Below are 72,089 nucleotides of genomic sequence, written 5' to 3' on the forward strand. Positions count from 1 at the left end.
GGCTCATGTGTAACAACTTTGGAGCATAAGACAGCATTGCCTGCACAACTGTCAGATGTATGTGGAAACCAGTTGGGATTTCCAGGATTCTTTTTAGTTCAGAAGCAGATGACTTCATGAAAACAGCCAGTGAGCCAAGATGCAGCAGAACAAGAAATAAAACTAAATGAACTAATAAGGGAAACTTAATTATAACTATTTGGTTTGGAATACTGATGGCATCTATTTATTAACTGCTTGTTTTCTGATGCATGTATGAAGAAGCCCTTTCTTTTACTTGGTAATTTATCTCTAAATTGCAACATCAAGTGGAACATTTAAAAAAATCACTTCTATCAGTGCCTTCTTCAAAATTTAGAACCAAATACCTTTATTAAGTTTCCATATCTTACATGAAAATAAAGTTGCTCACATGAGGTCAATAAGAAGCTATCTTCCTTTCGCCAGGTATCAAATTATTTTTTTAAAAGTATGTATTGTACCTCAACAGAGAATTTTACCATCTTAAATGTTGACATTGTTATACAAGGTCATACCTGAGTGTCATATTTGAAAATATATGACGTTTAATTAGATATGGAAATACCATCAGTTAAGGAGCAAGTGGTGTGTTTTATGTGTAAAAACAATGCTTACAAATCCCACCCAAGAGAACTAGCCTGGTACTAGTTTTACGGTTAAAGCCTCACAGATCGTAAGCTTATTTGGAACTTCAGATATAAATGAATTCATCAGAACCTAGAAGCAATGAAGGTGAAATCTTGGTGGGTAGATTTTCTTGGGCTTGGTTTTCTAATCTCAAGATAGAAAAACAATGATGCTTTTAAATTACTGAGTCCTATATTACTTAATGAAATTGTGTAGCAGAATTAAATAATTTGGCCTCTCTAGTTACTCAAAACTGGCCGAAACCGGTTTGGCTCAGTGGATGGAGCGTCGGCCTGCGGACTCAAGGGTCCCAGGTTCGATTCCGGTCAAGGGCATGTACCTGGGTTGCGGGCATATCCCCAGTGGGAGATGTGCAGGAGGCAGCTGATCGATGTTTCTCTCTCGTCGATGTTTCTAACTCTCTATCTCTCTCCCTTCCTCTCTGTAAAAAATCAATAAAATATATATATAAAAAAAAAAACTGAATGCGCAAGGAGGTATATATGGTTAGTTAATATTTCTTGCTGAACTAAGTTAACAATCTGGCCAAAACATAATGAAACCAGCCTTTTGAGTGTGTATGATTGAAAATAATCTCTAGGGGTCATTTATGATCACAAGAGTGAACTGTTAAACTAAGTTATTTAAAACTTGGAATAAGGCAAGATGGGGGTGGCAGGACTTTTCAATATCATACTGTAACTGGATAAGCAATGGGTCCAGACTGCCTGTTACTACTTGAGCCAATTAAGCAGAGACAGGGTTGAATCATATATGAGCTTGTTGTCCAATACTGCTGGCAGTACGGGAGAGCAGCAGGTCATCCACAAAAATCTGCTCTGCACCTCTTCATAAACCAGCTGCCTATATTGGGTGAAAGGACAAAGATTACATGGGAAATTGGCAAAGGGTATGACAAATGGGCAGTTTACAGGTAATGCAGGCTGGAGATTTCCAAAGGCCTATGGGTATGCAAAGGCTGGGGGTCTTCAAAGGGCTAGCAATATGCAAAGGGCTGGCTGCTCTGGTTTCTGCAATAAGGTTGTTAATCCTTCCATGATAATGAGCAGCTCCTGGGATGGGGAGGATGGGCCACATTTCCAGGTGAGCTCCCAGGTCCCATGTGCAACTCCCAGCCAAGTTAGAATGTGCCTTCTTTAATCAGAACATAACAATCATGGTTAACAGAGCAGGATTAATATTTCTTACAATTATAGCTGGTCCCCAATATTCTATTTCTGGCCCTATAAATACTGGAGTATTGTCTAACAGACTAAAACAAGAGTTATTTAATTATCTAAAGGAATGTATCTGTGCTTGATTTGGCTACTTTCTATTAAACACCCAGTCTCTAAGTCATATATGTTAACTTGTAGATACGGACTGGCAGAGAGCGAATTTAAGCACACCTGCTGGTGAGTTGACTAGTGACAAGAAACTTTGAAGGAAGAAAGAATCTCTGATTGAGCAATCACCCACGTATCAAAAACTATACATTATCCACATAGTCATAAAAGCAACCTTGAGTGATGATAGCTGTTATTGTCTTCATTTTACAAGTAAGAAAGTTGTTTAACAGTTAAAACGACTTGCCACATTATTTAGCTGGTAAATGCTGGAGCCTTGTGTCAAACCCTTACTGTTCTTCTTTTCAAAACTTATGATACCGCCATAGTATAAGTTTTTTTCGTAAGGACCACAAAGTTAAACCTGCCACTTCTGCAAACTGAAAATGACATCTCAATGTCACCCCCCCCCACACACACACACACACACACAAAGTTAGAAAGACAGAATCTCATGATGGGAAATGTAAGTATTTGTTGTGTGTGCACAGAGTAAGGTCTATGAGTCATCTCCTGAAACCCACTAAGTGTTTAGTTGAAGATTGCTCTTTATCATCCAGCTAGATGGCCATTAGAAGGGTTGGAGACAAACTACCCCTTAGGAAAAACTGGCTAAGAATAAATCATTGAAAATGCTTTGCAGACATTACCTAATACATTTTCACACATCCCTGTGAACTACACAGCCCTACACAAAAGCATCCTAATTTGTTTACACACATTCAAAGGTGATAGAGTGTAAAGTGGAGGGCGAAGATGCTGCTAACAACATCAGACTTACCTGAGGCCTAGAGCAGTTTCAGGCCATTTCAGCTGAAACACCACTAAATTAATTAACCTCTACTGCTTTCCTTAACCGGCTTGATGAAAATGTCAGTACCATTTGGGCCTGGTGTGAAACCAGGCCAGTCATTTAGAATTTTTTTCCCCCATTCTATTTGTCCCACTCTAATCTGATCAATGTTTGACACCTTTCACCTTAGAAACAATCGGATATATTCATATTTGCCTTCCCTAAGGGACAGGGTATCTTTTTAAAAGCAGTGAACTGAGAATTGCCAGCTAATTTAAAACAACTATTCTGCCCTGGCCGGTGTGGTTCAGAGCATCACTAGGTGCACTGAAAGGTCACTAGTTTGGTTCCCAGCCAAGGTGCAGTCAGGGGTATACAGGAGGCAACCAGTGTCTCTCTCTTTCTCTCTCTCTCATTCTCTCTCTCTCTCTCCCCTCCCTCCTCTCTCTCTCTCTCTCTCTCTCTCTCTCTCTCTCTCTCTCTCTCCCCTCCCTCCTCCCTTCCTCCTTCTCTCTCTTCCCCCTCCCTCTCTCTCTCCTTTCCCCCTCCCTCCCTCTCTCCCTTTCCCCTCCCTCCTTGCCTCTCTCTCTAAAATCAATAAAAACATATATTTAAAAAATAGTAAAACAACTATCCTACAGAAAGAAGAATTTGTCTTAGCTATTGAGGAAGACCTAGGGCAAAATAATTGTTACACGACCATCCCTCTCTCCCTTTATTTCTTTAACTGGCAAGTTGCTTTCACCTGAAAAGAGAAATGTGCAACTTGGGAGCAGGAGGTGCAATTATCTTTCCTACAAAGGGGTATTGAAGGCACAATGGAATACTATGCAGCTATAAAAAGGGGCATCTTACCCTGTGAGACACAATGGATATACCTAGAGATTATTATGCTAAGCAAAATAAGCCAGTTAGAGAAAGACAAATATCACATGATCTCACTTATATGTGGAATTTAATGAACAATATAAACTGATGAACAAAATAAGTCCAGAGACATGGAAGCATGAACAGATGGACAGATCTGAGAGGGAAGGTGCGGGGGTGGGGGGATGGGAAGGCATTAACCAAATAAGGTATAAGCGTATATGCATAACCCATAGACATAGACAATAGTCCAGTGAAGGCCTGGGGTGAGGCTGAAGCCGGGTGGAGGGGGGCAAAAAGGGGTGGGGGAATTAGGGACATCAGTAATACTCTCAACAATAAATATTTTTTTTTTAAGTTGGGGGTTAGGCCCTAACTGGTTTGGCTCAGTGTATAGAGCGTCAGCCTGCGGACTCAAGGGTCCCAGGTTCGATTCCGGTCAAGGGCATGTACCTTGGTTGTGGGCACACCCCCAGTAGGGAGTGTGCATGAGGCAGCTGATCAATGTTTCTCTCTCATCGATGTTTGTAATTCTCTATCCGTCTCCCTTCCTCTCTGTAACAAATCAATAAGATATATTAAAAAATAAAATAAATAAAATAAAGTTGGGGGTTAGGGAGATGGATATTGAAGGTGGTAAGGTGGGGCCAAATTTCACACATGAAAATGTAATATGTATTGTATTTTCTGGGTTTTAATTTTTAAACATACTTCAATATAAACAAAAAGAGACTGAAGAAATGTATGATAATCTTTCCCAAGCTTGTCCCCAATCCAGTCTTTCCCATGTAAGTGGTCCTTGAAGCCACCAGTTGTTCAAGCCAGAAACAGAAGTCACCCTTGATTCTCCCGCTCCCTTATCTCCCATATGCAATCCATCAAGTTCTATCGATTTTACTTCTGAAATCTGTCTCCAATCTGTCCACTTTTTTCTCATTTCCTCTTCTTTTACCTTGGTCCAAACCAGTCAAGTGAACGAGGCTACCAGGTAAGAGCAAAGCACTTTCTCCAAAGTACAGACATCTGGGAAAACAATTGCTAACAGAAGGAGATGAGATAGAAGCTGAAAAGGTGGGAGAAACAGAATATAATTGAGATAAGCAGAGAATTTAAACAGAAAGAATCAGAGACTCAAGGTTGACTCTCCAGCATTTCCCAGTCTGAAGACAAGAAGGACAGGTGTGAATATAAGGTGAATTCAGGATATGATTCTTATTTCTAAGACTTATTATAGCCCTAGCTGGTTTGGCTCATTGGATAGAGCGTTGGCTTGAGGACCCAGGTTCGATTCCAGCAGGGGCACATGCCTGGGTTGCGGGCTCAATCCCCAGTAGAGGGCAGGGAGTTCAGGAGGCAACCTATCAATGATTCTCTCTCATCATTGATGTTTCCATCTCTCTCTCCCTCTCCCTTCCTCTCTGAAATCAATAAAAATATATTTAAAAAATAAGCCTTTAAAAAAAAGACTTATCACATATGAAATGTTTACTTTATACAATTTCCAAATGAGAAGATTTCAAGATGAAATTTTTTTCAAGATGAAATCCTCCAGATTAAAAAAAATACAGATTAAAAACATATAACAAAATAACAGAATAAAACTTTAGAATTTCTTATTCTTTTGATTTAGTTTTTGAATATTTGAGTAAATAAAAATTGGACATTTGGTTTTTGTTGTGTTTTGTGTACACTCAACATTATCAAAGAATCCAAAGGCTAATGTTCAATTTCATTGTGATAAAAATAAGTTTTCAATCTTTGACAGGAAATTGTTCACTTGTTTAGACAAGCCAAAATTCAACTTGGAAAATATTTCTCTACCCCATAATCATAAAAATTCTAAGAAGAAAAGTGTCTCAATTTCTTCCAGGGTTCCTCATTAAATGATATTTAACCTGAATTTAAGAAATAATATTTATGAAGTTCAAGGCATATTCATGTACTAAAAGATAATTTTTAGAAGATGCTATAGCATGACTTTCATATAGATATAAAATGAATATGCTTTTATTTAATTCATTAATTAGTGAGGGAACCAGTAAGATTATAATTGGTTCAAAGGAGAATTCAAAGAACTTCACATACATGGCATTAAGAATGGTGAAATAAATTTGCTAAACAAATACAAAACTTCAAAACTGCTCACGATCCACAGGGCAATAATCAAATGAATCCCAACAAGATACAATTTGCATTTCTACGGGCAAAAATAATTTGCATTAGTTTATGTATTATATAACTTAGAGCAATGTAAAATAATTCAAAGACAATAAAAGATACAGAGACACTACAGAATCAGAGAATCTGGACAATGCCCAGTTTTCCACTGAGGACAACCATATCTTGGTCCATTTCCAAGTCTTTCACAATTTTCCCCTATAAATAATACAAAAAGTACTAACTCCCTGTGGCCCAGTGCATAAAATCTGAAGGGAGGAGACTGAAGAAGAGGAAGATAAACATAATAACTGAATAGACTTTAAGGCACATTGGCATTTATCCAAAAGACAAAACTGACAATTTCCCACTACACACAATATTCACAAGGAAGATCTCTGATCTGACTGGATGGTGCCTGTGCTGAATACACACTTAAGCATAGACAGAAACAAAGAACTATGATAAATCAGAGGATTATAGTGTATTCTGATAAAGAGTTATACTGTATTCTGTTAAAGAGCCATGGGGATAACTTCATGGATGAGGCAAAACAGAGCAGGTCTTTAAAGGAGAAAATTTTTTCTGATTGTGGTAATCATTTCACAAATTATGTGTATATCAAATCACCACATTGTACACTATAATATAAGCGATTTTACTTGTCAATTATATTTCAATAAAGCTGGAGAGGAAAAAGAAAGAAGAAAGGTTTTTAAATAAGTAGAATATGAAGTGTAGGGAAAAAGAAGTGAAGGAAATAGAAAGGGAAAAGCGACATATACTAATGTTCCTGGCTTGTAGTTTAGCATGTTTAGATAGAATGAGAGCTAAACAGAAGAAATGGAGATTTAGGCCAAATCATGTCAGGAGGCTGGGAATTCATTTTGTTCCAATAGGGAGCCAACGAAGTGTTTAAGCAGGGAAATAACAAGAGCAATATAAGCCTAAGACAAATAATTCTAGCAGCAATTGGAGAAAAGAGATTTGAAAGTGAAAAGTTAGAGATAAGGAAGCCAGGCGAAACCTGTTGCCATGGTCAGGTTGGAGCCTAAACCATAGCATTGTGGGGAGAAGAAATGAGCTTTGAGGACGGTGATATGAACAGGATACAGTGATTGATTAAGTAAGTGATTTTTGTTTTTTGACCATGCATTCATACCAGTTAAAAATTATTTGAGCACACACCCCACCAACTATGGGCATATGTATTTAGTTATAAAATATGTACTCCTTTACTAGTAGACTAATATAAATGCATATGATTTGAAACATTCATATGTGGGGAAGGGGAAAAGTTCCCCTTACCCTTCTCTGGTTCTTTTTGGCTGGCCAAATAAACCAACAAGAGGCAGATTTAATATCATGCACACGTGCACCTCACCTACAGGAGAGTCAGAAAGAGGGACTGAGGTATGTGTATAAGACATTCTTAGCTAGGGATGAGGGTAGGTGCCTTGGGGGCTCCAAACAGTCATTGCAAGATGATAAGAGCAGACCTTTAATAAAAAGTTTTCCCTGCTTTATAGATAAGTTAAAAGAACTTATCTTATGGGCAAGGTCTCAACTCAAATTCTTGCAGGTAGTTAAGGGGCGGCAGGGAGGAGAGACAAGTATCTCTGGAGCCTGCAGCCAAAATTGCCTTTAGCTCAAAATAAGCGGCTTATCACCGAGGCCATCTTGGCGTGGGCTCTTCTGGACCTTCGCGCACACATGCTCACAAACTTCTTTTTGCTCTCAAAAGGGAGAGCTTTAATTCGCGTTTGGATGCTTAATTTGACAATTTTTGATGATGGCTTCATATCAGCAGTAACTCTCATCTCAAAGTATCATAAACTTACAGCAAGAGCCATGATTTATAATGAGTGGATGTAAATTCTTATTTCAAATAATTTGATAATTTCAAAATTTTTTGGTTTTTTTGCAGAAGTTTTATATATGTATACACACACACACACACACACATATACACATATGTAAATGTATGCTATATAACCTGTGTTTATATATTATATATATCTGATATATCCACACACTTTAAAAAATCTTTATTGTTCAAAGTATTACAGGTGTCCCCCTTTCTTCCCCATTTACCCCCTCTATTCCCCCCACCTACCCAGGTCTTCAACACACTATTGTCTGTGTCCATGGGTTATGCATATATATATATATTTTTTAAACTATATAATGTAGCTGATGAAGAGCTTGTTTTAGGAGATTCCAATTCAGAATATTCTTCTCGTTTACTAGGGCTTATTAATTAGAATCATCTTCAATTCACATTCCCCATAGGGATATTAAAAGTCACCTTCTATTTTGTGAGTTTAAGTGAAAATAGATAATATAATCTGTGAATCCATTTGACAGGCTCATAGGCACAATATTCCCTGCCCTGAGGATTCCTTTCCAAGTACTCTTGGCGTGGCTCTACATAAAGACCAAATCAGAGGACCAGGGGAAGTCCTTACATGGAATATTAATGAAGCCTAATTTTATTATACTGAGGAATGTTGAAATAACTTTCTAGGCCCAAGATGAAGCTTCTTCTCCCCCAGGGTGCCACATCAGAAAACCAAAACTTACATAACTTTCCTGTCCCTGTAAATACTCTGCTTAAGCAGAATGCAGTATATCCAGTCAGCCAATCCCAAATGCCAAACAAACTCTGGGCTCTGTACTTATTTCCCTGTTTCTTCTCATCCCAAAAAAAGTTTGACTATGTGGCCCAGCCAACCAGCTCTTTTCTATCTTTCTCTTCCTTGTTCTTTATTCTTTATCCAATAAAAGCTTTCTACCATCACCCTATTTTGTAGTTCTCCAAAAAGTGATATAAACAAACTTTATTTTCTTTAATCATTTTTTTAACAGGAATTAACTATAAATAGAAGTTTTATTACTTGGTTCTGACTGTCCAGTAGCTCATCTTGTAAACACACCGCATCCCCATTAAAAACCATACTTTAAATAAGGCAGAGGAGAAAGAAGATGAGTCAAAGATTAGAAGAATAACATGAAGAACATTGGTATCAATTAACTAAATGGTAAGCATAACAGGATGAATGGGTTTACAAGGAAAACAAAATTAATTTCCAACACACTGAGTCTGAGGTACCATGAGATACTCAACAAGGCTCTCCCTATGTGAGAGAATTCTGGAGCAAATGAAAGGAACCCAGGTTCACGCTTGGATAATTGAGGCCAATCACTTTCATACAGAGGGTTTGAAAAAGCAAGAGAGCTCTTCTTGGCGATACCTGGGAAAGGAAAGAAGAGAGCCAGAAGGATGCAGCAGCACGGAAGCCACAAAGAGAAGATTTTAAGAAAGCAAATATTTCAACTATGCTACATAGTCAAGAAAGATAAAGCTAAGATAAAGACATTGGATTTGGTCACTTAGGTTTCGGCTGACATTTGAAAGAGTGCTTTAAGTAAAATAATAGGAGCAGAAGTCAATTTTCAAGTGTTTAAAGAACCAACAAGTAGTCGGAAAAAATAGGAACAGTAATCATAGACTGAACCTCAAGAAGTTTGATGGTTAAGGGAGAAGAGAATGTAGTGAATTAAGGAAGGTACTTTACATGGGAAGTATATCATAAACAGTGAAGAGGAATAAATTGAAAGTAAAAATAAAGAAGGAATCTTAAGAGACCAGGTTCTCAAGTGAAATGGTACTGATGCAGTCAAGGACACAGATGAAAGAGATAGCTTGGGAAGAGGGAAGAGAAAATTTTCAAGTCAGAGGAAACTATAGTTAATAATACTGTATTTCAGCCCTAGCCTGTTTGGTTCAATGGTTGGAGCGTCAGCCTGCAGACTCAGGGGTCCCAGGTTCGCTTCCGGTCAAGGGCATGTACCTTGGTTGTGGGCACATACCCAGTGGAGAGTGTGCAGGGGGCGGCTGATCGATGTTTCTCTCTCATCGATGTTTCTAACTCTCTATCCCTCTCCCTTCCAATCTGTAAAAAATCAATAAAAGATATTAAAAAATAATACTGTATTTCATATTTCAAAGTTGCTAAGAGAGTAGACTTTAAAACTTGTAATCACAAGAAAAAAAATCTATAACTGTATGGTGATTAATGTATTAACTATATTAATTGGACTTACTGTGTTGATCATTTTGCAATATATACAAAAATCATTGCATTATACATCTGAAACTAATGTTATGTTAATTATACTTGGTGAAACAAAATCACATCGGTATAAACAGCAATAAATGAACACAGTACAGCAGGAACTGTTTGTTCCAAAAGATTCTCGCTTCAGAACTGCGCTCCTCTTACTGAACTGGCTGCTCCATGTCAGTGTCCATATCCTGTCCTGTTTTATCCCCATGGCTTCCTGTAGTACAATGGGAAATAAATATTTGGTTTGCAAATAAATAAACGGAAGATGAAGTGTGATAGGGTGTTTTTTTTTTGTTTTTTGAAATAACACACGTTGAGAAAATAGGTTGAAAGTGTTCCTATCAGATGGTTTCTCTTTATCAGACCATTGGGAGGTGAGATAACCTGCTGAGCATTAGTAAACATTCTGTACCATGGAAGGGTAGACAAATAAATGTGGAGCCACTCACTAGTTTTAAGCATCATCCACATTTGAGCTGAAGAAAGTTCAGTCTGATCAGAAGTATGTCAGCGAGGCAGTAGAGACTGAATTTTTGAGCCAGACTTGAGGAAGATGAGTTAAAATTATAAGAAAGTCAGGCAAGAAAACATGACTTACCCAAGGCAACGACAGCAAGCGGATGAGAAGAGGCAACATATTTGAGAGTTACGGAAAAGGGGGAATGGGAGTGGAGCAAGTAGACACTGCAAAGTCAACACGACTCTTTCTAGACACTTGTCAGAGCAGGAGAGATGGAGAGGTCAACACACAGACACACAGAGTCCATGGATGTGTTTCACTAAAAAGAGACTAGTTGGTGGAAAGGAGGCAGCCACGAGCAAAGGAGAGTTTTTAAAAGACCAAGAGAAGGTAATTGACGCGGGGATAACTGATGGAGTCCTCAACGCCTCCAACAGGGGAGGATAGGAAGCGCTTCAGGGCAGAGGCAGAGGGAAGGGAGAGGTCCACAAGCCGTTGACAATATTTCAGAAAGCCTTCTGGAAACTGCCATTAGACAAAACGTCAAGCGTCTTTCCTTTTGGCAGGCGTTCCATCAACTCTGTGGGTTAACCCTGGTAGCCGCACACTTATCAGAAATCCTAATTTGCTGTTGATGACGTCATAGTAATTTCTGGGATGTGACTGGCAGACCATATATTGTTAGCAGAGTTATTTATCTGATTTCTGCAATATCTGATTTCATTCTTCCGCGGGTGATTATCCCTGGATTAGAGGAGTGACAGCCAAAATTAAGCGAGCACTTCCAGGGAACAGTGCCTGGTATGTGTGGACACTTACTTAACTTTATTGCTGATTAGCATTGCAGCCACGACAGTGATGTATGTGATTTCATTTAAGTGACAAAAATCTTGCAAGATATGGGGTCCTGGGATGAAAACATAATAATAATAATAATAAAAGAGTCCTTGGAATGAAAAGAGTTGGGATGACAAGATCTCTGCTGTCCCTTCAGCGCTAACGTTCTGTAGTGTTGAGCGGGGCCTGGAAACAGGAGCTGGGGAATGGCTGGGCGGGAACGCTGGGGGCAAAGGGCGCCTGAGAACACCCCAGCTGGCCCCTGGCTCCTGCCACCCCGGCTGGAGGAAGGGAAGCCATGTCCACACGCCTTCCCACCTGGAAGGCTGGCCGTGCGGGCGACACCGAGAAGTAAAACAGAAAAGAGAATAGGCTACAAGGAGGGCAAAGGATAGAACACAGTGGCGGAACCGGGCAAAGGCGTGCTCCGGTTATGGATAAACCGCAAACACATGAACCCGCCGGGGCCGCGGGGATGGGTGCCCCGCGCACACGTCCGCCTGGCACCTGCGCCCGGTGCCAATACAAACAGCGAGGGAGGTGCCCGCGCACCCACACCCCCGCCGGGCTGGGCTCCCTCTGCACCCTCTGCCCTGTACTTTGGCTTCTCTTCGCCACTGGAACTGGGCAAACAGACCTTAAAAAAATAAAAATAAAAGTTACCAGGGACTTGGGCCCAGGCTGTGACTTGAGAGTCCGGTCTGGTGGTGCCCGCGGCCTCAGCCCCAGCCGGGCATTGGGGGCAGCGGGGCGCCAGGTGCCTGGGGCCGGCCCGGCGGCGTGGGGAGCGCGCCCCGAAGGCTGTGCTGGGGGCCGGGAGGAAGTGGGACGGTGTGTACTCTCCTCCCGGAACTGTGGTGACATTGCCCCAACCTGGCCCAGGTGGCGGCCAGGGAGCCGGGGAAGCTGCCGGGCGCGCCATCCGGCCCTGTCGACCCCGTCCCCGCCCCTCACCCCCATGTCTGCGCCGCCGCCGCCGCCGCCCGCCGCCGCCCGTGACCCGGTGACCCCGGAGGGCCATCGGGGGCCCGTGACCCCGGAGCCCCCGGCATCCGGACCCCCCTTGGAGACGCAGCCGCTCTTAAGGCAGGAGGCTGCAGGGGAGGAGGAGGAGGAAGGGGAGGAGACAGGCGTCCGGGGCGCCTCGGGAACCGGCACGGCGGAGCAGCGGAGACGGGGCTGGGGGGAGGCGGCCGAGGCGGCCGGGGCCGAGGAGGGGCCGGAGGCCGGGGGCGCGGCGGCGGCGGGGCCGGGCGGGCCGGCGGGAGGCGCGGGGGGCGGCCGCGGGGCCTGGCGGCGGCTGCTGGCCTGGCTGCGGCGGCGGCAGCCCCAGCGCGGCCCCTGCGCGGCGCCCCTTCCCCGCTCGGCCGCGCTCTGTTGTCATGGAGGAACCAAGATGGCGGCTCTGGCCTACACCCTGGGCAAGCGGGAGATCAACCACTACTTCAGCGTGAGGAGTGCCAAGGTGCTGGCGCTGGCGGCCGTGCTGCTGCTCGCGGGGTGCCACCTCGCCTCCCGCCGCTACCGAGGTGAGGGGCCCTCCCCCTGCCCGGCCGGGGGAGGAGGCGGCGGCGGCGCGGAGGCCGCCCCCCTCGCCGACACACGCCCACGCTCCGCGGCCGCCCGCCGCCTGCCCGCTCGCGCCCGGCCCGGGGGAGGCGCGGCCCCACGTGCCCCCAGGTGCCCCGACCGCGGGCCCGGCGCCCCTGCCCGACCGAGAGGACCCCGGCACGGGCGGCCCCGCGGTTCTGGCCCCCGCCCCCCGGCCGCCCGCGCTGGGGTCGGGGCGCCTCCTCGGGCCGGGCCGAGGGGCTGCGGGGGGCCCGGCGCCGGCGGGGCCCGGGGAGACGCGCCCTCCCCGCCCGGGGGTCGCGCGCAGGCGGTCGGACGGCGGCCTGGGTGTCCGGCCCCGGCTGCGTGGAGGCAGAGGCCGCCTGCCAGGGGCACCGCCGCCCGGAGCGGGGTCGCCGTGTCCCCGGCTTGGGGGTCCGGCTCTGGAGCCTTTTGTTCCCTGCGGCCTCTGCCCCCAGCAGCGGGCTGAGCTGTCGTTGGACGGCGACGGGGGCCGCCCCGTTTCCCTGGGCCCCCGGGGGCGACAGCTGGCCCCCATGCCCGCGGCCAAGGGGGGGCGGCGCCCCTCGGCCTCGGCGACAGTCCCGAGGGTTGTGGCTGCGCCTTCTGACCACGTCCCGGCCCCGGGGCACGTGGCCGGAGGGGGGGTTGGGGTGGCCAGGCGTCCAAGTGGGCAGGGGGCCCGGGTGCCAATGGGTGCCAGGGGGGCGACCTTATTGCAGAAGGAATTCCACGAGTCAGGGGATGCCCACCTGTCCTTGTTGGTTCGCAGTGTTGTGCCTTTTCTCTCCAAAAATGCCTCGAGGAGAGGCTGCCAGGCCGAGGGGCATTCATAGAGATCGCATCTCTCCTTTTCGGCTCTTGGTATGAAGGAAGCCATGATCAGGACGGCCCTTGGTGGCTGTGAGAGTAATTGGTCAGGATGTCATGGGTCATGGACAGGTGGGCATTGGCCGCTCCTGCCATTGAATTTCACACCGGCTTTGGCCAAACGCCCAGGGAGTGGGGCTCCGGCATCTGAGCTCTTCTCATCCCAGGAAGTCTTTCAAAGTGGAGGACGTTTTGGGTGCATTTTGCTGCTTTGTGTTCTCCAGTGCTTGAGGGTTAAGCACCGGAGATTCTAGTACGGTCCTGGATGCAGCGCTTTTTATGTAAACACACTAAATCGCTTTAAAAAGATAAAAGTTTTTGTATCCTGTTGGCCTTTCTCACTCCAGTCTCCCGCAGGTCACCGCCATGGGACCTGGGAGGGCTTGGGCGCATGTGAAATTGCTGTCGCAGGGCACATGCACAACAAAACCAGCAATCTCGATGCATTCGTGTGTGGTAATTTGGGAGAAAGTTTTCTGACTACTGTTAATCACATGCTGGTTTGGTATACGATGACTGGAACCGAACTCAGTTCTGTGTAACTTTGGTGCAGTGTTCCTAAAGGTAAAAATAATCTAGTCTTCGCCCTCCCGGCTTTTAATTGTGCTTTTATCTTTTGATAAGCTTGGATACTGATGATTATATGTAGATGACTGCATCCTTTTCAAGGTCTGTCATCGGCAGGGGAAACAGAATGTCAGGTGGAATGTGTGAGTCAGGGCGGCATGGGGGCTGTTTGTAAAGCCTCCTGCAGAAGCTCGGCAGCGGCTGCCCTAGGTGCTGCGGCTCCCTGAGCGCGGAGCAGAGCACCTGGTGTGTGTGCTCGCCCAAACTGAATGTCAACAGCTTGGGCCAGAGGCTGTTTGGGAAAGATAACCTCACCAGGAACTCGCTAGCCATCCTTATGCTTTGGCGGTGTAAAACTGGGTCAAATGCAGTTCCCTTTACACAAAGATACGATGCACTTGAATCACAACATGAAAAAGGACCTTATATTAGATACAGAGGTGTGGGCTATATCTATTAAAATCCCCAATGTGTGGGTATGAGTTTGCCACAGGCAAGGTGGAGTGAATGCAGTAGAATACACATATTCAGTATCTCTTGTTTTATTTGTAAAGAGAAATTAAAAGACTTACACACTGCAAGTAAAGCTTGGTAAACACAACGTGCTGTTCCAACAGGTGTTACTCGTTTTAATTCGTTTTGTATTTATAACCATTCTGTGAGGTAGATACAGCTTACCACCTTTGATCCTCCCCTGCCCGATCTGTCACGTTTCTATAATCAGGATGACTTTTAAAATCTTTGATTTCATGGCAAAGTTTAATTGATAAAATTTTACTACTGTTATATAAAATAATAATGTGTCTTATAATCAATGTTCTTAGATTCTTCGAGTTGTGAGTTGAGGTATTATTTACATATTAAAGATGAGTCAAGAAAGGTTAAGTTGCCTAAGGATATTTATTCAGTTAGTGACTAAGGTAGGAGTGAGAACCCAGTAAGTCAGCCTCAAGCCATTATGGTATAGTCTGCCTTTCTGCAGCTTCTTACATGGTGCTAATGTATAGAAGATGGAGTTGGAAAGCATTTCCAGAGGGACATGGATGAAACATTTAGAAACATTAAGGCAGCCTCACAGTACCAGCAAGAGTCTTCCTATTCTCGTTCCAGTACACTGACTTTTTTAAAGTTGCATGTGTAGAACTTCAAATTCTGACCAGCCTACTTTTTATTACCTGTTTTCTTCTTCCTTAACTCCAGGCTCACAATCTAAACATGCTTGTACCTTTTATGTAACTCACAATAATTTTATTTTCTGTGCCTGCAATGGTCTTTCTCTCCTGCAAAGAGAGTACAGATTTTTCCTTCAAGGCCTGGTTCAGATGTCACCACTGCAGAGGTCAGAATTAGGAGTTCAATGTTTTCACAGCAATTAGTACATACTTACCATGTTGTATTATAATAATTTTTACCTGTCTCTCCCACACAAAACATCCTTGAGCTTCCATGAGTATTTCATTTATCTTTAAATCATCAAAACTTAACACACAGAGCTTAACTTCTTAAATAATTAAGAGATAATTAGATTTTTAGAGTTCTTTTTCCTACTGTTTTCCTCCTTGCATTTGGTTCTTCTGCTTTTAATTGAATTTCATGTTCTGATCTCAATTTTAGAAAGTAGGGGTTTTTTTTTTGCATTAATATTATTTCACATAATATAGTAGAATGACATTTTTTAAATAATTAAACTTTTAACTATTTTTTCAAAATTTTATCACTCTCTAATAATGTGATTACAGATTTAAAATAATATTTCTGTGACAAAAGGCCAGTATCTATTGCCCTAAGATTAGTTCCAATCTGGATATATTTCAGTTTTTTAATTGATAAAGTTGCTACAAATGCTTTAATTTTGTTGAAATCCGAATTCTTTCTATCAGTAGGCGTACTAAATGCAAATGTTAGCACATGTTTTGGAGAAAAGTAAGCTCAAGGCTTCAGTAATCAAAGCAAGAAAAAAGTAGCCCTAGATCTCTTAGCCTTTTCTTTCTTTGACTGCTAGGAAAATCCTGATCTGTATGACACCACTTGTAACGAGGCTCTCCCAGCTTGTCTAAAGAAAAATGTAAATGGTGATTTTTCAGCACAAACTAAAATATAACTTGCTGAATTTTAAGCAAAGTATTACTAACAGATCATACTGTAAACTTTATGATCTGCTATTTTCATGGTTAGTGGTAAGAAACACACAGCTTTGGTTGGGTGACTCGACTAAATGTGCAGTGTGCCAGAGGTATTCTATCCAAAAGAAAGTATCAACTATGCTTTACTTAGCAAAGCAGATGTTTTCTTCAGTAGTTACATATTGTTTTTCAGCTTTTTCAAAACATGTTTATCTTTTTACTTATTTTGCTTGCTTTTAGTGTCTTTCTATTATAGAAAAGTCATGCATAAAAACCTGCAATTTTAGATTGACAAACCAGAAAGCTTGCTTAAGATAACAGAATGAAGAGTGAGACAACCATTCAAGAAGATAACCTTAGTATTGGAGATAGCTGAAGCAGATCATTCTGTCCCTTTAGTTGCTCGGTATTGGGTGTGTGTGTGCTTAGCTTGATTTATCTGAGTATCTTTCATCTCACGCTTGTTGTATTATAAAGTGGTTATCAGAATTATGAGGCAAATGAAAATAATGACTGGTTTTGTTGTGTTCTTTTGTTTGGGATTTTTTCTGAGTAAATTTTGAAAGGAAACTAGGCCACCAGCATACATACACACACACACACACATACACACACAGGAAAAGAACTTTTACAGTATGGAATTTTGTAAAGTTTTCCTTTCTAGATCAGGTTAACTTATTCTGCTGACAAATATAAAAAGCCAATCTCATCTTTTCAGTTGTCTAGTTAGAAGTTCTTTTACTTTTCTAACAATTCTTCATGTTACATTACATTATCTCTATCAATGCAGCTTGTATAGTTTCTGTATTTGACAGGACCTTAACTGATATGCAGAGACTATTAAGTTCAGATACAGGCTTATAAAAAAAAACACTTTGCCCGGTAACTGTGCCATTCCAGGGGTCGCAGCGCGGAAGGGCGCTCCGTCTCGGCAGGACCCCCCGCAAAAAAAAACCCAAAAAAACAAAACACTTTGCATTATAAAATATTTTAAGAAGAATCATCATCAACTAGCATTCATTAGCAAACTAAGAATTTCTTCCCTGCTGGACCAGTGTGGCTCAGTGGTTGAGCACCAACCCATGAACAAGGAGGTCAGGGTTCAATTCCCAGTCAGGGCACTTGCCCAGGTTGCTGGCCCCATCCCCAATAGAGGGCATGCAGGAGGTGGCCAATCAATGATTCTCTCATCATTGATGTTTCTATCTCTTTCTCCCTCTCCCTTCCTCTCTGAAATCAGTAAAAAGATACTTTTTAAAAAAGAAAGAACTTCTTCCCTGGAAAGACCAGTAGTCTCAAAATTCTGAGTTTACAGAGCTTTTTAGTTAGTGATAACTTCAAATTTGTTTTTCTGTGGAGCTTTTTTGATATGGGTTCATCAAATTAGAGCCATTGTTTCCTATTAACTGAACTACTGAAAAAGAATGTGTGGGTAGTAGTTTTGAAGAGGAAACCAAGAACTTCACATTTTTAAACACAATTTCTGATATAGGAAGAGACTGGTTATGGTACATCTAACTTCAGAAAATCATATTGATGGTTAACAAATAATTCCACACAGTGAATATTGATCAAGGTGTATTTCTGTTTAGGTTTCTATTAAAAAACAAAAATCAAATAACTTTATAAAAAGGAGGAAGAAATACTCCACAGAATTAATACCTAGTTATTTGCAACTAATAATTTTCTAAGAAATTAAATGTGTTGCTAACTTTTTACTTGGTTTAATAGATGTATTTGAAGAGGTAGAAATGCTATAAATATGGACTTTTCATCCTAATTTTAAACATTTACTATGATTTTGCTGTATGGCCATTATAAAAGATTGCTGTTTTTAGGAAAATAATTATGTGTTCCTAAAGTCCTTTCTTTACTCCTGGATTATTTATATAGCTTAATTTTGTTTTTTGGAACTAGAACTCGTTTTTAATAATTGGAAAGCATTAAGAACTGACTATAGTTCCCTTAAAGAGGTGTTATTTTAAAAAGCGGTGCCTTTGAAATACAGAAAACCTACACAGACTACATATATAATTGCAAAATTTTAATAATTGATATTCTGCTTTCCTTATCCAGTGTTCCACTGACACAGTATTTTCACTTTTCCTTCCTGTTCTATTTTAAAATTTATGACACTGAAGTAACAACACTCATTATTTATATATACCTATCTTGCATTTGTATTTCCTTTTATCTACATGTTGGCCAGATAAATAGGTAACTGGATTGAGAGAGAAAAAAGATGTGTTCTATTTAAATATCTTTGGTTCTTCCCTATCTCCAGTCTGAATGGTTCAGTACAATTCTTGTTCTGTAATATTCCTCTTATCAGATGCCTTGTCCTGAACTTAGCTATTTGTAAAACAAAGTGTGCTGTTGACTATTAATAAAGAACTCAAAATTAAATAATACATATATTTTATTATAACCCCACAGTTAATCTAAACATCTCATTTTTCCCTCATCCATTTGACATATTTGAACTTTTTAAATGCCTCCAACCCCCTTATTAATTCCTTCACTCATTTAAATTAATGTACAGTAAAATGGCCAAAGGAAGACGAGTGACCACCTGTCCCAGTTTACATAGGACTGGAGGATTTCCCAGTTGTGGAACTTTCTGTGTAAAACTCACAGTCTCAACCCTACTGGGAGGAATTGGTTGGTCATCCTAAAGGAAGGCAAGAGATATCAAGAGAAGTAGAGAGGCTGAATGTTAATAACAGTTAAAACTGCAATGTGTTACTGATACTGATGTGGCTAGTTTTAAGTCTTATCTTTGTAAGACTAAAAGTTTTAGTAAGCTTTTTAAGAGGTTCCTGAATAAGTCTCTTTCTCTGTTCACACGTTTACAGAATAGGGGTAGCATACTCACAGGGAAGTTGTGGAAATCAGAGAGTAGATTTATAACATTTCTCGATATTAACTAGGTTTCCAAATATGCTAATGCACTATGTATTATAGTAGTCGAGTAGTAGAAAGTCATTTCTAAAGTCTTCTCTTTTATTTCTTAAACTTTTCTTTCCCTATTAGAAGTAGGAGTGATAAACAGATACAAAGGCTGGTTTGTGACTGAGATGATGTCCCCACAAAGAAAACCTGAAGCGGAAGGAACTGCCAAAGCAGTGAATGTAGCATTTAGGAGTTAGGGAGTCTCGATATTTATTATGTTTCTTGTGGGTGAGTAATATGCACCTAGAATGTATGGCGAGGCATAAAGACTTGTATTTTCTCATCTCAAAAGAGCTTACATGGGGTCAGATAACCAACATATAAAAATTTAACTATTGTTTCCTATACTGTTGTGTTTCATAGGCAATGATTCATGTGAGTACCTTCTTTCAAGTGGCAGATTTCTTGGAGAGAAAGTTTGGCAGCCTCACAGTTGTATGATGCATAAATACAAATACAAGTAAGATTTCTCCATTTTGTTGTTTGTTTTTCCTATGATGGGTTGTAATATTTTATGGACAAGGGTTGGTGAAACAAAGAAAGTACTATATGGTACTTCTATATATGATGGTAAGAATTGCTGAAGGAGGGTAGGAGTAGCAGTGAGTCCAAATGAAGATTCCTCCCCAAGAGAGAGCTTTGGCCAAGCTGCTTTATCTCAGGTAAGATAAGCAGGCCCAAGGCAATAGCCCTGGAGAAAAGGACTTTTGCTTTGGAAGTTGGATAGCTACCGCATAGACTTATCCTATATAATAAAAACTTAATATGCAAATCGACTGAACAGCAGAACGACTGGTTGCTATGACACGCACTGACCACCAAGGGGCAGACACTCAATGCAGGAGCTGCCCGCAGGCCCCAGGCCAGCCAAGGCCGGTGCCAGCAGGAGGTCCCCCCATTTGCCCTGCTGGTCACCCTGCAGAGGGACGGGGCAGCGGCAGGGGGCAGGGACAGCAAGTGTGTGGCTCCAGGCCAGCCAAAGTGGGTGCCAGCCCCACAGATCACCCCACAGATTCGCCCTGATCGCTGGTCAGGCCTAGGGAACCTACCTTTGCACGAATTTCATGCACCGGGCCTCTAGTTCTGAAATAATGAATCTAAAACTCTTAATACGGTTAGAGTTCATCTTAAACACTTAATAAATTGGGGCTGTTATTATTGAGAGTTAGTTGATCATACAGGAACTGGTAGTTAAACAAACACAGCCACCTATTTTAAAAGCTAAGTAGTAATTATATGTATAACAATCCTGTACTACTTTCTTCACAAACTATGTGCTTTGAAGTGCCAACATGCTGATTTTATTTATTTTAATTAATGTTTCTTTGTTGATTTCAGTGAAGCAAAGAACTGCCTTGTAGATAAACATATTGCATTTGTTGGAGATTCCAGAATTCGTCAGTTGTTTTATTCATTTGTAAAAATAATTAATCCTCAGTTCAAAGAAGAAGGCAATAAGGTAAAAATTGTCTGTTCTCTTCATTAGGGTATTGTGTTAGAAGTTAACCAACTGAATAGTTTTAGGAAGAATGTGCCTCTCCACATTAATGCAAGGAACTATAAAAGCTTTACTTTGGTTTTGGAAAGGTAAAGGAAAAAGAAATGATGATTTGCTATAATGGGCAGCATAAGAAAAAGAAGTGGTGGGTATTGGCAAACCTTTCATTAACTTAAATTTTTAGTTTTCAGAAATAAATTCTTTCCATGGAAAAAAATTTTCAAAATTTCTTAGGAGGAAAACAGAGAATATCCTTATTCTCCTTTTAATATTTGCCATATTTCTTTCCGTCTCTTTTAAAAAACACACACACACATATCTTTATTGTTGAAAGTATTACATATGTCCTCCTTTGTTCACCATTGACTCCTTCTAACCCTCACAGCCCCCCATCCAGGCCTTCACCACACTGTTATCTGTGTCCATGGGTTATGCATATAATGCATACAAGTTCTTTGGTTGATCACATCCCACCCACCCCCACATTCCCTCTGAGATTCAGTCTCTTTTTTAAAACATAATTGTAATCTAGCATGTACAGTTTTATGTCTCACTTCTTTCCCCACCACTTGTCATAATTCACCATATTATTATATAATCAATATAAGTATCTTCGTAGTGTGAACAAATTATTGAGTGGATATAATGCATATTTATATAATCCTCCCTTTTCTTAACTTTTTTGTAATTTTTTATTTTGCAGTTTTAAAAAAGGACATTTTAAATTAAATCTTTATTAAAACTTTGCTTTTTAATTTATTTCCTTAGGATAGGATCTCTGTCATGCAAATATTAGGTTAAAGAATATCAATACTTTAAAAATTATTGATTATATTGTTAAACTCTTTCAGTTTATACCTTAAGCAATATATAATTAAAACAACAATGTAACAACAAATTCATGATCTTTATATAAAAAAAGTCTTATTTTTAAAATAGAATATGTAGGCATTCTTCTAGGAGAATATGTATGTGTGTGTCTCTGAAAACTAACAAGTGTGAACATCTCTCTTTATGTTTGTTAATAATTAATTAGTTAATTTTTTGTTAACTATCTCATCATGTTATTTTTTTTATCCATTTTTAAGTGATCCAAGGTTCTAATCTCTGTCTTCAACTGCATATGATTGGGAGTGGGGAATGGCAAGGAGAGAAAAGTGAAGTACAAGAAAGTTCAGAATTATAGGGGAAATATCTTATGAATTTATGATGAAAATCTGCCTGTATACATCAACTTGCCCTGTGTTAAGGAGTTGAAAAATTAGGGACTTCACAAGTAGCTAGACATATAGTGATGATGGTAGTGGATACTAAATTTTAGGAACAATTTCTTATGTGAAGAATCCTTAGGCTATTAGAGGTTTTGTCTACCAAAAAAGACTAGTAGAGATTTTAAAGCTGAATAATAGAAAATCATAAAGTCAACTTTTCATTTTATTTGGTATCTATAAATGTAGCCTCCTTTTGTGTTTATACACACAAAATTATACAGAAGAATTGGAACTATTTAATGACATGAGATTATCACAGTTTAAACTAAAACACTTTGGTAAACTTATAAAAAGTAGAGAGATTTCGCTTGACCAATTGAGGGCCGACCCAAGAACCAGGAGATCAGGGTTCGATTCCTGGTCAGGGTTACTAGCTCAGTCCCCAGTAGGGGGCTTGCAGGAGGCAACTAATCGATGATTCTCTCTCATCATTGATGTTTCTATCTCTTTCTCCCTTGCTCTCTGAAATCAATAAAACAATATTTTTTAAAAGTAGAGAGATTTCTGATTTTGGAGAAACAGTTTTAATATTTCTAGGCTTAGTATAATGTGACTTACTGAAAACTGGAATAATGGAATTGGCAACAGTTAATTGAAAAACGCTCTAATGGTTTAGTTGGTGACCGCTGCTCCAAAGGTTTCCTTAAACCAGCGGTCGCCAACCTTTCTGATGTAAAGGACCACCAGTGGTCTGCAGACCACCAGTTGGCAACCTCTGGATAGCCAAAAGTAGGTACAATATGGTACATTTCTTCTGAGCCCTAGTTATAACACCTAGGTTTCCAATTTTCATTTTCTAAGGCACATTGTTATCTCACAATTCTCAAGCAAGATATATTTAAATTTATATGCATTAAAAAAAAGACAGTTGTCACAGTCTTAAAGAGGCAGCTATTAAGAAACTATTTAGTTCAAACTGCTAGTGGAGCATTTGCCAAATTGCGTTTCACTTAGTTCTCTGGTCTCTGAACAACTTGAAGACAGAGATCATTATTTTTTAAAGTTCTTGTGCCTAGCACATCCTGGCATATTATGAAAGCTGATTATCATCATCATTATTTTAGCTTTGGTATGGGTTTGGGTAGAGTAGGAGTGTTGAAGATAATTCTTTGAATATGTTTCTTTTCTGTGTTGAGAAAAATAATTTTTTTCAAAGAAACTTTAGAGCAGGACTTTTATCAAATTATATTTTGTGGAAGATTAATTCTTTAAGGTGCTCCGGTCAAATAAGTTTGGACAGAGCTGGGTATCATATCCCCCTCTTAGATGGTTTTAATTTAGGTGAGGATATTAAAAGCTTGAGAAGTCTTACAGTAAAGAAAACTGTTTGCATTCCTTCCAGCTGGAAGCTAGGTACTGGGGGCCCCTTCTCCCTCAAACCAACTAAATCCTAGATTTTAAAAAAACCCACTGGTGTTATATTTCTAGATTTGAAGAAATGGAAGACACTCCCCAAAAAGGAACACCTATGAGGCAAAACCAGAGATGGGAACAATAGCAGTAGGCACTCACAATAGAGACTTGGATTGCCCTGAAGACAGATGCCAGTAGCTGCAATGCCCAGTATGCAGAACACTAAGCTTTGGGCCAACATATTTCTCAGTATTAATATTGGAAGCCAGAGAACAGTGGAATAATAGCTTTAATATTCTGAGAGAAAATAAGTTTCAATGTAGAATTGTATACCTACCATACAGATTTATCTGTTGTTGAAATATAGGACATTATCAGATACATAAAAACTGTGAGGGTTTGTCTAAAAATTTTCTAAAGGATAAACTTCCAGGAGGATGGAAATATTTCTTTTTTTAATGATGTGAAATATAAGAAACAGTACTTAAAGAAAAATTAAACATGCGTGTAAGCTTACTCAAGTAGTGCCTGTATAAAATAATGTCTATAAAAAGAAGGTACTAAAGAATTGGCCAATAATCGCTTATAAGCCAGAGGGAGGATATCACAAGCAAAATATTCTAATGTCCTCTTTACTCTTTAAGTTATTATCTTATGGTAGAACTTAACTTAAAGATAAATAGTAAAACTTTAAGAGCAAAGATTAAAAGGATAGAATTAGGATGTATAAATTCCAAACCAGCAGAAGAAAAACTAAACAAAACCAAACTTATCTAATGTGCCAAATGTGTTTTATACACACAGTGGGGCCTTGACTTACGAGTTTAATTCGTTCCGAGACCGAACTCGTTAAGGAGCTCCTTAAGGAGCTCGTTAACTCAAATTACTCTGTCAACTCAATGCAAAACATCAGCCGAGAGACAGCTGGTATCTCAAAAAACTTGTTAGGACACTCATAAGTCAAGGCCCCACTGTACATACATATATAATTGTACATGTACATAGATATACAAAATATTTAGATGTACATGCAAAAGTTTGTGTTTATATAGTATGTATATGAAAAATCTATATGTGAAGAAGCTGTAAATTTTATATCAACTTGTCAGGAATATAGAGTTCAAAAACATTATTTAAAATATATTACATGCACTATTAGACTGGTAGAATAATCATTTACATAAAGCATTGAAAAATTATTTTGTATTTTCATAGTGGATGAATCTTCTTAATTTCTTAAATGAAAATTATAACTACATGCTCTATTTAGCTGAAGGACTTTCTAAGAACTCACGTAAGAATAGAAATACAGTGTCCTGGCAGGCGTGGCTGAGTTGTGTGGGTGTCTTCCATGAACTAAGAGGTCGCTGGTTGGATTCCTGGTCAGGGCACATGCCCAGGTTTCAGGCTCCCTATATGCACAACTCCCCTCACTACCAGTCTGTCTCTGGCATAGATAGTACTAGGACTAAACTGGAATCGTGGCAAGCTTGTCAAAAGATAATGTATATAAGCATGTTCATATATATGTTGCTTGTTTGTAGTTAAGTTTTATCTTTGAACTACATCTTTGATGTGGAAAATCACATATAAATAATTTAGCTAGTGTCACTTACTTTTTTGGTATTCTATGAGATCTTTTCCCCTTGAGGTTGAATACAGAGAATTGAGATGTGATGCATAAGTAAATCAACAAAAACAGCTGAAAGGAGAATTATTTACATAAAATTTCTACATTAGTATTGCTTTGTTGTCTCCTTTTTTATGGCAGCATGAAAACATTCCTTTTGAAGACAAGATTGCATCAGTTAAAGTGGTAAGTTCATATAAGGTAAATGTTATAATGTCAAAACTGTATTCATTGGTTACTTATTTACAGCAGCTAATACTTTGTACATACTATTTTAGTCTATTGAGAGTAGATAACATAATTTAGTAAATGTTTATGTGTACTGTTTGTGTAATAAAATAGAAAATTTGTTCTTTCAGATTTTTATCCAGAAAAAAAATAATCTTATACATTAATTTGAAATCAGTATGTGTTCAAGATTAATGTCCATCAAAGAATATATGTGGATTTTCTGAATTTCCAGTCACAGTGATTCCTAGATATTGAGAATATAATGAGGATCAAGAAAACAATATCCTAGGACCTAGACCAGTGGGACTTGCAAATCATTATAGTTCTTTACATACAAATAAATGTGGGATAAGGATGTCAGAAAGGAAAAAGTGGGACATTAGTAATGTACAGAGCAAGAAGTTAAAAGTAGTTTTTCTTTTTGAGGCAGTGATGTTTTAACTGAGGCCTCAAAGATTAGTAAGAGCGTGTGAAGCTCAGTGGAAGAGTTTATGCACCTTTTAGGCAGAAGGAACTGTATGTGCAAAGGCCTGGAGAAAGTGAGCACAGAGAGCATTCCAGGAGCTGAATGAGAACTGAAAGGGTATGTAGAACCAGGGGGAAGGTAGCAAGAGAAAAGGCACAATGTCTAGGCAGAGGCCAGATTTTGTACTTTCTTACCTACTTTAAGGACTTAAATTTATTTTGAAGCCAGTTGAAATTCCTGGAATATTTAAGCAGGAATGGGGCAAGATCACATTTTAAATTTTCAAAAGATTACTCTCACTAAAATGTGGAAAATAGTTCAGAGAAAAGCAACAGTGAATACAGGGAAATCTTAAAGCTCTTGCCAGATTGATATGGGAGATGAAGATGTCATAGACAAGGTGGTGTTTTTGGTTTTTGGGTTTTTTTGTAGCTGGAGATAGATTTAATAAGGAAATGAATTACATGTGTTGTACATATCTTGTAAATAAAGTTCATTTGGCTTTAGTTTTTGAGCTTTGTCTTACGATACATTTATTTTAAGAAGTTTTTAGTAATTTTTTTTCTATTACAGTTTACTGTCAAGATTATTTTGTGTTGGTTTCAGGTATACAACATAGTGGTTAGATAGTCATATACTTTACATTGTGTTCTCCCAATATTCCCAATACCCACCTAGCACTATACATAATTATTACAAGATTGTTGCCTATGTTTCATATGCTGTATTTATATCCGTAACTATTTGGTACTTCTTAAACCAACAAGGTGGTGTTTTACTTTTAAATACCTTGTAAGAGATATGTTAATCCTTATTTTGAATGGTGGCTATAATATTTCTTTAACTTTCTCTTTTCTTACATTTCTCTTAGGATTTTCTGTGGCATCCAGAAGTTAATGGTTCTATGAAACAGTGTATCAAAGTGTGGGCTGAGGTCTGTATTTAAAAATGTAGCTCTTTCTAGTTTTGAACAACAAAATTTTATTTTTTAAAGAATAGTTTATTGATTTTTAGAGAGAAAGGAGAGAAAGAGAATTATGGATGTGAGCGCTCAACATCAATCAGCTTGCACAGCCAAATTTTTAAAGTTCATGAGCATCCATTGTTTTCTCCCCTTACTCAGCTGTCCCACTCTCCTATACTTTATACAACCTTGTTGATAGCAACTAAGCTGTGCTGGATTGCTTCTCTTACTTAACTGAGAAAAGAAAGTATTTTGATGTAGTATCTCTTCTATCACCATTCTAACCCTAAGGCGGTAACTGCTATAGCTCAGTTATTTCAAATCCAGGTAATCTTTCTATCACAATGCACATCCCTTTGAGCGTTTTTCCACTTTTTCCTTTAAACTCATGCCCAAATATGTCAATAGCCTGTTTTCTTCCCTTTTATCATTAACATTTGTGACCCAAAAGTCAAGCCTGGTATGCTTTGGCTCATTATGTTCAGAGGTGAATTAGATATAAAGGCAGGCATGAAAATATAGTGGGGTAGCAGTGGGAAATTAGAGTAAATTGTGAAGAAACCAGCAATTTAAATTGAATTCTATAGGTGAATGGTAGTCATTAAGAAGTCTGAGCTATTTAGATCGATTTGGGGAGTTTCGCTATGGAGTGAGGTGGTATTTGAAGTTACTTGAATGGAAGAAATTGAATAGGCAGAGAACTTAGAAATTAACGAAGAGAGTTTAAGAACAACTGTACAAAAGATTCTGAGAAGGGGGAGTGAAAGGGGTAAGAGAAAAAGCAGGAGAAGAATAACTGTCATGTAACACAGGAAAGAGTTTTAAGAAGTGGATGGTCAGTGCTGTCACTTTAGGACTTGGCAATCCAGAGTTCATTAATGGGCTCTTAGGGCAGTTTTAATGGATGGTGAAGCCCCAAATCAAAACATGATAAATTGAGGCATAAATGAGAGAGAAAGAAATCGGCATAGTGAAGGCATAATGCTCTTTCAAGTAATCTGTTGGTTAAGGGTGTGAGGGGGAAGAATTTGAGAATGAGATATGGTTGGAGGAAAAATCTTTTCTGAGAATGATAATTTAGAGATTGAGAGAAGGCAGAAGAGTGGAGAAAGGGATGAAACTTAAAATAGGAGAGTTAAAGGAAGTAATACATGGATACAGTTCCAGAAGTAAAAAGGAAGGGGATAGAGACAAGGTAAAGGTTAGCCATTAGAAAGAATTGGGCAGATTTTCTTTACTCTCTTGTCAGAGGAAGATAGGCTGGGTGAGTATATGGATGAAGTTGTAAAAATGGAGAAAGGCAAGAACATACAGCTAGATGAAGTCTATTTTCTCTTCAAAATTTGAGAATTAGACTTTATTTGGAAAGTGAAGAGGATGATAAGAGGGACCTGTATAAGGCAAGTAAGATTTGGGATTACCACTGTGAACAATGAGAAAAGGAGCCACCTAGGGATGAGGGAAAAGTTTCAGTAAAATAACATGGTAAAATGAAGCACTATGTTCTTTTCTCTAAGTTAGCACAGTTTAATATAGATTCTTGCCACCAGTCAGATAGGCTGGAAGACATTATACATATCTTGTAAAACAAAGGTACTTACTCAGAGAGGTTGGTTAAGGGTGCTAGACTGGAAACAGAAATATCTCTGAAGGGAAATAGGTTAATTTTGTTATTTTTCTCTGCTTTCATAGTTTTCTATGAAAGTATGTATTATCTTTATAATGAGACACTAACTCATTTTTATATTTGGGTCAGATGTGTTTCTAATTTCTTATTTTTAATTGTTTCTTGTGCACATGGTTGTAATATCAAGTCTTTTATGTTTTGGGAAGTGCATTGAACTCAGTAGTCAAAAGGCTTAAGTTCTGGCTTTGTCTTGCCAAGCCTCAGCAATACCCTATAAACCTTTCTGAGTCAGTACCCTTGTTTTATAAGATCTGTATAATATATTCCTGCATTATCTCACAGGTAGCAAGAATCTATATTAAAAAGAACTAATTTACGAGAAAGTACTACATAATTGGTAGTTTATTAAGAGTACAATTTGCATTTGGTAAAGATTTCTACCCAATTTCTCCTCCTCCCCCCCCCCCCCATTGTGGTCTATAATAATTATCAGTTTATTTTGTTAAATATTTATTGGATTTGGCTTTCCCAAAATATTGATTCTTTAGGACACTGATCTTATTTTATTTAAGATTTAAACTGTATTTCATGAATATTTTTTAATTGACTGACATAATATACTAGAGCTTTACTCTTGAGCAATTTACTCACTATTCAGAATAATATTAGACCATATTAGATACCAGTAGCATTTTTTGTTTTTTTGTAAGGAACACCAAAGAATTATCCATAAAAGCCTCATGCCATCCTATATAAAAGGCATTGGTTATCCATCCTATATAATAAAACTCTAATATGCAAATTGACCAAACTGCAGGATGACCTGTGGAATGACTGGTCGCTATAACGTGCACTGACCACCAGGGGGGCAGATGCTGAACACAGGAGCTGCCCCCTGGTGGTCAGTGCACTCCCACAGGGGGAGTGCCACTCAGCCAAAAGCCAGGCTCACGGCTGGTGAGCACAGCAGCAGTGATGGGAGCCTCCGCTGCTGGCATGCAGTAAGGAGCGAGGGGTCCCGGACTGTGAGAGCCCCAGACTGCGAGAGGGATGTCCTGGACTGCGAGAGGGCGCAGGCTGGCCTGAGGGACACACACATACACACACACACACACACACACACACACTGCACGAATTTTGTGCACTGGGCCTCTAGTCTTGTTATAACAAGAATTCAATAAGAAACTCTAGAAAATTAAAATGCATTTAGAAGAAAGAATTTCTTAAATTTAAGGAAAAGAATTAAGTGATGTTAGTTGTATTAATTCTCTGAACTAACTATAACACTATTATAAAGATTTTTTTCTTTCTGTAGGATTCTGTTGCAAAGCCCCATGTGATTGTAGCAGGAGCTGCCACAGTAAGTTATTATCTGTGTTCTTATATAATGGTTTTCATTTCGTACTTAAGAACATACTAAGAAAAAGTTAACTTCTTTTAAATAAAATTCTTGATTGTACTTAAATTTTAATTCCTATTTCTAGTCTAATTAATGAGACTGATGAATTTTAATGAAAAGATATGGATGAACTTAGAAAATTTAGTGTTAAATGTTAATACTATTTTATATCTAAAAAGATATTCTTCTTGAATATAATACATTGAAAGTCTAATTTTATGTCTGCTTTTTCTAACTACCTTCATATAGTTCATGAAATAATGTGACCATAATTTATTCTGATATTGAATAAAAATGGAAATTATCTTAAAATAATAACCTTTGTTACAATAGAGTAATTATACACTTTAATTTTTCAGTGATAAGTAATGAATTAATGCTTAATTTTTACTTCATTTTAGTGGTCTATCAAGATTCACAATGGCAGCAACGAGGCACTGTCTCAATATAGAATGAACATTACCTCCATAGCACCACTTCTAGAAAAATTGGCAAAGACTAGTGATGTTTATTGGGTCTTACAAGGTAAGGGATGAGTAATGAAAAAATGTCATTTTGTATATATTTTGAGTCACGGGTTTTTATTATCTCCTATTTCAAGAAGCAAAATTATTGCTTTATGGGAATAAAGTTTGAAATAAGATTTGCAAAATTAGAATAAATTTGAGTTATTTGCTTTCCTCTTTTGAACTTAAGGAACAGACTAATAAATGTAAGTAAAAAAATAAATAATAAATAAAATACTCTCCAAGGAGCCACAGCAGGCAGAATGGCTGTGAATATAACAGAAAGAATACATTCTAAAGGCAAATGAGAAGTTTACCTCTGATTTTTTACTTCTTACAAAGTATAATTATTGTGATTGGGAAATATAAGAAAAAATGTACTAAGTCTCTTTCATAATATTGAGTCATTGTACGTAAATACTCTTTGGAATTGACAGAATATATTTAAATTCATACCATCTAGGTTATGCTTGGTAATGAAATTCTTTAAGAGAAAATTGACATTAGATCAACTCATTTCAGGAGTTTATTGAATGTCCATTATTTAATGCCTAGCACAATATGAAATGCCTTGGGTTTTTTAGCAATTCAAGTTGTTTGTCAGAAACTCTTATGATTATTTCCAAGTGGAATGTCAAGCTGAGAAGAATAAAAGGGCTGGTGATAATCTGTTTCACAATCTCTATTTACAGCCTCATTGTTAACCTTTCTTTCACCAAAATGAGAAAAAAAGTTAAATTTAAATTATTTATGAGAACTTGATCTTCAATAATATAACCTCTTAATTGTGTGAACAAAATTTACAAATTAAGCAGTGACAGAAGAAATAAAAGACTGTCTGCTATTCTTCATTAGGCAGTTTTCTACAACCCAGTTTTAAATTCCCATTACCCAATATAACCCAGTATTCCAAAACTTTAAACTCCTAAGACATGCCAGAACATAAAATGAGGAATATATTGACTGATTAATTTAAAAATTGAATGTAAGATAAGTCTATTGCAAATCTTGGCCAACTTTACTTTAAAATAAATTACTAGATGCCTGGAATCCTCTGAACTTTAACAACAAAACATGAAATACAATCAGCTAACTTGCATGATCACAATTTCTACAAGATTTTTTTAATGTGTTTTTTTTCTTTTTTATTGAATTTATTGGGGTGACACTGGTTAACACAATTATATAGATTTCAGGTGTACAATTCTACAGCACATCATCTGTACACTGTATTGTGTGTTCACCATCCCCAGTCAAGTCTCCTCCATCACCATTTATTTATCCCCCCAATATTCTCTTCTCTCCCCACTACTCTTTTCCCCAGCATTCACCATACTGTTATCCGTGTCCATGAGTTTTTCTTTTTCTTTTTTGCTCAATTCTTCCAGCCCCCAGCAGCTTCTTCCCTGACAGCTGTCAGCCTGCTCTCTATGAGTCTCTCTGTCTTGCTTGTTAGTTCATTTTGTTCATTAGATTCCACTTATGAGTGAAATCATATGGTACTTGTCTTTCTCTAACTGGCTTATTTCACTTAGCATAATGCTCTCCAGTTCCATCCATGTTGTTGCAAAGGGTAAGATTTCCTTCTTTTTTACAACCAAGCAATATTCCGTTGTGTAAATGTACCACAGCTTTTTTATCCACTCATCTACTGGATGGACAATTGGGCTGCTTCCAAATCTTGGCTATTGTAAACAACGCTGCTATGAACATATGGGTGCATATATTTTTTCGAATTAATGTCTCGGGTTTATTCAGATAAATTCCCAGAAGTAGAACCACTGGGTCATAAGGCAGTTCCATTTTTAAGTTTTTCAGGTAACTTTATACTGCTTTCCACAGTGGCTGCACCAATCTGCATTCCCACCAACACTGCAGCAGGGTTCCCTTTCTCTACAACCTTGCCAGCACTTGTTGTTTGTTGATTTATTGATAGCCATTCCGACTGGTGTGAGGTGACATTTCATTTCGGTTTTAATTTGCATTTCTCTGATGATTTGTGATGTTGAGCCTCTTTTCATACGTCTACTAGCCAATGTATGTCTTCTGGAGAAGTGTCTATTCGTGTCCTCTGCCCATTTTTAGTTGTACTGTTTATTTGTGTGGTGTTGAATTTAAGTTCTTTATAAATTTTGGATATTAACCCCTTATCTCTTATATCATTGCGAATATGTTCTCCCATGCAGTGTTTTGTCTTTTCATTTTGTTAATGGTTTCCTTTGCTGTGCAAAAACTTTTTAGTTTGATGTAGTCCCATGTGTTTATTTTTTCTTTCGTTTCCCTTCCCCAAGGTGATATATCAAAAAAAAATATATTGCTATGAGAAATGTTTATCATTTAAGTATTTGATCCATTTTGAGTTTATTCTGTGTATGGTATAAGAAGTTGGTCTAATTTCATTTATTTGCACATATCTGTCCAGTATTTCCAACATTTGTGTTTTTAATAATGTGTTTCATGTGCAGATCCTGTTTATGAAGATCTATTAAGTGAAAATAGGAAAATGATCACTAATGAGAAGATAGATGCTTACAATGAAGCTGCAGTCAGTGTTTTGAATAGTAGCACCAGAAATTCTAAATCACATGTTAAGATGTTCAGTGTTTCCAAATTAATTGCTCAAGAAACTATCATGGAATCTTTGGATGGCTTACATCTTCCAGAATCAAGCAGAGAAACTGTAAGAATTCTTGTATCCATCAGTAAATAGAGACTATAATATCTAATTGTATAGTAACTGTATGTTACTATAAATGGTAATAAATAATTTATTTTATTGCAGTCTTAATTACTTGTAGTTATTCTACCTAAACATACATCTAGAAATAATTTTGATTTCATCACCTAGCTGTGTATAAAATGAGAGTTTTTGGGTACTCTGAAAGGGAAAGAAGCTATGGAAAGGAGGAAATGAGACTTCATTTATTAAGTGCTAGTCACGCTTACTATACTTTGTCTAATCAAGAAGCTTATAAGTTTATAGAATACTCATGTTTGAAAACTACAGCTTAATGGTCCTGCCTTAAACTAACAAGATTAAGCCTCTATGAAGAGTACATGTTTTAATATGTAGAATAGTTTTTATTTATTTCCTTATAAATAAATCAGATTTCCTTTGATGCCCAAAACATATTCAATGTACATAGTAAACACTGAAAAAAATCCAGATTGACAGATGTAAAGGGTTGTTAAGTTCAATATGAAAGAGAACTGATAATTATGAATTTTCATAATTAGTACAACAGATACTATTTAGTTATTGTTTTCTTATGAAGCAGTGATGCTTAACCTTTTTGAGGATCACATAACCCCTTTTGAGTGTTCAGTAAAAAATCAATGGTTACATTCCTCTCCTGCAGAAAAATGCATGTTTGTATATATACACACATGATTCTCCATATACTTTAAGGGGCTTTTGAACCGCCTAGAACTGGTTAAGAACTTCGGGATGGAGTTTGTAGGCTAGTATCTGCAAGAGTACCCGGCATAGAACCCAGGGCTAAAAGGGTGATATTTCCTATGTAGTTGAGTACTTTGAATGCTTAGGCTTAAATAATATAATCATCCTAGAGTTCCAATTATGCCTAAACTATAACGTTTTTTAAAAACTATATTTGACTGAACCTTCAACTAGACAGGATCTTGATAGCTTGCCTAGAATATTTTTATTATAACAAAACCATGTTCAAGATGCCACATTTTATTTAACATTAGAAATCTTAAAACTGTAGAATCCTAAGTGGCCCATAAACTGTAAACCAAATGAAAGGCATATTACAAATATTGTTTGCTAAGAATTACTTTTGTGACAGTTATTTTACATTCTTTTTTTTTTTTATTTGCATCTAAAAACTGGAACTCTATATTAAGTGTCCTGGTATCTTCTATATTGAAAGGTTGATAATTAAAATTATTTGATTTTTTACTAATTAGTCATTATTTTTTTTAATCTTTATTGTTGGAAGTATTACATATGTCTCCCTCCCCCCCCCCACATTGCCCCTTCTAGCCCACCCCAGGCCTTCAACACACTATTGTAAAAGCCACAACCCATTAGCAGTCATGAAATTAGTTTTTTGTGCTTTGTTTTGTTTTTTTCATAAGAAAAAATAATACAAAAATGTAAGAGTGCATTATAAGTAGTAAGGGTAGGTATTGTTTCTGTATATGTGTCTGGATCACATTATAAAATGAATTTTTCATTACAGACCATAGCCCCAGAAGTTTGAAAAGCCCTGTACTAGCTATTACAGATTGAAGGAATAGTATTATTTGCATGAGTGGTTGGGAAATGGTAGTAAAAAGTACAAAAGCATTTTTGGTTTCAGTGCTGAAAAATCAGTAGTATTCACAGGAGAAAATCTAATGTGAAATATATTACTGACAAGATAATAACCAAATAACTTGATTTGTTCACAGAGTGCAATGATTCTGATGAACGTGTATTGCAATAAGATACTGAAGCCTGTAGATGGTTCCTGTTGTCAGCCTCGGCCTCCTCTGACTCTCATGCAGAAGCTAGCTGCTTGTTTTTTCACCTTATCTATTGTCGGATATTTAATTTTTTATATAATTTATCGTAATGCTCATCGGAAGAATAAGCCATGTACTGATTTGGAAAGTGGAGAGGAAAAGAAAAATATTATCAATACCCCCGTGTCTCCATTAGAAATACTTTTACAATCTTTGTGCAAACTTGGCCTGATTATGGCTTATTTCTATATGTGTGACCGTGCAAATCTATTTATGAAGGAAAACAAATTTTATACACATTCAACTTTCTTTATTCCAATTATCTATATCTTGGTTTTGGGAGTATTTTACAATGAAAATACTAAAGAGGTAAGCGTTGTTTTCTTTTTAGCTCATGTTATCCTTATTTCATTATAAACTCTAGATTTTTTTAAAAAAATACCATTTATCATGCCAAAATATACAAGCATGTATATTGGAGAGGATAAATGAATGTTGTGGTTATACTTCACTTAGCAGACTCTGTTGCTTTTTTGAAATATTTTGGAGGAAGTTCAAAGAGTTTCGTGAAGATTGTTAAGAAGTTGAAAATAATGACCTGTGAAAAAACGTCATGACTTTGTGTTATTTTGCCTGCATGGGGATGGAGAAAGTGCAGCTGCTTCCAATTTTATAATGGTCTTCGAACATGATACATCAGAGCAAAAATACATAATTTTATTAATAAATGCCTATATGCACAAACATTTTATATTAATACAATCAGACATGTACACACAAATTAGAACTTACATAATGTGGGCAAATGTTTATAATATCTAAAGTACCTATTTTAGCATTTCTGTAGTTGCTCAGAATGTTAGTATAATTCCATTATAAGACATTATTTATTTGAATTAATAAATTCTATTGTAAGAAATAACTCATATGAGCATGATTAATCGGTTCTTCATCTCCGGTGAGAATAGTCTAAGGGAATATTCTCCCCCCCCGCCCCCCATTAAAGTGTAAGAGAACTGTAAGATCTTTTTTAACTGAAATCTTAAGACTTTCTTAAAATTAGAAAATGCTGTTTTTTAGATTTACAAACCATTGTCACAGTTTAATGTATTCTTAATATAAAACCATAGGTATCAACTTAAACACTATTTAAAATCTGTTAGTTTATATTAGTTTTCAAATTCATATTGTATCTTTTATCAAGAAATAAAATGTCTATTTTTAATTCCCCCCCACACAAATTCTTTTAACAAAAGCATTAGCTTTATATCCTATAAGGATAATTTTAACATACTTAGTATACATTGTCCAAATAATAGCTTCATGGTGAAATTTGAAACAGATTTTGGTTCTTTACACAGACTAAAGTATTAAATAGAGAACAAACAGATGAATGGAAAGGCTGGATGCAACTTGTGATTTTGATTTATCATATCTCTGGAGCAAGTACTGTAAGTATATTGAAATTCAGAAAATATCTTCTATATATATAAAAGGCAAAGTGTCCCCTCGGGAGTTTGACCAGGAGACCGGGTGTTCAATTGCTCACTATTATGTGTGCTGACCACCAGGGAGCAGCGCGGAATGAAGGAAGGCCCCGGCCAGCAGCCAGAAGGTCCTGATCACAGGCCAGGCCTAGGGACCCCACCCATGCACAGATTTTGTGCACCGGGCCTCTAGTACAGCCGTGGGCAAACTACGGCCCGCGGGCCAGATCTGGCCCATTTGAAATGAATAAAACTAAAAAAAAAAAAAAAAGACCGTACCCTTTTATGTAATGATGTTTACTTTGAATTTATATTAGTTCACACAAACACTCCATCCATGCTTTTGTCCTGGCCCTCTGGTCCAGTTTAAGAACCCATGTGGCCCTCGAGTCAAAAAGTTTGCTCACCCCTGCTCTAGTAGGAAATAATGTCACTTTAATGTTTTTTTAAGGGCATGGACTCTTTTGTGTTATATTCTCTGTCATTTATTTTCAACCCGATCTTTCTGCCTTCCCATTCTTCTCCTACCACTTGACTTTGAGAATGTGTAGTTTTAAAAGCAAAATCCATTATTCTGAAAAGAGAGCAATAATTTATTTGTATTTTCTTAGCCTTAATTTTAATGCAGTAGAAGCAGCTGATAATCTAAGGGCATTATTTCATGTCATCCTAATGAACAACTAATTTAAAGTTATCAAAACTTTATGTAGATGACATTTAATTATAAAAGATTTGGAATAGGCAAGTGACTATCAAGGGAAATCAAATTAGATGATTATATTTTATATTGTATCCTTCACCATATTTTAGGAAGTTTGGGAGTTTGACCAACTATTTTTACACTTTTAAAGTTTAAAAAACTTGAAACTCTCTTGCCCCAGTGTTCAGAGCTCAGGTACTGGTGGACTGTAGACCATGTGGGATATGCCATACTTCCTAAGTATTACCTTCTCCGTGAGATGGGGACCCTTCCTGTGCTCACTCAGTGCCTCCTCTACCTGGACAAAATCATTTTTTCCTTCTCCCTAGGATTCTTGTGGTCTGACAACATCTTGGTTTTGGCAAGGATGGGAAAAAAAAATCAGTTATAACACTTTAGCTACATTACAGTTAAAACAGACTTTTGAGGGTAAACCTAAGTGTCTGTCACTTTTCACATAAGTTTTTATACTGAAGATACAAACTGACTTTTATAAAATAGGTTTTAAAAATTTAAGAAACATTCAAATTTGGGAACTACTGAACTGTTTTTCTAATTGTGTTATTTATATAAAGTGCACATCTTTAAACAGTATTTGAATCAATGATAAATTAAGATGACAGGAGACTTGCTCAGGAAGGAGTGTTTTAAAATTTTCATAGCAGTTAAGGTAAATAATACTGGGGGTTTTCAGATATCTCTAACATTTTGAAAATAATGTTATTCTTCATAAAGTCTATTATTTTTCAAAAATTTTATGGATGATTTGTTTGAAGAGTAAGAGGCAGAGATTTGAAGTATTATTTTTGCTGAAGTTATGTGACTGATACGTTTATTCGTGGCAGCAGTGAAATTCCTGTGACATTGCAGCTGAAGGGACCAATTGAAATCACATAGCCGCGGGAGAGCCAGGACAGTCAGAGGCCCAAGCAAGGAGAGACGAAGATAGTTAAACTTAATTTATAAGCCCAGTTCAGAATTTATAGAATGAATTTGGCAAATTCTCTAAAAAAGTAACTGGAGATGCATCTTGAATCTTAAAAATATCTCTGACATATGAATAAAGATTAAATTAATTTGAGAGGAAAAAAGGGTTTTAAGAAAATGCCACTTAGGGACATAATTAATTGCTGACATATAAAGGGTGATAATAGTGTAAAAAAAATCAGATAGAATTAATGGCAGATTAAGTTCCTCAATTTAGTGATTCCAGAAAGGACTTGGATCATAAATGGATGCAGGCAATTTGGCATTCTGTTATAATCATTTGCCAAACTAGCATTCTAATACATCTTAGACTACATTCTAATACATCCTAAATGACAATTAAAAAAAAAAATCCTTGTTCTGGAAGGGCATACTTTTCATTAACAGATCACTTGTTCTGATTAATTACCATATCCCTGTGCTTTATACTATAGGCTTTTGTAGTTAGAAATTGCCTATATCTACACCAGCAAAGCATTATTAGCATGGGTTATAGCATACTTGGGGACTTGATTCTTGGATATTTAAGAGATTCACTTAATTAAAAACTCCTTTTAACTGCCATAATGATTTTAATTACCTAATCTTAATGTTTTCTATTTTGAGTAAAATATATAAAATTTTAGTTGTGCCATGTGGCGGGGGGGGGGAGGGGGGCCCCTCTGCCTGGCCAGGGATCGGGGCCAATCAGGGCCATCTCGCCCAGCTCAGCTGGGTCAGGGGGAGGGACCATGGGAGGTTGGCTGGCCTTGGGAGGTTGGCTGTGGGAGTGCACTGACCACCAGGAGGCAACTCCTGTGTTGAGCATCTGCCCACTGGTGGTCAGTGCTCATCATAGCTACCAGTTGTTCAGTTGACCTGTTGTAATGGTCGCTTAGGCTTTTTTATACCAGGGATATATGGATGGATGGATGGATGGATGGATGGATGGATGGATGGATGGATGGATGGATGGATAGAGAGATAGATAGATAGATAGATAGATAGATAGATAGATAGATAGATAGATAGATACCACATCAAAAATTAATGGAAAAATTTAAAAATAATACAGATGGTCTGGTAGATTGTAATTCTTGGTATAAACATTCTTTTAAGATATAATTTATATCTAAGGGATAAAATACTATGAATTTAATATGAAAAGGTATAGCATGGTAGTTACGCCTGAATGAAAGGTATTGAAGGAAAATTGGTGGGACTAGAAAAAGAAAATAACCAGAAGTCAGCCTAGCTTATCTACTAATTTCAATGTAGTTGGAATTTAAGATATATTTTTATGACTAAAATTTTATTATAATACTAGTGAACAGTGCACGGGTTTGTGCGCAGTGAAAGGAAATTAAGTAGAAGGTGGCCGGCAGGGCAGGACTGGGCAAGATGGGCCAGACATGCCTTGGAGCCAACCTCCCTCGGTCCCTCCCCAGCATCTGTGGAGTAAGAAGAGTCCCTCCGGCAGGTGGGGTCCCTCGGCCTGGCCTGTGGGGATCAGGCCAAAACCAGCTCTCTGACATCCCCCAAAGGGGTCCCAGAGTAAGAGAGGACTCTGCAAAGTTGCTGCCATACAGGGTGTGGAATGCAAATGCAAGTGTGCAGTAAACCAGATTTGCTGCCGACAGTGCCCCAGCAACAACATAACCCATGGCCAAAGGTAGAATCGCGCGGCCCCACGAGGAATCGGGCGCCCCCCCTCTCTGGTTTTGGGGTGCGTCACCCGAGAACTGCCGCTGCCAAGTCACTGCAGCTCAGCAGCTCCTGTGTTGAGCGTCTGCCCTCTGGTGGTCAGTGTGAGTCATAGCAACCGGTCGGCCAGTTGGACACTTAGCATATTAGCCTTTTATATATGTAGATTTGACTCATGAAAGACAAAAAAGAAATAATTTAAATTAAAAGAGACTAAAAAAGAATGATAACTAAGTGCCATGTGTGATCATTGATTCAGGTTCTAAATTTAAAAAAAAAAAATTTAACCATAAGGAATATTACTGGGACAATCAGGGAAATTTGAGTATACATTGTACAGCAGATACTGTTATACGCATATTAAACTTCTTGGGTATGATAATAAAATATGGTCAGGTATTTTTTCTGCTTAGAAGATACTAAAATATGTAGGGATGGTGTCATGTGGTCTGCAATATACTTTTTAAATTTTTTTTTAAATTTCATTGTTTAAAGCAGTGGTGGTCCATAAGGTCCAAAAGGTTGGCAACCCCTGGTTTAAAGTATTACCTATGTCTCCTTTTTCCCCGATTGACCCCCAACTCCACCCCGGCCACCCCCATAGCCCAGGACAAGCCCCCAACGCCCCAGTGTCTGTGTCCATTAGTTATGCTAAAATGCATGCATATAAGTCCTTTGGTTGATCTCTAAACCGCCCCCACCCCCATCTTCTCTCTGAGGTTGGATGGTCTGTTCAGTGTTACCTTGTCTCTAGATCTATTTTTGTTCATCAGTTTATGTTCATTATATCCCACATATGAGTGAGATCATGTGTATTTATCTTTCTCTGACTGGCTTATTTCACTTAGCATAATGCTCTCCAGGTCCATCCATGCTGTTGCAAATGGTAAAATTTCCTTCTTTTTTATAGCAGCGTAGTATTCCATTATGTAGATGTACCACAGTTTTTTAATCCACTCATCTGCTGATGGGCACTTAGGCTGTTTCCAAATCTTAGCTTTGGTAAATTATGCTGCTATGGAACATAGGGATGCACATGTCCTTGGTATTTCTAGTTTCTTGGGATGTATTCCTAGAAGTGGAATGACTGGGTCAAATGGGAGTTCCATTTTTAACTTTTTGAGGAAACTCCATATAGTTCTCCACAAGGGCTACACCAGTCTGCATTCCCACCAGCAGTACACGAGGGTTCCTTTTTCTCGGCTTACTCACCAGCACTTGTTATTTGTTGATTTGTTGATGATAGCCATTCTGACAAGTGTGAGATGGTACCTCATTGTTGTTTTGATTTGCATCTCTCAGATGATTAGTGACTTTGAGCATGTTTTCATATGTCTCTGGGCCTTCTGGTATGTCCGTTTTCGAAAAGTGTTCATTTAGGTCGTTTGCCCATTTTTTTATTGGATTGTTTATCTTCCTTTTGTTAAGTTGTATGAGTTGCAATATACTTTTAAAATGGCTTAGCAGACCGTCAAACCTCAGAGGGAAGGTAGGGGAGGGTGGGGGAAAGGGGAAGAGATCAACCAAAGGACTTGTATGCATGCATATAAGCCTAACCAATGGACACAGACACCAGGGGGGTGAAGGCATGAGTGGGGGGGGGGGGGGCAATGGGAGGATAAGGACTCATATGTAGTACTTTAATCAAGAAAGAAATAAATTTTTAAAAATGGCTTAGCATAACATGTATATAGATATACATTGTACTATTCTCACAACTTTTCTCTTGGTTTAAAATATTTAAAAAGTTCAGAGGATTATTACATGAAATTTGTAATAATCTAGCATTATCTGGAACTTGGCAAATTGTAGTGGTAGTGTTTAATACCATTTAAATGAATAGGTTTTGCTGTTGAAATATAAGAACCAAGTCCCAACTTTGTAGGCCTAGCCTCAGTCTTGAAGGGACTTGAATGGATATTTTCTGGAGAGTGGTTAAAGTAATTAGTAATGGTTAGCCTAGGTTTGACATCTGTTTTTTTAAAATACTTGTAGAACTATTAGATGTAAGAGTGATTAAGTCTGTGTATATGGCTCCAGAACTAGACTCTTCATTATGGTAACCACTACCACAGGTAACTGTTGAGCACTTGAAATGTAGCCAGTCAGAATTAAGATGTGCTATACCACATAAAGTAAAACACGAACCATATTAAGTATGACTAATTATGATAAATGCATGCTAACTTCAAAAACTTAGTATGAAAATAATGTAAAATATCTAGTTATATCTTGGAATGATAATATTTTAGATATATTGAGTAAAAAATAAAATATACTGATTAAAATTAGTTTCAATTGTTTCTTTTAATTTTTTTAAATGTTCTGGTGGCCACATTAAAAATTTACTGTGTGGCTCACTTTTATTTCTATTGCACAGCACTGCCCTAGAGCACTGAAGTTGGTAGTTGTACATAAAGTTAGATTTCAGCCGAACCGGTTTGGCTCAGTGGATAGAGCGTTGGCCTGCGGACTGAGGGGTCCCGGGTTCGATTCCGGTCAAGGGCATGTACCTTGGTTGCGGGCACATCCCCAGTGGGGGGTGTGCAGGAGGCCGCTGATCGATCTCTCTCATCGATGTTTCTAACTCTCTATCCCTGTCCCTTCTTCTCTGTGAAAAATCAATAAAATATATTTAAAAAAAAATAAAGTTAGATTTCAACTTTTCATGAAAAGAAGCTTAATAGCAGTTAAGGATCATCTGAAAATGGAATGGATTGCCTTTGGAATTTGTTGTTTTCTGCTACTAAAAAGGTGCTCAGATATTTGAAGGGAACGTTTTAGAGAACATTCAAGAATGAAGTAAGAGCACAGATTTAGATTAGATAAATCTTGAGGTTATTTCAGTAGTACCTTTTCCACCTTCATCCCTGTGATTCTAATATGTTATACCTTCATTAAAAATTTCTGACCTGCCATAACCGGTTTGGCTCAGTGGATAGAGCGTCGCCTGCGGACTGAAAGGTCCCAGGTTCAATTCCGGTCAGGGGCATGTACCTTGGTTGTGGGCACATCCCAGTGTGGGGGTTGTGCAGGAGGCAGCTGATCGATGTTTCTCTCTCATCGATGTTTCTAACTCTCTCCCTTCCTCTCTGTAAAATCAATAAAATATATTTTTAAAAAAATTTCTGACCTAAGGATAAGACATTTAAAAATAATAATGAAGGGCATATGCCTGGGTTGCAGGCTTGATCCCCAGTGTGGGGCATGCAACATTCTCCAATTGACGATTCTCTCTCATCATTGATGTTTCTATCCCTCTCCTCCTCTCCCTTCCTCTCTCTGAAATCAATAAAACATTTTTTAAAATATCTATGTAGATTTAGTAATTATCCCAAAAAGAATGTAATTGCAAGTGTTGAATGTCATTGAACAAGCCTTGAAAAGGTAATTTTTTAAAACTGTGTACTAGTTCTATTGTAGAGATCATGAATATGCATCTAAAGGACTAATGGTTAATGGATAAATGGAATGATAGTGTTTTAAGATTATGAGAATCAGGACTTTGTAAATGAGATCATATTTCCAGTGACACCCTAAAATATATATTAGAAATATGGTATTTTTATTCAACCTTAAAGTGAAGATGTGATGCTCTAAAAAACCATGGCAAGTGATTCTAAGCATCTTAGTCATAATGAAACAGTTTATGTGGGCATCCTATATAATAAAAGCCTAGTGTGCTAAGTGTCCAGTCGACCAGTCAGCCATTCAACCAATCAAAGCATGATATGCTAATGATATGTTAAAACCACTCAACCATTCGCTATGACATGCACTGACCAGCAGGGGGCAGATAGTCGATCGGTTGACCAGTCGCTATGATGTGCACTGACCACCAGGGGACAGATGCTCTGACTGGTAGGTTACCTTGCTGGTGGAACTCCTCAGGGGATGTCGGAGAGCTGGTTTCGGCCTGATCAGCAGGCCAGGCCAAGGGACCACACTGGTGCACGAATCGTGCACTGGGCCTCTAGTATAACATAAAATTCTATAAGATAAGAGTGGAGGGAAATAATATTTCTAAAATATGTTTGTATATATTTTTAAATATGTATGTTTTGTTTAATATTGTAAGTAGTCATGTGACCATTTTATTTACAGGTCTAATATATTTACCAGGGCCAAAAATGTAGGAAATTTTGTTTTTTATCATTAGGAAAATGTGAAATCCATAGTGGTGATTAATAATTTGATATCATATATTTAGTTCTAACTGGAAGAAATATACAAATATACAAAGAAATATACAAATTTTATATTAATTATGCATTCCTCGCAAAAACACTTCACAGTTTAGAAAACTCAGACTTAAGTCACATAACTAGAAAGTGGCAGAAACCAGAATTTGAATCTAGGTCTATCTGATTCAAAAGTCTACATTTTTAACTCCTGCTATAATGTGTAACTTTTGAGAATAAATCTTTTCATTGAGATAATGCCAAATGATAACGATGATCCACTATCTTGGTTAAAAGTGCTGGTTATGGCAATTCAAGGTATAGTTAGTAGCAACATATATTTTACATATCTGTTTTTGTCAACAGTTTTTGCCTGTGTACATGCACGTTCGAGTTCTGGTTGCTGCATATCTATTTCAGACGGGCTATGGACATTTCTCATATTTTTGGGTCAAGGGAGACTTTGGAATCCATAGAGTATGTCAGGTAGGAATGCATGCAGTTCTTTTTTTTTTTCATTTCAACATGCTTTTGTGCCTAACTGTTGATAAAATATAAATATTGTCATTATAAGACCATGAATAATTTGAGTTTTGAAATAGCACTTTAAAATTGTGTTATTTCTATGTTCTATGGTTAATAATTAAGAGATAAATAATTTATTACTGAGGGAAGGGAAATATAATTTAGATGAATGTATAATAAAAGCACTGGTACACAAGGGAAAACGTTGCTGGTTTACTTTAGTTTTGTAGAAATGTATAATTACCTGGAATTATTATTATAGCCTATGTTTTCTCTCTCTAAGAGGAGATTAATATTTATTAAGTTTCTACCTTATTCTAGGCAATTTCTGAACATTATTTTACTTATCTCTCATTACAAACCTGAGTTGTGATCTTCTCATGTACAAACAAGGACACTGAGGCTCAGAGAGGTTAAATAATTTGCCTGTAGTAACATAGTAAGTGCTGGAGCTCTAATATCAACCTCTCCAATTCTTTGTTCTTTGAATGACATCACACTGTCTGAAATGACTGTTACATAAGTCCCAAAGATACTTTTTAATTTGAGTAATATCATTTTGTATCTATGACAACTCTCAATTTAATCCCAAATGGGGTAAATCCACATCAAATAGAGATGAAATGGATACCTTTTCTTGAGGTAATCTAATCTCCTCCTATAAACTGGAGCTCTCAGAAGGAGATTGATGATTTTTTCCCTACATGTAACACGATGGCAATTGCAGCCAGAGGACATCTCAGGCTTGTGCTTTGCTGGGATGTAGTTAATATAATGATGCATAAATATTTTATATTCAACTCTTTACAATGACTGTAGAACAAATATAATTTTAGGGATTAATAAAATATGCTTGTATATTTGTTATTCTAGTGTCAAACATTTATACTTTGTCAGAAAGAATCTGTCTTTGCTGTTCATGAATATCTGGAATGAAAACCATTTTCTTCTCCTTTTTAATAGGTCTTATTTCGTCTCAATTTCCTGGTAGTGGTGTTATGTATAGTAATGGATCGGCCTTATCAATTCTATTACTTTGTCCCCTTGGTCACAGTATGGTTCATGGTCATATATGTTACTTTAGCACTATGGCCTCAAATAATCCAAAAAAAAGCAAACGGTAAATATACTCTCTTACTTATGTTAATAAATATGTCCTTTCAATGTACGAAATTTCTTTTTAGTTGGTAAAGGCTATTTTTTGAGACATGTAAACAGTTAAAACTTATGTGTAGTATTGACATTTTGAAAGTTTGGCCTTAAAATCTGTTTCTAAAATGTTGCAGATAAATAGTTGAAATAATAGTGCAGAATAATAGTTTAATCTATATTATGTCTTTTCTTTTTAAATTTAAATTTTTAAAGCCATTTTACCTATTAACTAATGCAACAGTTTCAAAGAGTACAAAGCCAGAATGCAGAGAGCTATGAGAAAGAAAGGAAAGCCAAATAAGGCTCCTGTCTCTTACATCCTGCTTCAATCCTGATAACTCTGCTTTATTTGATTTCTTATATATATTGAGATTTTTAATAAACATTCATTTGTAAAAAAGGCTTTCTATGTCAAACAATTTTAAAAAGTGCTAATATAATTTATCTTCTAGACAACCCTTTAAGCAGTTATTATCAACCTGTTTTACAGCCTCTGTAGTTTAACCGCTTGACATAAACTCAAAATATTAATCAAATGAATAATCAATGTGTATAAACTGGGAGCACATAACTTAAAACATGTATATGTAAAATACATTTTATGGTTAAGTCCTAGTCCATTAGAGAGTTCTTAAGCTTTCTTTTTAGAAGTTTAATGTTTAAGCAGTCTAAGTTAGATTCAACATGTTTGTTAAAATTACATTGAACATATTGTTCCAAATTTTGTTGTAACTTTCAATAATGAATAGGTATAATTGAATTCAGGAGTTGTTTTCAAATATATTTATAGTGGATGAATAGTGGGTATATAGGCTATCAGGTATATGTTGTAGCCTCATTCCTAGCAAGGACCCTCTACCTTTTTTTTCTACTTGTAACTTACACTGCTTAAATGTAGTTTGTGTAACTTATAAGCAGCTTTAAATTATGTTAAGAACTATGCAGGGTATTAATACTTTAAATAATATCAAATATTTTCTTATGTAAATTCACAATTTTTAATAAATTAAATATTTTCTCTCTTAGGAAGTTGTTTCTGGCATTTTGGTTTACTCTTGAAACTAGCCTTCTTGCTGTTATGTATATGTTTTTTGGCATATTCTCAGGTTTGTACAGTCTTTTTTAGTTTATATTTTGTTCTATTTTATTTTAGAGTTCAAATCTATTAAAATATGTGAGAAGATTCAGAGCTTTTCTTTAGCTTCATTTTTTAATGACTGTAATAAAAGTGTCACTCGGTAGTTGACTACTCAATGTAGATCTTTTGAGACCCACTTTTGTTACCCCTGTTTTGTTGTAAGAGCAATTTAAAGCTCTTCCTCTGGCAATTGTGCAGAACCCATTTTACTTGATCAATCAAACGTTTATTGAATGCCTCTTTAAGACACTACTCTAAGTGGAGATCAAAATTCTCTTGACAGAATTTGCAACTTGGTTTGTGCATTATTCATTGCATCAAAATGTTACTTGATTTTTCCATAACTACAGAGTAAAATTTTGGCAGTTAGTAAAACCAAGTTAGGAGCAACGGGATTTGTACATATGTAGTACATTTAATTTAATTAAAAGTTTGGTCATTTTCTCTCAGCTACTTTAGCAGGGTGGCAAACTGCTACCTGCTGGTCAGTCCATGAGACCGACATATCGTTTAGGCAGTACAATAAACAAAATATTTTAATTAGAATGCCTATAGTTGTGACATATTCTGCACAACTTGCTCCTGTCTCCCAAACTCTGTCTTGTACCTGGTTGCATCAGGTACAAATGTCATATAAGCTGTGTGTGTATGTGTGTTTCTCTATAAAGCTGGTTTCTGGCTTGTTTGTTTTGTAGGCTTTCATACTTATTTTCATACTTAGAAATAAAGCATTTATATTACTGCTCCACCTCTAAGGTTTTTTGCAGAAGATCTTTGAAATAATAAAGAAACGATTGGCAAATGTATACAGAAATAAGCCAAGTAATTGCAACAACTACTTAATAGTCATTCATTAAAATTGCCAACACTCTCGTGGAGCATCTGAGGAAGAGAAAGGAAGGTAGACCAGAGGTTCAGTAGAGGACCTAAGGAGGTTTCCCCTGCCCTGGATTAGTGATTACTACTGCACAAGAAAACAAGTTCATAGTCCAGTATAGCCCAGTGTCTTTCACATAATGGATGCTCAATAAATACTTGTTGGTTGGTCACATAAAAAACAAAATTTTAATCAGAAATAAAGTTGTACATTACAAATATATGCTACATAGGATCATATCTAATAGCTATGTACCTATTAAGTCATATTTCTGTATTTCATACAGTTTGCATATATGATATATAAGTACTTAATATTGAAAATTTTGTTAAGAATCATCCTTAATATTCTGAGGCATAAATAGGACCTATTTTTAACAAGCTATAAGCATTTTAAAATCTGTCATTAAAAGGAGAATACTACATTTTATTAAAATAATAAAGTTTTTCTGACCTAAGCATTCAGCATTACCGAAAATACAATACTGTTTCCATATTTTTCTTAATTTTTATTAGCCTTTTAAAAAATTGTGATGTTAGACATTTTTATGCTGTGGAATTAGGTCTAGTAATGGAGTTTTCCTTAATAGAGTTTGTCGTCATTCTTTGGTCTGGAAATTGAGGTTTTTGTTCTCTTCTTTGAAAGACTTCATTAATGTGCAGGAATGTACCCAAGACTTCTGCCTCTACATTCTCAGATTTTCAAGGCTGTCAGGTTAATAAGGGGCACAATTCACTAACTTCACCAGAATAAAATTGTAAACTTTGTTTCAAAAACTAGTAATGGCATTTGCCGATTGATTTATTAAGGTGACTAATTCAGAGGATTCTTTTAACTCAACTGGTTAATTATAGATTATTAAGGACATTTAGAGAAAGAAAAACTATATTTTAACCTTAACCATCATTTCTTAGGTTATTTATAGCATATTGGCTGAAGCCTTTTGTATTTTTGTGTTTTGATCAGTAAATATTAGCTGTTTTGTGTACTAGATTTAAATTTTTAAATGGAATAATTTTCCAATTACCAGCTTATTCTTTTCAAAATTTTCAGTCTCAGTAGCCTTCCATGTGCAGTAAAAGTAAAGTAACAAAAATGTTTTGTCATCTTTATTAGCCATCAGTAAAATAAATTTCTTTTCAAATGAATTTCAAATGAAGTTATATTTTTAAGTTAAATAAGGAGAACCTAAAAACTGTGAGTAATCCTTATATAATTCTAACTTTAGAAAATTATTATTTTTAATGAATTGCAAGACAAGTATTGACTTGTACCATTTTAATTTATTTTCTGGATTCCTTTTTTCAGGGTGCATTTGAGAAGATCTTTTCTCTTTGGCCATTGTCTAAGTGTTTTGAACTGAAAGGAAATGTATATGAATGGTGGTTCAGATGGAGGTTAGACCGTTACGTATGTATTTACCTTCTGATCTTTTGCCATTTCATATTGTACTCTTAAAAATCATTTGGAAATTTTTTAAACTATTTTTACTTAGTTTTAGAATAAGGACACATGTTGATATGTTAAGTCAAAGCAGCCCTATTTCTCTACATTTTTATAGCAGAGAAAGGGTATGCCTGTATATCAGCAGAAAAATACTGTAAAAATGTTGTCTATAAAGTGGCCTTTGTTTGAGTCATAATTTTGACTTACAGGTGACCCATCATATACTTTGTATGCTTCAGCCATTCAGCACAATATGTATTGAGCCCCAACATATGTTTTACTTTTGGTGTGATGAAGGACATATTAGAGAAAGAAGACATACCTCCAGGATTCTAAATATTAAAATCTAGTTTAAAACCCAAGATTACTACTTATAATTGGGTGTTAGGTATGCAGTATGAAATCGGAGGTAGAAATTTGAAAAGAAGAAAGAGCGGTGTCATGCATGGGTGATTTCATGAATTTAATATTGAAGGATGGTTAAGATTCATTCAGTTGACCAACAAAATGTAAAATGTCCAGCACAGCGTTCATTAAATAATAGGCACTGAATAATTACCCTTCTTTACCCTTTTCCCTTTTCCTCCCTTCTTTCACTTATCCCATTTTTCATTCAACAATTGTTTTCTTAGTGCCTATTTCTGGGCCAGTGCTTGGTTCCCATTACCTGTGCATTTTCCAATGAACACATTGAATTTCAAAACCATGTATTAATTATTAATAAAAAGCTTTGTGAAGGTCTTGTCATCAAATAATTTTAAATTCTCAACTTTCTCACTAGAGCATTCTACTATGATATGGTAGTTCACATCAAGTCTTTATTTAAAAAGAAAGCTCTCTGGTCCAACATGTGTTTTTCACTCTTTAAGTGCATATACTCCTATCTGAAAATATGAACTTGGTGTTGTAATCATTCTGTGTTTTATTCAATTAAAAGAAGTACCAATATAAGATGTTTTATCTTGGATAAGTACAATTAAATTTTATGTGCCTTCAGAATAGTTTTTTATTAATATTTTTAAATTGTCATTATTTCTACACTTGCATTATTTCTTCAGTTTGAGCCAGTTTGTCTCATGTTGTTACAAGAGATGTTGGCTTTTCCATTGCTGATAGTTTGTAACAATCATGGGCTTTATTTCATTGCTTGAAGTTTTATTCTTGAAGTTTAAGTCCTAGAAACTCTGAAACTACTAAAATAAGCTTTTAACTTAATTACTTTTATACGTGTTTTTATCATTTACCACATTTGTTGCTATTTATTGGAAAGACGTTGTTTAAAACAAATTTTTCTCTCCTTATTTTTCAGGTAGTCTTTCATGGAATGTTGTTTGCTTTCACTTATCTGACTTTACAGAAGCGTCAAATACTTTCTGAAGGAAAGGGTGAACCTCTTTTTTCAAACAAGATTTCAAATGTTCTATTGTTTATTTCAGTAGTTTCTTTCTTGGTAAGTTTCAAAATGTAATCTTCTAATTTTCCAACATCCTAATTGTAATACAAAATTTCCTTTAAGAGATAGGAATTGAACCTATTATTTTTAATAAATAAAATACTTTAAAATTCTTTTTTTTAATTTTCCAATTGAACATAAATTCTGAAGTGAATACATATACAAGTTAAATATGAAGAATAACTGAAATCTAAGTGATAGGAATTTTAAAAATTGTAATAAAGTTGGGAAGAAATATAACGTAAGGTGTTTGACACGAAGAGCCATCACTGCCTCGGGATCACTGTTCCCAGGGCAGCGTGGACCGGAGCCCCGCTCTGTGCTTTATGTCTGGGCAGTGGAGACACCCAGTGATGAGCAAACCTGTGGGAAGTTTTACTGAAGCTTTTACATCACATAATGAAGCATAATGCGATAAATAAAGAAAACGTCAACATTTCCTGAGAATGCTGACTCTAGGGCGTAACTGCGTTTGTGAACCTATTCACGTATTTTTTGTTTTAGACCTATTCCATCTGGGCTAGCAGTTGTAAGAACAAAGCAGAGTGCAATGAACTCCACCCATCTGTTTCTGTGGTGCAGGTAATTATTTTGATTTAAAGAAAGTGTTTCTTAATTCTTGATAAGGACACCACCATCTTTAGCGGCAAAGAAATTTGAGATCAAACTATTTAAAATGTAATTATTTTACTTAAACTTTCTAAGTCCTAGTTTCCTTTATTGTAACAGGGATGTTAAAATCTCTTTTAAAGGGTTGTTATATTAAATGTATGGAAATGATCAGTATTTGTCACTTAGTAGGCACTTAGAAAATGTTCATTGTACTTCTCATATTTGCTTTTAAGAAATTTTTAATCATTTACCTAATATTTGATGCCAGTATGTACTAGATATTATGCTGAAGGATATAGTGATTACCAAATCAAACATACTTTATATCCTTATCGAGCCTACATTCTTCCATTACAGATAGTAATCATATAATTACCATGTAATTATAAAGAGAAGTACATGATGCAATAATAGACCATCATGAGGGAATATTACCTAGTTGGGGTTGGAGTGTAGGTCAGGAGTGATTTCCCTGAGAACTCTCAGCTGATTTGGAGGGATGAAGGCACAGCAGGCAGCAAGAAGGCAGGCTATGGTGGGAAGGAGCATACACCACATTCGTAAGTGTGTGGTAGAGACTGGGAGGTAGGCAGAGGCTAGAGGCAACTCAGGTCATGTTTACATTTTTGCAGACACCTCTGGTTGCAGGTAATCATAGGACATTGTGGGTAGTGTGATGATGAATAGGGTGCTTTGGAAACACACAAAACTTCTTCCTAACCCATCTTGATGTCACAGCAAGGTTCTCGGAGAAAATAGTGTCTAAGCCAAGACCTGAAAAACAGGTAGCCCAGCAAAGAGCAGCAAAGAGAGTTTCTAGAGGATTCTTATGGAAAAAGCAAAACTATATCATGAGGTTTTATAAATTTTGCCACATAAATATGATATCATCTCTTTCTTCATAAGAAGCCTCAGAGTGGGTTTATATTTTTTTCTAATAAGCATAAATTAAAACTGCTCAACCATGTACTACCTAATACCTGCACTGGTATGCAGTACACAAACCACATGTTTGAGAAATCGAGTTTGTATACACTCTAGAACAAAAATAACTTGCTAATCAATTGGGGGGGAAAGTATTTTGTATGTGTCAAGTTTAAGAATATAAAGAATAAATTATGACTTGAAGGAAAGCAAAAATGCTTTTAATAAACAGATTATTAATATTTACCTTTGTGGTTTTTTCCTTCAGATTTTAGCCTTTATTCTAATAAGGAATATTCCTGGATATGCCCGTTCTGTTTACAGTTCATTTTTTGCTTGGTTTGGAAAAATTTCATTAGAGGTTGGTACATTAATATTTTGCTCTGTCATATATGTAACAGTCAAGTGTTACATATATGCTTGTGTGCATATACACGTGTATGTGTACATTTATATATATGTGTTTGTGTGTAAACCTGACGTTTTTATTTTTATTTTTTAATTCTCACCCAAGTATATGTTTTTAGTGATTTTTAGAGAGAGGAAGGGAGAGAGAGAGGGGAGGGGGAGAAACATCGATGTGAGAGAGAAACATCATTCGGTTGCCTCCCATACACACCTAATTGGGAATCACACCTTCAACCTTTTTGGTGTACCGGAGGATATTTCAACCCAGCCAGGGCAACCTGACATTTTTTTTATCAAAGCTATGTTACTTACAGAATTATAGAGGGGGGAAATTCAGTACTTTCAAAAGCAGAAACATATTATATAATTTTTTACAGCTTTATTTAAATGACTAGACACAGATGACTTTCACAGTGTTCTTTTTACTGTCTTAAGCTTTTAAGGACAACCAAGATGCTGAGCTCAGGAGAGAAAAAAGTAGATATAATTCTAGTATATATAAATGAAATCAGCTGAGGGGATTTTAATTTGTTCATCTCCATAATTAAATATAGTTATAATGCTTATAATAAAATGCATCCTTATAATTAGAAATTTTGGGGAAATTTTAAAACTCAGTACATTTTGTATGTAATACTAATATGAAATTAATCTATAAAATCAGTTTAAAGTAGGTTTTGAAATACATTCTGAGTATTCTGAGCTATATTTGAAAAAATATTTTAAAACAATTCATATTGTAATCATAAAAGATAAATTTTAGAGTATATGATTTATTTAAAAGATACATTTTTTAGTATAAGATTTATTAAGTTGTCTTTATAATAGGGAAATAAGCCCTGGCCCATGGCTAAGTGGTTAGAACACCAGCCCCGAGCACATAAGAGTTGAGAGTTCAATTCCAGGTCAAGGGCATGTACCTGGGTTGCAGGTTTGATCCCCTGCCCTGGTCAGAATATGTGTGGGAGGCAACCAATCAGTTTGTCTCTTTTTCTCACATCTCTCTATTTCCCTGTGTCTCTCTCTCGCCTCTTTCTCCCCCTCCCTCCCAATCTCTAAAAATCAACATAAAAAATATCCTCCTGTGAGGATTAACTAAAATAAAATAGGGAAATAAATGTCCCCTTTGAGTTCTTGAATAAATGTTCTATTATTTTTTAAGTCTCAGATTACATAGAATTTAAAAATCTTGATCATGAAAGACTTACCAAGTCATTCAGTGGACTAAAGAATATTTATTTTGCATGCCCCTTAATATTTAAAGCATGAGAGTTTTATAAACTTTGAATTAATTTACTATTTAGTGTTTCTATTAAAAATATAGAAATATCATAGTCTTCATATTTGTTGAAGTAGCTTAAGCATATTTCTACTCTGATATTTTGAAGCAATGTGATGAAAGAACCACATTTGTAATTACAATAAAAATAAATAGTGGTGTTGTCTAATATATATATATATATATATATATATATATATATATATATATATATATATATATACCCATAGAACTTGAAATACACTTCAGAAACATGTGAATGTGGTCTAAAGCATTTGGCCATACATAACAAACATGGAGACATCTTAAACACTATGCTATTTCCATTCAAAATTTATACCTACATAAACATATTCATAAATAAATATATATATAAAGAGAGAGAGAGAGAGAGAGAGAGAGAGTACACACATAGTTTTGTAGCTGGACACACACACACACACACACACACACACACACACACACACACAGTCATTCTTTACTTGAGGTCTGAATACGGGAGTCCAGATACCTGTCAGCTGTCTTGCAAAGACAGGCCTCATACAGAGCATTTTATAAAGCTAGAGGGTCTCTGTGGTTTGTTTCTTGAGGACTTTGAACCAGTGCTTCCGCAAGTAGGGGTTCTGGAGAGTGGACTCTGCAGTAGGCTTTTCAGAACCAGCAGTGAAACAGAATTAAAAGGTTTTGGAAAAGTCTGCTAATATAGTTATGCTATCAGATGTTTGAATTAGGACAGACTTTTATATTCATGGACCTTCTGTACATATCTAACTTGAAATATTTTTCCTCCTAGCTGTTTACTTGCCAATATCACATATGGCTGGCAGCAGACACAAGGGGCATCTTAGTACTCATACCTGGAAACCCCATGCTCAACATCATTGTCAGCACTTTCATATTCGTTTGTGTGGCACATGAAATTTCTCAGATCACTAATGATCTTGCACAGATCGTTATTCCTAAAGATAACTCATCTCTGTTGAAAAGGTTAGCATGTATAGCTGCATTTTTTTGTGGACTCCTCATCTTATCATCCATTCAAGATAAATCAAGATATTAAGTTGCTAAAATTCTAAAAAACTTAAACTCTTCAAGCTAACTGTTGACTGCTTAGAGGAGAAAAGCATCTATCTTGAGATATAATTGTATAGATAAATAAAAATTTGTGCAGTCAGAGGACAGCTCAGTGATGTCTGTTGAACATGTGTGGTTGTATATATAGGAAATGTACATATCCGATGTGAAATACTGAAAAAAATTGATGAAGCAGAGTGCATTGTAGAGAATTGCATGTGAAAAGTCTTTTCTACTGGATCTATATTTCCATTTATAAGTGATTTTAAGTTAACATATGAAGGCAGGGAAATAATTGCCTTTCCAGTAAAAAATATAGATAATTTAGTTAGCTTAGTGTCACACTGTTTTGATATTTACTAAATTTGTGATAATAAGATTGTCTGTACCAATATTCATCATGGTAATTCCCACTTCATTGAAAACTTTCTCAAGAATGACTACAGTATTGTTTTCTTGCCAGATGTGCAATGGTGTGGAATGATGAACAGTATGCCTTTAATTTATGTGTTCTTGTTCTGTTGCTATGTTTCCTGACATGGTTTTCTTTCTAACTGTGGTTTTCGGATATACTAGTACAAGCTTAAATCTTTGTACACTTGGTCTCACAGAGTTTTTCTAGGCTCCATTACAGGGTTTTGTCATTGTTGATGCTATTACTTCTTTTTATAAAAAGGCCAAATTTTCTTTCCAACTCAAACATTCACCTGTTTCTTTTCCTTAAACTATATCAGTGTAATACCAGTTACCCTGTGGATCCATTTAATATGTTTTCCTCTGACTAATTTTGTATATTATTTCCAATGTTTGGAAAGTTCTTTATAATCATTTTATTTCTTATTACTCCCTCCTATTTTTAAAAAATACTTATCAATCTAAACTTGTGCAGTCTAGTAAAGATTCAAGTTGTTACGATTGAGATGTATGACCTTCAGTAGAATTTTAAGTAAACCGGTGACTTTGGACAATATATGTTTTTTGTTTGGATTGGTTTGGTTTGGTATTGTTACAGCTGTTAGAGGTATAAGTTTATTTATCTGTTGTACAGATTTTAATACAACTTTTAATGTTTGAAAGATTGCACTTGTTTGCTCTTATGTGCGGGGTAAAATATATTTTCTGTTCATCATGTTCATCATGAAAATATGGAGTAATTTAAACAGTAAATAAACGTTTTGTGGATGCTTATTTTTGTATGGCAAAGTATCAATTAAACTGTGTGTGTGCTTTTTTTAAAAAGCTGGGTCCATTAATGATTGGTTTAAATGTCTAATTCATTTTCTCAAATTAAATTTGCTTTTCAAACTTAGTGTAGATCACTGTGATAGTTGAAAAAGGAATAACTTAGTTATCAGAGCTTTGGAGAATAATCTGTTCAGGAAGTGTAAGCATTATGATATATTAGTAGTTTTACTTGAAGATTTTAAAAATTTAATATTTCTTTAGCACTGAATTTATGTGCGAGTGATATCTTCTCATTAATTGAGGACTATTTCTAAGACAGAAATGTGTGTTCTTTCCTTTTCTCTCTCCTTCTGCCCTTACTTAATCTTTGACATTTCCCAGATAGACAATTGTAATGATTCATTGCTCTGCCTCCTAGACTGCAGCCTTATAAGTAGAGAATAGTATAGTTATAAATCAAAAACTTCCAAGTACTGTGATCACATTATTCTTGCTGGTGTGGCTTGCCAATGAGTAGAGTGCATTTTAATTTAGCTTGTAAGTATTGTCACCTGAAAAAGATTCTTCCTGAGGAAACAATTGAAGAAGAAAGATGACCAGTATTTCTGGTTTTGGAAGCACTTTTGTCTCCAACACTGATACCTAAGAGTGAATGTTTTCTCTCCTTTTTGAACTCAAGCCTAAAACTTAACTGGTAAACCCTTCTTCTTCATCACATGCTCTTATTTAATATCCCCCACTGCTTTATTTTGTATGTCTACACTAATAAAAGAGAAAGATTCAAATTGATCGTATCTTTGCAATGCCCACCAACCAATCAGGAGCGAGTATGCAAATTAACCAAAGATGGGTTAATTTGGATATGCAGACACCAAGTGGTGGGGGTGGGGAGGGACACTTGGTCACCATGGTGACTACACAGGTGTTCCTAACCGCCCCAGCCGCTCAGGGCCTCTGGGCAGCGTGGGAAGGTGGAAGGGTGGCTCCAGGCCTGAGCGAAGGCGGTGCCGGCAGCCAGGGGAAGGAAGGCCCATTCTTGCACGAATCTTCGTGCATCAGGCCTCTAATAGTTATATAAAATAGTTAAAATATAATGCAATTGTAATTAAAATATGTTTTATTCGTTTTCTTTATGAGTTTTTATGGATAAGAGATGAATATGGTAGAAGTTGCCAAATGATAACATCTGTATATGGTGTATGTTTTAATATTTTTTCTGCTCTGATGCAGATACTGACTAGATGCTTTACTCAGTCACACCATTCTTCAGGAAAAGATGTTTAACAGAATATTTAGATATGCTGAGATTGACATAAAGCCACAGAGGTTCTCTAAACTCAGATTTTCTACAATATAAATCACATTGAGAACTCTACTATTGGCCCCAAAAGGTATTCACCTGCCTCAAATTTACCCCAGTCCTTCCCTGTTTCCTCTGACAAACCTTCCCATTTTTATGAATAGGCTACATAGCATTAAAAATCCAAAGCCTTCATCTAAAACCATTCACTATACCTACAAACTAGATCCTATTATTTGCTTTAAGTGCTGATATAAAATAACCTTTATACCCTACCATTCCATTGTGAAATAAGTTGACCAGTTACAACTTTAAAGATGGGAGATTATTTCCCTCCACAAATAAGCTTAACCATTTCAAATGTTAGCATAGGGAACTTTTAAGCTTGGTAAAATTAACTTTAATGATAAGTATATCTATTTATATTCATATCTTTACTAGATTGTGAACCATTAAGGCTAAATAAATAAACCATAGGACCTAGGATAGAACCTCTATGTAATAGATACTTAATAAAAGCCAATTTGTCAAAGAATGTGCACTTCCTAGGAGAAAGCCACTCCCTTTAGATTGTCCCTCCCCTTTAGATAGGAACTTCCACCAATCTAGAAAACCTTGGGAGAGCCCAGTTGGAATTTTTTATGTTGAACAGTATTACATCGCTAATATGCTACCATTTTTTACCTACACATGATAGAAATTTTGGCAGCTCAGATGGCTCAACCTAACAGATTCTCTTGTTGAAAAAAACACTTGGTTAGTTACCTGCAGGACTGATCCTGACAACTATTTTTAAAAAATATATATTTTATTGATTTTTTACAGAGGAAGGGAGAGGGGATAGAGAGTTAGAAACATCGATGAGAGAGAAACATCGATCAGCTGTCTCTTGCACACCTCCTACTGGGGATGTGCCCGCAACCAAGGTACATGCCCTTGGCCGGAATCGAACCTGGGACCTTTCAGTCCGCAGGCCAACGCTCTATCCACTGAGCCAAACCCATTAGGGCATGATCTTGACAACTATTTTAAGAATTCTAAATATTAAGTTTGGTAATATTTAGGATGATTTTGAGGATTGGTGAGAACTTTTTAAGATACTCATATTTGAAAAGCACTTTAAATTTATATTTGCTTTTCATGAAATCTCTTCTAGAGTCATATGATATGAATTAGAAATATCATAAAACTTCCTTAAAAGTTACATCCATAAAGTAGTATAAACAAAAGACTATTTTCCAAAATTAGAGTTGAGGATATTATGAGCTATAAAATATCTAATAGATTAGTTAGAAATCACTTAAATCTTTTATTTATAAAATACCATTCCAGAGCACACAAAAAATGGGATAAAATCAACATTTTAAAAAGAAATTTTTGGTTCCTAAGAAGTGTTTCTGTCATGTGTAGGGCAACCTTTTTTTTCATGCTTAAAAGTTTAATTTAAGTTCATCTAGTTGTTTTAACTTTAACTTCACTAATACCTAGTGGTGCTTATTGAAAAGACATTTGAGAGAATTTTCTAATGAAAATTGCTAAAAATAATCACAAAACTATTAACAAGATTTTAATTGTTAATTCTAGAGCTACCACAGATAGGATTATTTAACTCTCTTAATCTTCATTGCCAAAGTAATAAAGGCAGAACTTAGGTGAGGGTCAATGCTCTCCAGGTCTATCTCTTTTTAATTTGAATTTCAGCCAGGCCAATCTTGCTGTTCCTCAAATGTCATACTGTTTTTTCCCTTTGTCCCATTTCTTTTCATCTACCTAAATCCAACTTATATTTTTAAGTAGAATTTAAACTCCACCTTCTCTGTGAAACCAATACTTTATAATCCTCTTAAACTATTCTAATGTTAATTACCTGGTCTCACTATATTGTTATTTTTTTCAATTCCTGCAGTAAGATTGCAACCCCATGGTCAAGATGGCATTTTTTAGGGATATACTAATGTGCTATACACAGAGTCCATACAGAGAAGCTTGACCATCAGTTAAGTTCTGGCTTTATTTCTCCCATCTTAAAACAAAATTTCTCTCTCTTGCCTTTCCACGCTGCTGCCTCATTTATCTTCCACATACCTGAACTGCTCTTGTCAAGATCAGCAAGCATCTCCACATTGCTAAATCCAATGACCAGTTCTCAATCTTCACCCTACTTGACCTATGAGCAGTATTTGACACAGTTCATTTACTACCTCCTTTCTCAACCATCCTCCACTGTGCTTCCCAACATCACCATTTCCTGTTTTCTCCCTACCTCGGTAGCCATTTCTTCAAGGTCTTGTTTCCTGGGTCTTTTTCCCGCCCTGGCCTCTGAACTGCAAATTCCCAAAGCCCAGTCTTCAGACCTTCTCTACTCTTGCACCTTACATGGTATCCAGTGGTCAGCAAACTCATTAGTCAACAGAGCCAAATATCAACAGTACAACGATTGAAATTTCTTTGAGATCCAAATTTTTTAAACTTAAACTATATAGTTAGGTACGTTGTTATTAACTTAATTAGGGTACTCCTAAGGCTTAGGAAGAGCCACACTCAAGGGGCCAAAGAGCCGCATGTGGCTCGCGAGCTGCAGTTTGCCGACCACGGATAGTCACATGACTTTATGCTGATGACTACCAAATTTATATCTTCAGCCTGAACCCCTCCCCTGAAGTTCAAACTCTGATAACCACCTGCCTACTTTACATCACCATTTGACTATTTAAAAGACAACTCAAATTTAACAAGTCTAAACCAAAACTAAGCTTTCTTACTACTGGCCAAAACAAATGAGAACACCCACAATCTCTCCTCCATAAATGGCAATTACATCCTTCACGTTGCTCAGATTTTAAAAATTTGACTCTTTTCTCTTACACCAACATCTTATATTTTAGTAAATCTTGTCAGCTTCAACTTCATAATATAGCCATAATTCAATAATTCAACCAATTTTCACAGCTCCAATGTGATAACCCTTTTCCAAAAGACTACCAGCTCGTTCCTGCATTATTGTAATAGCTTTATTTGTCTCCATAGTTCTGACATACTTATACTTTTACTTACATACTTTTTATCTTTCATCTTCTCCCCCATTAGAACATAATCTTTCTGTTTTATTCACTATGGTATCCCCAGCTTCTAAAACAATGCCTCGATTATTTGCTGGAATGAATAAATTAATGAATACTGCAAAAAATGTCAAATACCAACACCGTTCAAGGCAGTTTGGCAGCCCTGCAAATGAGAAGGCAATTGGGAAATACTTTTCCTTTCCCTTAGCCATTTGGACAAGAGGCTAAAGATATACTTTATTTAGTATTTAGGATGTTAATTTACATAGTGTTATTTAAAAATTTCAACCCACTTATGTTGCCGAAACCAGTTTGGCTCAATGGATAGAGCGTCGGCCTGCGGACTGAAGGGTCCCAGGTTCGATTCCGGTCAAGGGCATGTGCCTGGGTTGCGGGCACATCCCCAGTGGGAGATGTGCAGGAGGCAGCTGAGGCGGCTGATCGGTGTTTCTCTCTCATCGATGTTTCTGGCTTTCTATCTCTCTCCCTTCCTCTCTGTGAAAAATCAATAAAATATATTTAAAAAAAATAACAAATAAAAATTTCAACCCACTTATGTAGCCAGGTAAGTAGTGGCTCTCAGCAGGGTGATGGCCTTTCTCTCTTGATAGTAACTACCAGCAGAGCTGAGCTCCGGCCATACCAAGTAGAGCATAAGTCTTTCACTCACTGTGGGTCCTATCATTACTTATTTTCTTGCTCTATTCAAGAAAGTGTCATTGCATTTACACTATTATTTTTCCTATAGTAGAGAATTGCTTTTTTGGGCCCGTGTCACCATCATAAGGAAAATAAAAGGATAAACCAACAAAACCATGTATATTAAAAAGAAAGATTGTACTTTTAGTGGAAATCAAAAATACTCCTGTGTTCAACAGTCAAAGTATGACTATGTCAATGAATACTACTTTAAAAAAAGACATTGTGAAATAAACACTAAAAACAATTGCCTTTAAACACGTAGAAATGTAGATGTGAGTGCCAGTATATGTAAAATCATATTTTTAAATATATTTTATTGATTTTTTACAGAGGGATAGAGAGTTAGAAACATCGATCAGCTGCCTCCTGCACACCCCCAACTGGGGATGTGCCTGCAGCCAAGGTACATGCCCTTGACCGGAATCGAACCTGGGACCCTTCAGTCCGCAGGCCAACACTCCATCCACTGAGCCCAACTGGTTAGGGCTATGTAAAATCATATAAATGTAGTAAATGAAAGCCTAAAATTTCAACAAGACTTGAATTTAAATACATTTTAAAAAATCATAATGCTGTGAAATTTAGATATATATTAAGTGGAAAAAAAATGCATAAAAACATTTAACAGATGGTAAGTTTTAAAAACATATCCACTGATCCAGAAATTACATGCCAAAAATAAATAATCTTTTGAAAATAGAAGGCTAATTGGGAAAACTGTTATCTCCCTTAGTATATGGAGAGATGGCTGGGAACTTTAAAAGTATAATTTGTGGGACCCCAGATATTAACAATAACACCTAGTTAAATTTATTTAGGCTTTTAGCGAGAATTCTAATGTAACTCAGAAACACACCTATGTCAGGTTCATTATAAGGAAATGGTTTATTGATTGGGTTGTGAAAATCTTAACGTTTGATATAGGCTAATATTAATAAAGTTAATTACTAATAAATATAACAGAAAGTACTATTGTGATGATTCCTGAACTGATAAAATGAAACTGAAATTAGTGATTTTTCACAAGGACAAGGAACTCAAGTCTACTCATTTCCTTCCCTGGGAATGACTTTATGCTAAAATTTTAAAAGTAGAATGCATTCTGGATATAGTCATTGATGCAAGCTGAATGTATTCTATGGCATGTATTACAGACAGGTCAATGTTTTGTATGATGATTTAGATGTGCCACATTGGAGCCTGCTGTATGATAGGAGATTCGGTGGCACCGTACCTAGAGATTTTTGAAACTATAGAGAGAGATTGAATTTTTCACATCATTCAAGAGAAAATGACCTTGTTAGCTTAACTGCAGAGGCTGAAATAGAGTTGATTTTGACTGAAAATACGCCCCATCTTACCAGTTTGAATATTTGTCTGTAAAGACATTCAAAATGACTGAATAAAATATATGACCTAATTTGTTCTTCATTCTTAGGATAATTGTTATTTGGGAAAACTTATTTGGCAAAGTGTATTTTGGTTCATCTTTCTCATGGGAAAAATGGTTTCCAGAAAAGAAAGTGGTGTCAACTACATTTCAAAATTGTGGGGTTGAAGACTGAATTCTAGAAAAGATTTTTGGTTTTAATTATTATAAAAAATTAATAACACTGTTTGTTTTACCTTTTCATATGAATAGTGATAGTAAAAATGAATAGTAGCAGTTGTGGAAATGCCATAGATAATAGTACCAGACCCTGAATATGGCAAAATTGGAATACCTGAATTCTACATATATGTTAGGAATAGTTGCCTTAAAATATAAAAACTGTTATTCTGGTATTTTATCGAGGTTCAAAAGTAATAATTATGAAGAATTTTGGGGACTACAAAACAAATCAAATGCCCCTTATCTTTAAAGGATTCAAAGATAAAATTGTACTGAACATGTCAGTGAAAAAATCTGCCATTTTACATCTTAGTAAAAAACTTGTATTGAGACATTTATTCCAAATTTAAGATAAACCAAGAAGAAGAAAAAATATCATAACTAAATTTATTTTTCCTTTATTTTTTAATTTTAATTTAAAATGTTTCCAATATATAAATGCTTATGTTGTATTAAAGGCTTATGCCATCATACAATAAAAACAAAGTTTGATTCTATATGTGGAATTTTAAAAAATAGCCCTCTTTGATTTACTGTCTATCTACTCACAGTAAATACTTGATTTTTTACTGTAGGTTTTTTTCATAAGTAGGCCCGTCTGTTTTTTTGTTTTGTTTTGTTTGACAATGTATAGGGTCAAAGTCCTGCTAATAAAAGAAACAGACTCTCCTCTGTGACACTAGATAGGTTCAGTGGCAAGATGTTTTTCCCAGGAAAACCAGGGGTTAACTGGTGAGAGCATCTCTGGTGTGGAGAGAGCAGACGAGAACTGAGAACCCATCTTTTCCTCCCCTTGCCTCCTTTCATGTCATCTCTGCTTCAGGACACTATCACTTGGGAGATAAAACGTGATTGAAAAACATTTTGTGGAAGTCTGAGGGGTCTAGGACTTGGTGCACTTTCTCAGAGACTACAAAATTTAACGTGGAGCCCGGGCAAGTGGCTCAGTGGTTGAGCGTCAGCCTATGAACCAGGAGGTCATGGTTTGGTTCCCAGACAGGGCACAGACACGGGTTGCAGGCTTGATCCCCAGTAGGGGGCGTGCAGGAAGCAGCCTATGGATACTTTTTCATCACTGATGTTTCTATCTTTCCCTCTCCCTTTCTTTCTGAAATCAATAAAAATATATTTTAAAAATGTAAAGTGAAAAATTATAAAGAGATAATACCTGGCAAGATTATCCAAGAAAAAATTTAAATAGAGTAATGTAAGAGGTAGGAGTTGTTCAATTAGATATTTATACACATTATTAACTGTGTATAAGTATCTAATTATAACAGTGTGGAATAATAGATGCAAAAATATATAGATTAATAGAAAGAGGAAACAAACATTTTAATTCAGAAGATATTAAAATAAGGTAATAATTTGATTTCACAATACTAGGGAAAGAAATATTCTTTAGTTCTGAGATATTTGCTTTAACACTGGAGGTGGTGGCAGTAAATCCCTTTCTTACTCTATATACCAAAAGACATTTAAGATGACTAATGGGTTTAAAGTTGTCAAATACAAAGTAGAAAATGTATGTGACTATCTCAAAATGAGGGAAGACTCATTCATTAGGGATAAATCAAAAGGTAAAACCAGAATTGCTACATTCCATTGCCCAGAAATTTAAAACCAATATACCAAAAGATAAAAAGAGAAAGAAATACAAGCAAAAAAAATTTTAGCACGAGTATTTGACAAAAACTTAATATTCTGAGTATATATAGAGCTCTTAAACGTTTAGGAAAAAAACACAAGATATTTTCCAAATTTCAGTTAGCTTTCGATTAATTCTATATAGAAAGTCACTTCATTCAGATACTTTGATGTTCATTATGCAAATAATTTAACTTGGAAGAACATCAGGAAATCATCATACTCAGAGCTGAGCTTTCTATGGATGCTTTTCAGGAGTTGGGGGAGGAGATTTTTTAATGGCCCCTATGTTTAGTTATGCCTTCCTTACCCTTTTTCCAGACTAATATTAATTAACACTCAGTTACATTGAGCAGAAATTTGGAAACTAAATGGCCCATCTGTCCGTGTAAGTGTGCATATTCATTTTTTTTTTTATTCCTAGAGAGAATCTTGGTTGAGCTTTAGCGTATTCCCTCAGAAATACTGATTATTGGACTCTTAAACTTCTCCCAAAAGATGTCCCTCCTATACTGGTTCAATGTCCTATTAAGACCACTTTTTTCCTTAGGTCCCTGGAATACTGGTGTAGGTTATACAGTATTGAACTCCCAGCTACCTCATGTCTATTAGCTGTGGGTTTGGCTGTGGCAAACAGTATTTATAAAGGGACATAAAGGATTTTCTGTTTGCCTTTTATCATTTCCTCAGATCCTTTAAAATGTACCCCGTAATTAAGCCAGGCTACACCTAGCAAAGTCCACCTGTACGTTTATCTTCATTATATAATCCTAGAATTTCTCTTTGGTGTGAAGCCATTGGTCAGCATTGAGGGCACTCTACAACGCAGTTTTATGAAATTCATCACTGTGTCAACTCTAAGAATGTTGATTACCTTGCACAATGGCCTCTTTATGTGACTCTCAAGGATAATGTCATGTTGGACTTTGTATTGGCATATTTGTCTTTCTCCTGCACAGTTCATTTGCTACTATCTTATGGACACTGAGTTGGCTTTTCATGTTTGCTGATAAAAAGCTAGAACTGGAGTTGTGCTCCATCCCAGAGAACAGGCACTTTGGTCTGCATTATTTACTCATTCTTGGCCCCTTTTTCCATCTCATTTACTTCAGATGATGTTATCTGGCTATATTCTGACCAGCTCACTACCTGTGAGCTGTCTTTCATCATTTTTTTGGAACAAGGCCATGTGGTGGTCATAAGTGTTTTTTCAGACCATACCCGTCAGGATGAGCAATGGGGGCCTATCCCGAGTAGCTCATAAATGTCCCAAGAGCAAATGGTGGTCACAGCTCACCACAATTCATAAAAGCGAGGCCGAGAGTTCTCCTGTTCCCACCACGTTATCTTCTTTCTTCTCAGCCAATGCTCTTCCCTGGAAACAATGCTTTTGTTTCTAAGATTACCAGACATTCTACTGCTATCTGTTGATTCCTTCCCTAACAGCCAATTTTGTTTCCACTTTGGAGCTTACTGCTCTGAGGATCAGATGCCAGGCCACAGCCTCAAGATGTTGGTACACATCTGCCCCGAGGACAGGGCAGTGACCTCTTCTGTGGACACTTGCTTCTTACAGCCATGTCATCGGCTATTGCTCTGAGAGCAGCTGGCCTGGACAAGTGGCTTCCTTTTGGACCATGAATCAGATGTGCACTCCCCACTAGAATGTGGTGTCAGTGCCCCATTGTTCCTGGAGGGTTCAGGAAGATTCCTGTTTCTTGTGGCTTCAATGTTCCTAGCCCTTCAGAAACAACCTGATGAAGGAGAGTAAGGGCTGCCTTACCCCCACCCCTACCCCTACACACAGAAGTAGGAGGCTCTAACCGTGAATTTCCAATCTGTGACCTGGGGCAGAGCAGTGAGCCTCGGCAGAGAAGCGAGTGGCAAGATGGAACTGGGAGGAGCTTTGAGGAGACCGCTCAAGATAGGAGGTTACACTACTTTCCTCCTTTCCCCCTTTTGCATATACCCTAAGAGAAGGCGATGTTAAAGATGCCTCTTCAATGCAAAGGCCAGAAAAGGCCTCTTTGAGGAGATCATACAGGGTGGGGCAAAAGTAAGTTTACAGTTGTTAGTAGAGAAAATAATATAATAATAAATAAGAATATAAGAATAAACTGTTTCAGATATTCATAACTGTAAACCTACTTTTGCCCCACCTTATATTTTTGTTTTTTAATCTTTATTGTTGAAAATGTTACATATGTCTCTCCTCCCCCCCATTGACCCCTTCTAGCCTGTCCTCCCCCCCTACCCCAGGCCTTCACACCCTATTGTCTATGTCCATGGGTTATGCATAGATGCATGCAAGTTCTTCCCACCCACCCACCCCCACCTGCCCACTGCTATTCCAACACTCTGTTCCATGTTTCTATGTCTCTGGATCTATTTTATTCATCAGCTTATTCTACCCCCACCCTATATATTTTAAGAAAATTGCTTACAAAGCAAAAGCACCATAAGCAAAGCAAAGACAGATTGAAAAAAACTATTTGTCTATCTCATATCATAGACAGAGGGCTAATCTCCCAAACATGTAAAGAATTCCTCTAAGTCAATAAGAAAAGGGCCACCCATAGGTAAATGGGCAAGCAGTATAAGTAAACTGTTCACAAAAATAAAAATATTCATTCCTTTAAGTATATGGCAAGAAGCAAACCCTTAACACATGTTGGGTTTGTGGGGCTGCAGGACACAAGCATTGGCGCATTGCTGGTTGGAAGTCGAAATTGCTGGGGTCCCTAAAGGAGAGTGATCTTATTGTAAATATCAAAATTATAATGCATATACCCTATGACTCAGTAGTCCCACATCTGGGAACTTACACAGATACTCATATTGGTAAAAAAATGACATATAAATAAGGCTATTCACTGTAGTAATATTTGTAATAGTAATTGGTTGGAACTCATTAATAAGGAAATGGTAGATTTCCTTATTAATGAGGAAATCATGGATCAATATGGAAACTAATAAGAGAATGGGGCATTGCCGATGTGGCCCTCATGCCATGGAACACTATGCTATGGTAACAAAGAACATGAAAATGACACATCAACAGGGAAAGATCTCCGAGGAATATTGCTAAGTTTGTTAAAAAGGTCAGAAACCTGGATTACATGGTGTATTTTAGGTTGAGAGGGGGATTAGGAACATACATTGTTATTTCTTTGTATTGTGTAAGGGAACTTTGTAAGAATACATAAAAAACTAGTCAAAGTGGCTACATGTGGTGGGGGAGCAGTAATCATGACAATTCAGCTGATGAGGGACTATGGAGGAAAATAAAACTTTTCACTATCTTCCTTTAATATTCTTTGGGTTTTAAGTCATCTAAATATATTCCCGACTCAAAAACAAATGCATAAAAAGAAATAATGAAGGGAGATGACCTGAAAGGAGGACGCCACGGGACACGGCCTGGCGCCAGTATACATTCCTATTTCTGCTATCGCCACATCTCTCCCCTGGTATTTTAAAGATGACCAGAATGTTGAGAGAGAGGCTTACCAGCCCTCTGGTGTCTTCTATCTCCCCTTATAACTCCACTGGTATTTTTGAGGCTAGTACCTTGCCAAAAATGAAGTGTACACACACACTTCATGCGGGAAGTGGTGGGCAATTTTCATTTTTGTTCCCGTACTATGCCTGTTCCTTGTGCACGTCCCGTTTCTGATAATATTAGAACCCTGAGGGAGGAATGAAAGATAACCTCTGGACAGGTAGAAGCAGAAGGTAAAAGGTCTACATCAGTAGAAAAGAAAGAAAACCTGGAGGATTACAGTGTGTTAGAAAAGAGAAAAATAAATCCTCACGCGAAATGATCATAAACAATATAACATTAAAATAGGACGGAAGTAGCACCATTAAATATTATAGTTGGCAGAATACACGAGAAAGTGTAAAACCGCTGTGGTGATGTGTGGCGTTCAGCTAGCTATTCTGTTTGGTTGATTGAATGTGCAAATTTAAACATTAACTGACAGGGGACCTACAGAGAGGGGAAACGTTTTCTTGGCAGAGTGGAAGCCAGAAGACCCATGTGCTGCCGCCACACCATGAGGAGCGTGGGGGTGGGGAAGACCTGGCCAAGTAGCTCCGTAGAAAAAACTTGGAATGTGCTCTTAATCGTAGACAGATGGAACACTGGTGGCCCAAATTTCTCCTCCATGCAGCACAGACTCAATCATTTTATTCCAAAAAATGCCTAAGGAAGGTGTAACCAAAAACCCACTGTGGCGCGTTACAAAAAGAAAGAAAGAAAAAAGGAAAAAACTCCATAAAGTTCCCATAGAATGACTGGCTTTGAGCAGTGCTGCTTCCTGATGTGCCCTCCAAGTTAAACTATTTATGTAATAGAGCCCAAAGTAACGGAATGGAAGCTATGTTCTATACGGAATCATAAATTATAAACTGGCCATAACTTGGAGGAAATCTTGGCCTTTTTAAATAAAAATAAATAAAATTATGAGATTTTTATTTAAGACCATTAAAAGTAGGCTTATTTATTTTTTAAATTTTTTTCAATTTGCCTGTTAACTTATGGCGTTTCTCTTAATCAAGAGAAATATTTTTTAATAAATGAGTATCACAATTGTATGCGTTTTGCTTTCTTTTTTCAATATCTGTTTAAGCTCTTTCTGTATCAGAGATTAGATAAAAATTAGATTGTATTTTCCCTCCTTTCCTTGCTTAAAACTCTTTTTATTTTATTATCAATTCTCATAAAACTTTATTGCCAGTTTTTTCTTCTGGTCCTTTGATATACATATGAATTTAACTCTAAATTGCTGGGGTTTGTTTGTTTGTTTGTTTGTTTGTTTGTTTGTTTCAGAGAGGAAGGCAGAGGGAGAGAGAGATAGAAACATCAATAATGAGAGAGAATCATCGATTGACTGGCTGCCTCCTGCACACCTACCGGGGATCGTGACCACAACCCAGGGCATGTGCCCTGACGGGGACTCCAACAGTGAGCTCCTGGTTCATAGGTCGACACTCAACCACTGAGCCACACTGGCCGGGCGATTTCTGGGTTTCTTTATCATCACTGAGTACAGACACTTCCCTCGTTACCTTTTGTGGTGGCAAGGGAGGTGTGCTGCTCAGATCGCCTTTCAAAGGACTGAGTTTATCCACTTGGCTCTACTCAGCACTCCCTTGTGCTAGAGTCACTGCTAAAAAGGAGCATGATTTCCAAGCGCTCAGACCCTTTGGGAAGGAGAGTTTGGGTGAGAGCTCCAGATGAGCCTGCAGAGCTCAGGGCAAGAAGAACTCGCAGTGCCATTAGTGACGGGACTAACTGCAGAGAGAGGGACTGTTTTGTCCTATGCACCTCTCCTTTTAGGATTTACTTTCAGAAAGAGTGGCCCCCGGAAATCATATAGGACGAATTCCCTGACAAGATGCGGCGGTGGGTTTGTGTACAACACCAGGCGTGAATGTGGTGGCCATGGAGAAGCCCCGTTCACGTGTCCCTTCAAGAGAACCCGACGTAAAGAAGGAAACAGCAGACATGCTCCAGATCCTGCACCGGGGCATCGACTCCTGCTCCGGCTGGGCTGCTCCCGGCCAACAAAGAGCATGCTGGGGGGCCACACTCCAAGCTATTCCCTGAGGCAGGACTCCCCCGGGGGTCATCTGATCTGGGCTCCTCAGCAGGCGGGCTGCACCTCCCTGTCCCACGCACCCCAAAGCTCCTCTGACCCACATTCCCAGCCTTTCTGCTCTCCTTTCATAGATGCGTTGTGGTTGGAGGGAACGAGGGCAAGCAAAATGACTAAGGAATTTTGAGCTTGAACATTTTTATGTAAAAGATTATAATCAAGTGGCAACTGGGGGAAGTATTTGCAAAATTAGACAAAGGGTTATCATCCTTGCTATACAGAGAACACTTACAGATTACCAAGAAAAAGACAAGTTTTAAGTTACATATTGATAAAGAAAAAAAAATCAGCATTTTATTAAGAGAAAAATTGAAAACTGAAAATGACTAATTATGGCTTCATTCTCCTATTGACTCAACCACCAAAACCTTATTTTCCCTCAAAGAATCCTTTAGCTTATGTATGAGGGTTTCCCAGAGCTTAGATACAGGGTGGGGCAAAAGTAGAGTACATGAAACACAGAGTTTATTCTTGTATTATTTATGAATTATTGTATTATTTTCCATATGAACAACTACAAACCTACCAACAACTACCAACCCTGTACTATTTTTCCCCCATACATACATACCAATGATAAAGTTTAATTAATAGATTAGGTACAGTAAGATATTAACAACAATAACTAAGAGTAAAATAGAACAATTGTCACAATGTACTGTAATAGAAGTTATATGAATGTGGTCTTTCTCTCAAAATAGCTTACTATACTGAACTCACCTTCTCACTTAAAAGAAGCACCTTATAGCTCTTCTTTGGTACATCTGAATTGCCAATATCACTACTCTTGTGCTTTTTGGAGCCATTATTAAGAATTACTTGACACAAGCACTGTGATACCACCACAGTCGATCCAATAACCCAGATGGCTACCAAGTGACTAGCAGACAAGTATTGCATACAACGTGGGTTCCCTAGACAAAGGGATGACTCACATCCCACGCGGGATGAAGAAAGATGACACAAGATTTCATTAGGATCCTCAGAATGGCGTGCATTTAAAAAACATGTGAATTTTCATCTCTGAAATTGCCCATCTAATATTTTCAGACCATGATTGACCTTGGGTAACTGAAACTACGGAAAGTGAAGGCGCAGATAGGAGGAACTACCATACCATGTTGTAAACAACAGTGTAGGGACTACATGGCAAGAAACTGAGGTTGTCCTCGACCTATAGCCACCAAGACAACAAGCACTTCAATACTACCACCACAAGGGATGAATTTTTCCACCAATCAGTGAGCTTGATTCTCCTGAGTCTCAAGTAAGATCACAGCCCAGACCAACACCTTGATTTCATCCTGGTGAGACCCTGAGCAGAGGACTCACCAAATCCATACCCAGACTCCAGGCACATGGAATCTGTAAGATAATTCATGTGTTTTGTTCTAAGCTGCTAAATTTGTGAAAATTTCTGTACAGCAACTGAAAACAAATCAATTATTGCTATATGTCCCCTAAGCCTTCTTTTTTTTTTTTTTTTTAAGGAAGCATGCATCGTATTTATCAAGTCCCTGTCCCACCATTCTGTGATGGGTTCCGGGAGTGGGGCATATTACTCACGGTTTTAGTATATATGTCTCCGTATCAAGAGGAGTCACATCCAAGGAGAACCATCGTAGCCTGACATAGGTCATAAAATTCTGCACTTTGTAAGCTGTTGCCATGTTTGGATGTGAATTTGGAGTCCTGAAAAGGCTTTAGTGTATTTTGCCTGTGGAAGGAACATAAATAATCAGGGCTAGTGTGCAGACTGTGGTAGATTGATTGCATCAATGGTCTCCATGAATAGCCACCCCATATTCACAGTCAACCCTGTAATCTTATATTCTTATGCTCAGATTTAGGGCTCAGCCAGGTTTGACGAGTGGGATATTAGCAAATGCATCACAAAGAGTGGCTTGAAAGAAGATGTGCATCTGCTGCTAATCCTTTGTATGATTGAGTTACTCTTGTCTGTGTTTCTGCCATGCTATGAGATCATCTCCATGCCAGCCCAATTAAATGCGATAAATTGGGAAGAACGCAATTTATCTCCCATCCTGGCTGAAGCCATCCTAGATGAGCCAGTAGTCAGCCAACTCCAGGACATATGAGGAAATCCAACTTAGACTTGAAGAAACTTCCAATCAAACCTAGCCTAAATAGTTGACCCACAGTGACCTAAAAAAAAAATGCTTATTATTTTTTTGGAGTGATTTGTTACCCAGCAGAATTGTAACAGTAAATGACACACCAAAAAGTAATAT

At 37.2% G+C, this 72,089-nt stretch overlaps 2 protein-coding genes across 4 annotated transcripts in view; one reads left to right on the plus strand and one right to left on the minus strand.

Annotated features, from left to right (window-relative positions):
• Nucleotides 1–12,050: 12,050 nt before the first annotated feature.
• CASD1 (CAS1 domain containing 1) lies at nt 12,051–55,854 on the plus strand. 3 transcript variants are annotated; one of them, XM_059712341.1, is made up of 19 exons: nt 12,630–12,767; nt 19,404–19,550; nt 19,686–19,782; nt 20,661–20,781; nt 25,216–25,260; nt 26,643–26,705; nt 29,678–29,722; nt 30,163–30,286; nt 32,733–32,947; nt 34,687–35,109; nt 36,102–36,191; nt 44,145–44,264; nt 45,267–45,423; nt 46,482–46,561; nt 48,779–48,880; nt 50,226–50,366; nt 50,874–50,951; nt 52,174–52,266; nt 54,386–55,854. In XM_059712341.1, exons 2-19 carry the CDS (start codon nt 19,538–19,540, stop codon nt 54,650–54,652), a joined length of 2,274 nt encoding a protein of 757 aa, XP_059568324.1. In that variant the 5' UTR covers nt 12,630–12,767; nt 19,404–19,537; the 3' UTR covers nt 54,653–55,854. The 3 variants fall into 3 exon arrangements, with proteins under 3 accessions (XP_059568322.1, XP_059568321.1, XP_059568324.1); XM_059712338.1 differs by lacking the exon at nt 19,404–19,550 and having other exon boundaries at nt 12,057–12,767; XM_059712339.1 differs by lacking the exons at nt 19,404–19,550; nt 50,226–50,366; nt 50,874–50,951; nt 52,174–52,266; nt 54,386–55,854 and adding an exon at nt 49,126–49,962 and having other exon boundaries at nt 12,051–12,767.
• Nucleotides 55,855–71,396: 15,542 nt separating this feature from the next.
• Nucleotides 71,397–72,089, minus strand: part of SGCE (sarcoglycan epsilon) — a 77,722-nt gene continuing 77,029 nt past the window's right edge. Inside the window, exon 12 of the mRNA XM_059712345.1 lies at nt 71,397–71,554. Coding sequence (XP_059568328.1) covers nt 71,541–71,554 — 14 coding nt within the window. The 3' untranslated portion in view covers nt 71,397–71,540. The remainder of the gene's footprint in view (nt 71,555–72,089) is intronic.

This window comes from Myotis daubentonii, chromosome 10 (assembly GCF_963259705.1).
Source record: "Myotis daubentonii chromosome 10, mMyoDau2.1, whole genome shotgun sequence".
Lineage (NCBI taxonomy): Eukaryota > Metazoa > Chordata > Mammalia > Chiroptera > Vespertilionidae > Myotis > Myotis daubentonii.

Coding starts and splice junctions, on each gene's coding strand:
- CASD1 (XM_059712338.1), top strand. CDS start 12,197: ATGTCTGCGCCGCCGCCGCCGCCGCCCGCCGCCGCCCGTGACCCGGTG. Junction 19,783..20,660: donor ATGCATAAATACAAATACAA/GTAAGATTTCTC, acceptor TGTTGATTTCAG/TGAAGCAAAGAACTGCCTTG. Junction 20,782..25,215: donor TCAAAGAAGAAGGCAATAAG/GTAAAAATTGTC, acceptor TTTTTATGGCAG/CATGAAAACATTCCTTTTGA.